This window comes from Amphiprion ocellaris, chromosome 22 (assembly GCF_022539595.1).
Source record: "Amphiprion ocellaris isolate individual 3 ecotype Okinawa chromosome 22, ASM2253959v1, whole genome shotgun sequence".
Lineage (NCBI taxonomy): Eukaryota > Metazoa > Chordata > Actinopteri > Pomacentridae > Amphiprion > Amphiprion ocellaris.
Window position 1 is genome coordinate 4,091,890 of NC_072787.1, and position 72,089 is coordinate 4,163,978.

At 39.1% G+C, this 72,089-nt stretch overlaps 1 protein-coding gene across 1 annotated transcript; it reads left to right on the forward strand.

Annotated features, from left to right (window-relative positions):
- The first annotated feature begins 446 nt into the window (after positions 1-446).
- Positions 447-46,337, forward strand: LOC111587080 (receptor activity-modifying protein 3-like). Its single transcript, XM_023296898.3, has 4 exons — positions 447-784; positions 31,522-31,551; positions 32,246-32,405; positions 43,389-46,337. Exons 1-4 carry the CDS (start codon positions 733-735, stop codon positions 43,642-43,644), a joined length of 498 nt encoding a protein of 165 aa, XP_023152666.1. The 5' UTR covers positions 447-732; the 3' UTR covers positions 43,645-46,337.
- The last annotated feature ends 25,752 nt before the right edge of the window (positions 46,338-72,089 follow it).

The following is a 72,089-nucleotide window of genomic DNA, read 5'->3' on the forward strand; positions in this document are numbered from 1 at the left end:
AGGTCAGTGTTGTTGCAGTGGAAAACTCTTTTGGGTCATTCTTAGCGTAGCTCAGTGATACAGTCTCCACTCACAGGCCACCAAACGTTTTTTAATTATAAGGTACAATATCTGTTATTGTAGCATGATATAAAGTAGGTATAGGGTCAGATGGGATTGTCAGTAATTGAATTGTGTAGCTACACAAGCGTTTACATGTACGTTATGATAGAATAAAACTGTAAAGAAAAAACAGATGATTTAATTATCTCTACTTTCTGGATTCCTACATGGTCTCTTCCAGATCTACTATAATATTACATTTAAATGTAATGTTTAATGCAGTAAAAAGTGTACGATCCAGTGTGAAAGCCTTGGAGGAACCCTTCCATCCTCCCCCTCTCTCCCCCTCTCTCCCCCTCTCTCCTCCCCCCTCCGGAGGATGCAGGACGGTGCTGCGCTCTGACTCCTGACGGCGCAGAGACGCGGACGCGCTCATCACGGGGACAGTCAGGACCCGCGCTCTGGGATCCCGGTTTTCTTTTTGTGTGTGTGATCTTCTTCTTCTTCTTCTTTTTCTTTCCTTCTGGCTTCTCCCTTCCAACCCCCCATACAAGCCGCTTTGACAGCAATGAAGGAACTCGCCTGTTTGGGATAATTTTAATAATGGTTCGCTTCAAACGTCCACTGGCACCGCGCTGGAGCCACAGCTGAGCTTTCATTCATTAAGTCCGACTGGATTCTCGCGGCGTGATGGATACAAATGAGTTCGCATTGCTGAAACTTTTTCTTGTTGGGCTTTTGGGTGAGTAATATTTACTTTTTAAAAATGTGTTTGTATTAATGGAAGAGCACATGAAACCTCTGAATGAGGAGTAAAGCCACAGCATCACACACATTCCTCTTGAAACTGGAGCTGCTTTGCCCACTTTTCCTCTAGATCTCATACAGGAGTGAATCATTCCAATAATTCCGCACATTCACATCCACAAATGCACGTCATGCTTCAGTATGAGTGTGTCAGGCTGCACACAGTGAGGTTCTCTAAGAAGTATCAGCAGCAGCTCTGCTCTGAATGGGGAATATACAGTATTGTGTCATGGCATCATGCCCCAGTGGACAGACCTGACCTATATCGTGGCCAATGGGAATTTCTGGATCTGGCTCATTAGCTGGTTGTGCAAGGATGTAATCATGTATGAAATAATGTTTCATGTGGTGTGAGGTTGTGAGTGACGAATCCTCTGCTCAGACACAGACACCAGGTTAACTGCTGCTGTGATTCAGATGCTTTGATTGATGCACCTGATATGTTCTGCTCTGCAGCACCCAGCGGTGCTGATGGAGTCAAATCAAAGCATGAATCTTAATAACCTGGCCTCTCAGCCCTATAATGTCCTGTAACTGTAGCAGCATCAGCAGGAGATAGCTGGAAGCCATGTGAGTCAGTGATGAAGAAGACTTCTGATATTGCAGTGTGCTGACTCTATCCAGGATCTACTTTAAGGGGCAGTTGTTGAGCTGATACTTGGTCTTGGCTCTGACTGAAAATACCTGGCTTCCTCCCATGTGGACACATGAGCCAGATGATACAGCCTTTCAATTTCAAGGTTTGTGGTTCAGAAGCAGTTCAAACGGGGTCTCTTATCTATGGTGCTGTTTACACGGAGCCTCCGGAGGGGTAAACCTGAGGTGGATAAATGATAAAAGCATGGATCCAACACACTTTATGAAGTAATTTTTCCATTTTGAAGAGTTAAGCTTGTTCTAGACAGGAGGATGTGGTCTGTGTCCTGCCAAGACCTTCAGCTTGGACTCTGCTGGATGTGGGCCATGGAACAGCTGTGGCCTCAGCGCTGTACAGTCAAGCAGAAAGCCAACTTAGATGGTCATTTTCTGTTTAATGCTCAGGAGCTTGGAAAAAAAAGAATTCATGCGTGTTTTCAGAATAAATGGATGATAATATTTCACTGCAGGTGCTTCTGTCACCGCAGTGAGAGGTTGTATTCCCACAATGTAAAGGCACACAGCAGGGGTTTCCTCTGAGAGCTCTGGTCTAGACTTAAAGACTTTCCCATCAAATGTTCCCCATTGGAAAGAAGAAAGTTGGAGGCCAGATGGTGTGTGTTCAAAGGAAACCAGAACACAATGCAGTGAGTCACTCTGATTTGTTAGTTTTAATGTAAGGCCAGTGGTGGATCCAGCCGAGTAGAAGGTCCCCATCTGCACGGCACAAAACGACTGATTCCCACTGACTGTGAAGCATCTGCTTACCCCAATAAACAACTATTCATGCACTCTCACAGCCAGGGAAAATGCCTTGGGGTTCTTCTGTTCCACTGCCCTCTGAAAAAAAAACACATTGTTTTGAAAAAAGTGTTTTTTCGCTCCTCTTATAAAATGTTGTTCATAGACCCGCAATGAGATGTCAGTGTGTGAAGCTGTTTCCAGGGCGTGTGGTCGACCACATGGACGCTGTTATACAAGGTGGTGTTTATCACCTGGATGTTCCAGGGTGGAAATTCTTTCAGGACTGGTTTTCAAGTCATTTGTTGTTTGTTTTATATTTTGGTTTGATCAAAAGGATAGTCTGGTGTTTGCCTGAGTGTCAACATATCCCTTAAAAAGACCAAATCCAACAACAGGATTGAGTTTATTTGACTTAGTCTCACATACATGAATGTAAATACATGCAACACCTCAACCAATCCTGTACTGCTGCTACCCCTGGATAAATCACTTGTCACTCTTGATAAATTCTGATATCTTTTCTGGCTGCTGGATACACAAAGAAAGCTTGCACTTTCCTCATTTTCCATCATGAAGTCTCGCTGATAGAACATAATTTACTTGATGTCTGGGTTCCTGGATGCACAAGGCATGGAGTTTGATGATATGAAGGTATGACATGTACACAACAAAATGAGTGAGGAAACACTGAAAACAAAGACTTGGCTGCAAAAAAGAAGTGAAACCTCAGTTTTAAGGTCACACAATTAATGGAGTAAAAATCCTGTTCACAAGTCGTTTTCCCACAATTAAATGAACATGATTAACATTTAAAGTTTGTGTTCTGCTCCTTCAGACCACCCACATTGATACAATCTTGGTTTCAACCTGGATGAATTTGACAATATAACACATTTTTTGTTCTCACAGCTGTTTGAGCTTCTGCAATAGTGCATAGTGAGCATCCACCATCACCTTAATTTGAGATGTTTAGGGAATGTAGGTAAAGTGCACTGTATATCTATAAGCAGATGTTGCACTGGTAAAGTATTTAAGTACAATATTATTTAGATTTTCCATCTAAAAGATGCACAAAATTAATTCATTTCAATTCAATTTTATTTATATAGTACCAATTACAATTCAGATTGTCTCAAGATGCTTTACAGAACCCAAATAGTCTGAACCCCCAGAGCAAGCCCTAAGGAGACAGTGTTTACTGCTATGGTGGAAGGCTCTGGCATTAAATATACTACATATGTAACTGGTAGTAAGATGCAAACAGTGTGTAGATGAGCATATCAAGTATAGTGAGGGTGATGCAGAGTAGATTGTTTTAATGTAGATTTGTACATCAGCAAGAAATTAACAAAGCAACATGACTAATTTGTTTGACCATTTGAATGAGCACAGCTGGAGTACAAAGCTGGATCTGATGCCATTCAGAGCAAAACACTGTTTGGGTGCCGAAGCCAGTGTTACATGTTACATTATGAGAAAGGATCCAGATGGTTCGTACTCTAAAAACGCTGTTTCTATGCAGATGCACTACCCCACAAAGTTATCCCAATCTTTCTAGAGTTATTCATTCTTTGCAAGTAAAGTTACTGAAGTCATCTGGTGAAGATTTTGGACTTTTTTCATATTGCAATAAATATCTCAGAAAAACTAAATGTAACAATTTCTGTTGTTTTCCAACAGTGTTAAGTCAGCAGTTGAGTATTCATAGTACACATGTTGTTATAATATTTTATTGCCTTTTGAGGACAACATTTTGTTCTCACTGTAAAGCTACATGTGCCCAAGCGCTTGCCCAAAGGGAACTGTTGGATTCATTGGGTTCTCTCTGCATATTAATATTGTAAGATCTTCACCTTTTTATGAGATGACCACTGGAGTAATTCCACACTTCATTAATGAAATTGAATTGAATCTGGATTGGAATTACAATAAATTTGATTTGGCTTTATTGGTTGCAGAATTCCTCCTCCTTCCAAACCTAAATGAGATTATTAAAAGCAACCCATTGGGTTTTCTGAAAAATAACATTTTACGATTCGTGCTTTTCTCAGCTGTTTTCGAGATATTTGTTTATCTTATTATTCGCCTTTACAAAGAAAGTTTATATTAATGAGATTCATGTGTTCAGGAAAATGTAATGGACTGACTAGACACATGGCTAGTTTAGTTGTTTTTATGAAATTTGCTGACTATGATGAAAATCTACAATATAAGATCTGTTCTTTTACAAAAACTGCAGAGACTTGAGAATTTAGGAGAACTTGTGATCCCATAAGAGCTTTTAAAAGTTTTTATACCTTGTCTATGTTCACTACACATGAATAAAACAGCTAGATGTCCAGCTGCAGATTATGCTTAATTCTGCCAAGCAGATGTCCATATCTGTATCATTATACCCAAAAGGTTTAGAGTGAAGACCGCTGCCAACATGCTTGGGCCAAGAAAACGTATAGACATGTTAGATGTGGATGTGTTGATGGTTCACTGACCATTGGTTAAACTTCAGCCACAATCCAACACCAGTGAAAATGTGTTAAGAGCATTATTAATCTTTCAGATCCCTTTTAAAGATTCATGCAGCACGAGGGGCTTGAACTTTTTCTCTGTGCTCATCCTGCTCATATCAGAGTCTGAGGTCTCGCTGAGTGTGTTTCTGACAGAGCACCATATGGTCAGCAGATTGCGGAGGTGTTTCAGGACTATATATGATCACTCCTTATTAAAGTTTCAGTAACGAGAGGTGCTAGAAGGTACATGTGTGTTCACAGTATGGATTAGACTTTGTCTGAGCTAATCGGAGGTGTAGAAACAAACACAACAGTGTGAAATAATGAAGTAAAAATGGGGCTTGTTAAAACTGTATTAACGCAAGAAACTACAAAAAAAATTACTCATTGGACTGATTAGTTGAGCAACAGAGAATTAAATGAAAAATGCTGTTTTTGTGCTCTATAATGACAAAAAACAGTTTATCATTGTTTTCTGGACTGTTAGTCAGACAGAAGTTATTTCAAATCAACTTTAAAGTCAACTTTTACTCAAAATTGTTGTTTTTTAGATGAAATGATTAATTAACCACTCAAGAAAACAACCACTACATTTATAGATGCTTAGAATATTCCAAAATAAAAAAGATCTTACGTCACTTTTTCTATCTGTATAGCTTCTGGTTTCAATACCCAAAAGATCATTTAATCTGAAATATGCTACAGGCTGCAAATAGACACTATTTGTCGTGCAGCTCAAATAATGTGGAGAAGCAGCAAACCAGCTGCTCATTATCTGATACCATTTTCGGGAGTCGTCATTCGCTGCTGCAGGCTTCTCAAAGGAGCAGCAAGAGGGCAGAGTTGGAGCAGGACAGGGGTTAGTTGTCTCTTTATATCCGGACATCTGACAGGAGGATGGTTTTCAATCAGATTTCCAATTAGAGAATAGGTGCTAATGAGCACTGCTAAAATGAGAAATGACTGGAAAGTGTCACTCAACACCGAGTCTGATGGCAGGATGGAATTAATGACAGAAATTAGTTAGTGGTGATGACTGGAGGGGACTGCTCTTAATGATCGGGACAAAAGGTTTTCGCCAAGAAATAATTAGAACTGAAATTAGTTATAATAGTAATAACAGCAGCAGGAGAAATGCAATCATCTGGAGCTGAGTAAAATACTAGTTAGAGGTGTGACGTTCGCGAACCAATCAGTCGTTTGAACGTCTCTTTTAAGTGAACGATGGGATCCGGTTCTCAGTTATGAGCAGTTTGTATGTGCAAATTGCCCACGCTTTCTTCACATGTCACCTGTGTGTTTCCACGCTGCCTTCACATGAACAACTAATGACATCTCCGAGTTTAAGTTGTCCACAGCATGCTCCATTCACGTAAACGCAGCTATATATGCAGCTAACTTAAAGGAGGAGGAGATATTAGCAATGAAAAAAAAATACACAAACACAAAATAAGCCAGAGACAAAGGAAACGTAGCAGCATTTGGATGCACTTTTCTGGGGACGACACACAAGTTAGAGCACAATGCAGTGTTGGTCAGAAAAACATCTCTTTCAAGTCAACTAACTACTTATATACATGCACTGCCTGTTCAAAAAAAAATCGCCACCTGCATTTAACTAAGCAAATAGATAAGAGCCTTCCATTGAAACATTACTGCAGTGATGAATATGTTTCAGCTGCAACAGCTGATTTAACTGATACAGTGAGGAGCTTCTCATTTTATTTAACAACCATGTTGGAAGACATATCCTGTGGTTATGGAAAGGATGTTAATCTGACTCAGAAGGGTCAGATTATTGGCCTGCATCAAGCAAAGAAAACAGCTAAAGAGATTTATGAAACTACTAAAATCCAGTTCAGAACCGTCCAACGCATCATTAAAACCTGAAGGATAGTGGAGAACCATCACCTTCAAGGAACAAATGTGGTCGGAACAAACTCTTAGATGATTGTAGGAAATCAACAGTAGAACTCACGGCTGTGTTTAATAGTGAAAGTAAGAGCATTTCTATACACACAATGTGAAGGGAACCCAAGGGATTGGGACTAAACAGCTGTAGCTCTAAGAAAACCACTGATCGGTGAGACTAATCAGAAAAAAAGGCTTCAGTTTGCTAGGAAGCATAAAGATTGGACTCTGGAGCAAAGGAAGAAGGTCATGTGGTCTGATGAGTCCAGATTTACCCTGTTCCAGAGTGATGGGGGCATCAGGGTAAGAAGGGAGATGGATGAAGTGATGAACTCATCATGGCTAGTGTCTACCAGCCTGTGGGGGTTATGGTTATGATCTGGGGTTGGTCAGGTTCAGCAACGTTATGTTCCCAAAGAATGAGGTCAGCTGATACCTGAAGATACTGAATGACCAGGTCTTTCCATCAATGGAGTTTTTCTTCCCTGATGACATGGACATGTTCTAAGATGATGATGCCAGGATTCATGGGGCTCACATTGAGAATGAGTGGATCAGGGAGCATGAGATGGATTGTCCTCCACAGAGTCCAGACCTCAGCCCCATTGAGAATCTTTGGGATGTTCTGGAGAAGACTCTGTGCAGCGGTCCGACTCTCCCATCATCAATATAAGATGTTGGTAGAAAATAAATGCAACTCTGGACAGAAATAAATGCTGTGACATTGCAGAAGCTTATCAAAACGATGCCACAGTGAATGTGTGTCATTCTCAGAGCTAAAGGCAGTCCAATGAAATATTAGAATGTGCAACTTTTTTTTTTTTTTGGATGAGCAGTGTATATATATACAATAACAAAAACAATATAAACCACACTCCTCAAGATCTGGCTTCCTTCAGGGAGCCATAAATCCCATCTCTAATACTTGTGCAGCTTTCTCAGGTTACACTAACACTTGGTTAACACGGTGTTTACATTCAGAAGCAGATCGTGACATAATGAGATGTTGCAGCTGAAGGTCTTTTATTTTCATTTCTGCATCTCAGAGATAGTTGGCAGTTAATCTGCAGCAGCTGCAAGGCATCGTCATACATGACAGGGATCATTCACAGACATTCCAAGGCTTAAGATACTGATGGTGTTACAGTAGAGAGTGGACCTTCAAAATGTAAAGCATTTTGTTGGCATTTAGGGAGCAGCAGTGCTTCAGAAAGCGGTAATCATTAAGAAACATCAACGGGAAGGGGATTTTGAAAAGGGGGGAGGTTAGATATGTTTTCTTTGCGTCCAAGGGGGAGGGTAGAGGGAGATAATATTCAGGCATTGAACTCAGTCTGGTATTGTGAAATAGAGTGTGAATAACAGGCCAAGTTGCTTTTCTGTGTCATTAGAGTGTTTTTTTAAAAATCTTTTTTGCTGTACTGTAACCATTTTATGTCATTTTAATGTTATACGATTCCAAAATGTTAATATGCCCCTAGGTGATATTATTATCATTTGCAATCCCGTCACGTTGTTGAACTTCATCTTGTATTTCACTGTCTAGAACTCTGTCGACTGCTAATCCCTCTTCTGTTGTGCCATTCGGTGGCTACAGGAGAATTCCATTAAAAAGGAATGCCACCAATTTTACACATCAAAGTCTGTGTTCAGGTCCCGCATGTGTGAAAAAAACTCTAATGAAACACCTCAAGGTGATGCCACATGAGGCCGTTGGTCTGAAAATGAAAAAAGGCTGTGTGGTTATAAAGAAGTGAGACCTCTGCAGACAAGTCTACGACAGAACTGTTGGGGGCTGAGTTGCATTATGGGTAACGCAGATGCCAGGTTTTAGGAAGAAGAGTGTGTGGAATTAAATAGATGAAAATCCCTGCTGCTGTTGCATCGATGCTGAACTGGTGGACTACTCTTTAAACGTATTACAGTTTACGCTTGCACAGCATCAGAATGAATTGAAAATCAATCCAACAGTGTTATATAAAAAACTAACGTGTTATTTAAGATATTGTGGGGAGGATTTTGACGTTTCTCTTGTAGTTAGGAGGAGATTCTAATGTTTGCTCCATACTAGTAATTCTGCACAGTGTATTTTTTTTGTTGCTGTAAGGGATTGCAATTTGAATTTCAGTAATTAGGCTGTATTTCTTTTTCTAATTGGAGACATTGTGACAGTTTGTCTGGTTTGTTGCCTGTAGCTAGCAAGGCCTGGAGTAATAATGGAGAGACTTTTTTTTTGCTTGCTTTTAGACAGTTTGAACCTGCAGCTTGCTTTAAATGAGGTGTTAATGAGCCAAACTGGCCAAAAATCACATTTAATGATTTCAGAGTGATTCTTTCATTTGTGACTTTTTCTTTTCTGTGAGGTAATGTGCATCTTTCTATTTTATCATTTCACTGGCATAAATCCCTTTGGGCAAATTGGGCAATAATTCATCAGTGAGGGTTCTTCTGCAGCTGCTAGAGGTCCTTGAGATGGAGTGACTGAACTGAAGTAAAAATTGCATGTTTTGGTAGAAACATCTGTTGTTTTTCTTGTTGCTACAGATGGTTCTGAACCGATACACTAACAAGGATTTTTTAAAAATAGATCTATTGAATAGTAGTTTTCCAATTAACATAATTGCTCCCTCTGAAAACACACATAAGGTTTGAATCATTTGACTAACTATTTTTGCATTTTATTTTCATACCCGAGACATAACTAATACTCAGCTGGGTGCTGGGTTTTATAAATTAATGAAAATCACTCTCTGTGCAGCTGAGTCGGGGTGTGAATTCTCTGCCATCGTTAAATCAGTGTTGTTGTTGAATCATATTGAATTATTTCCTCCTTTCGGCTTGACCTACATTTCAAGCAGGCAGCTGTGTTAGTGCTGCTTCCCCCCAAACTTGGTTAATATTTACTGTTTTTTTTAATTTAATACATTTAGAATGTTCTTTGACAGCCATACTGATGATGGCTGATATTATTTTAATGACTTCATGTAGTCTTGTTGTCGTTGTGCTGTTCTGTTTCTATGTGTGACAAAAAGGAGATGTTGAGGCTCCAGAGCTGTTTAAAGGCTCCTTGAACGATAAAAGTAAAATACTGTAATGTAGCTCCTTATTTTTGGTGCTAGTAATTAGGAAAGTAATGTCATTAAATGGGTAAAATAATGAATAATTAATTCCAACACTGTCAGTTTTATGGTTCATGTGTTTTCAGCATCCATATCTGCATCAGTCCGACGGTAATTATTTATTTATTAATTATTGCAGGTCAAATTAGCATGAGTCACATTTTTATTTTGTTAGTTTTTAATTAATACATAGACAAGCAAAGAAACTAAAAGCATTTTCACACAGTCTCTGTAGTATTAGACTCCTACAAACATGAGAATTAGATTCTTAGATTCCTCACACTCTCAGCATCACAAATTGAATTAGTGCCTGAGTCGCTCTGGGTTTTTCCAACTTTCTTTTTCCTCTCTGTCCATCTGTTTCCCTTCTTGCCTCCTCTGCTGTCTTTTCTCTTACTCCCTCCTGTCTCTGTGGCAGATGAGCAGCTTGTTGGCGCCGCCACAGCTGAGCTCTGTGACACTGCTGGTCAAACTACTGGCAGGAAAACTTCAGCTCAGTTCCATGAATACAATCATTTTTTTCCCAGAGAAAGGCTTATATGCTGGTCTGCATTTGTTAATTATTGAATTTGTAATTCGTGCGTGATTAGACATTGATGTATCTCAACATTGTAACACTGCTTTTTCTGTTACATTGATTAATGTGGGGAGTTAAGTGTCAGCGAATCTGTCCAAATATTTCTCTACTTGCTCTCTGTGTCAAGGGGCTGTTACTAATGGCAAGCTGACATATTTACCACAGATCTGCTGAGGCTGGGGGGCTTCATCACTCAGAGGGGGGAAGTGTTTATTGCTGCTGTGCTTCAACAAGTTTGAGGAAAAAGTCCAACGATTCTACGCCATTTTGACTGAAAGAGACAGAAAACTGAGGTGAAATGATCTGGTAGCGCTGCACTTAAAGAGCCCATCATGATGTCAGGTATCCTGCATTTGTCACTGAGCCCAAATCCAACCTTCTGAGGAGAAACAGTGACCTATTTCAGTGAAATCTCTAAATTTACAGCTTGTTCTGTGTAGCTGCCGTTTCTCCTGTTAGTGGCATTTGTTGCTTCTCTAAAAGCCTGCACGAAGTGATCAATTAGTGCCAGGATGTTGTTCAAATCAACCAATGTTTTGCTTATTGTTCCAGTGACATTTGTTTTGTGGTTTGTCAAAGAGGGCTGACACAAAGTGGCTTTAGGCCATTTTGAGCTTTTATGTTTTGGAGTTAAATGCTGGTCTGAGGTTGCAGAGGAATACTGATGACAGCCTGCTGCCTGCCTCATGCTGCTCTTCCAGCTGATTATCTTTGCTGACAGAATAATTGGGGATTCTTGTGCTGATTCTGTTGCAATCACCTCCTCGTTCCTTATCTATCAGCCACAGCCTGCACTGTGACAACTCTTAATGCTCATCGAGATATTCTTTTTTATTAAACCTATTGCTAAAAAACCATGTTAAATGAAGCTATTGTGCTTCGATGCTCCATCACAGATGAAATGTTTGCAAGGTGCTCAGTGCAGCAGCTCCTGCAAACAAGAAATGATGGCTCATAGACAGATGGATTCTCTCCACAGGGGCCTATTCCGCTGAAGCTTGGCTGTAATTTTCCTCTCCACGCGGAAAATGGACTGTATTTATTTAAAGCCGTTATCCCAAAATCCCTCCACGGCGCCTCGCATTCACCCACGACAGGCTGCTGTCGCGCTACATACATACAAACAGTGTAGTAGGTTAAAAAAAGTAAGAGCATTTCTGTCCGGAAAGCCCCCCGTCATGGATTCGCTCTTCTCCACCGCTGGCATTTTATTTCTGTCTGTCTCCGTCATGGCCATCCAGTCGTCCCCCTCCTCCCCTCACCCGTCTTCCTGCTTTTGTTTGCCAAGTACCCAGAGTTCCCCTCTGCCTTGCACATCTGTGTCATTCTCCAATCTCGTCTTCCTCTCCCACCTCCTTGACCCGCAGATCCCCCACACAGAAAACTCAGCGATGATATAAACAGCCTGGATACTTCCACTCAGGCCTGAAGGAGCTGGACTGCAGTAGCATTTAAGTGCTTTGTGTTGTGTCACTCTAAGACAGGGTAAAGGCTGGATATCATAGCGACAGGGGAAGCACAGTATTGTGTAAAATACGGATAATGACGCACATTTGTATGCAGTCTTTCCAAGAAGACGTTGACAGTGTTGTGCTTTATTGTGCACAACATGAAAAGCGACATAAATAATTGTCCAACAAATGAAAAAAGACAGTTGGAGAGAGAAGCAGGACTCTAGTGAACCAGGAAACTCACAAAAACACGGTTTGCTTCAGTCTTTTTCAATTATGACAACTACTTATGTAATTTTATTCAAGCAACAAACTACCCTAACTTCATTGTCATTTCTGACATTCCCTGAAAACTTCATCCAAATCATCAAGTCTGTTTTTGAGTAATGTTGCACACAGACAAACCAATGCCGATGATCACATGACTCTGCCAAGGCTCCGCCTCCTTGGTGGAGTAATTACCATAATTATGAGCGCAAGTTTTTAAGATGACAAATATTTTTTAAAAATGATTTGCTCCAGTTTTAAGTAGATAATGGAGGGGACTTGAAATCCTAATCTCAAGGTGAAGAAAAATGTAGTTATAAGCCAATTTCATTAAGATGCCTCAACTTGAATTTCATTTTACACCAACTAACAGAATTTTGAGCTGAAATTGCTGACAATGTTATGTTGATGCTGTCATCAATATTATTATGCCAACCTATTCACCTATTAATAATTATACTGTTTGTAACTTAAAGGCTTTACCTAAATCAATGCATTTGATTGTTTTGTTTCTACATTCATGCATTTATTTAAGCAGTGGGAATAGGTGGCTTGAGTTAATTTTTGGTGTGTACAGCCAGCCTGTTGTGTCATGAAGAGAGTGTGACTTTGAGACGGTTGGTTTTGGAAAGTTACAAAATGAAAATGAAAAGTTGTAGGGGAGAGAGTTTCCAAAGTCATGCAGTGATCACTTCAGGACAAGTAGTTCAGTTGGGCCTTTTTAAGAGGAAAGAAAGCTCCTCCTGGGTTTGCCTGGTGCTGGAAGTGAAGATGTGATGCTCTTCTTCACTGTGGTTTAAATTGATCCTTTTTAGGTTCAAAGTGAATCAGCAGAAACATCCACTTCAATGAGAATGAAACGTTTTGCCTGCAGCACCACATTCACCATCCACACATCTTCTTTGTACTTTTTCCAACTTCAGAAAGCCTTTTTCTTCCAGGATCTCTCTCGTTCAGCTTTCCTCGCAGAGTTCCTGAGTTAATTTCTGTTCGCCTCACCTGGCACGTCAGTTGGCAGGTGAATAATAATCACTCAGCAGTCAATCACTGTAGCTCTGCCTCACTGTGAATCCCACTGGCTTGTTTTGATGAATGCTGAGCGAGAAGAGAAGCTGATTGCATCGTTTCCACTTCCAGTTTTCCCATCTATAATTTCTTTTGTCTGTGAGAGAAATGACTTCCAAAGCAAGCGGAATACGTTTAAAAAAAGAGTCCTACTGTGTGTCTGGTAAGTCTGTGGACATTTTTAGATCTGAGATAAACATCTTAAGCTTTTTTCATCAAGGCTGAGGCTTCTGACAGCAGCAGCTGGTGGTCACGGTTGGCTGAGGAGAAATCAAGATTTAAATGTCTTCTCAGCGACAACCATCTCAGACTCTGACACATTTGGCTTTAAAATGATGTCTACTCATCTGTAAACTGATTTTTGATGTGATTTGATCAACTTAACTGTCAAATGACTGTCAAACAAGACAGTGCACACATATGGTGGCACAGTCAAAATCATCACTGCATAAGTTTTTAATTAGATGAAAATCTGAAGCCTGAATGAGATAAAGTTGAGAGAAATCTCAGGAGGAAGGCAGACAGTTGCCTTACATTAAAACTGTCAAGTCTCACACCAGAATGTGAAAAAGCTGTTAGTCCACGGTACAAAATGCAGTATTTTCACAAATACAGGACTGTAAAAACGCAAGATGCTTATGTTTGTAGGGGCTACGGAGTCGTCACCCAAAAACACAACCAGTAATTTCTGGTAGCCCAAACTATGATCATTATATATATTCCCTGCAGGTACTTGATGTAGTGTTCACTTGTTGTCATGGTTACAGTGACGCCATGCCACTATCTCGCAATGATACAGAAATCTTTAACAAATCCGTGGATCCAGACTACAAGCCGAATCGCTGCCAAAATCTAATCAGGTGGTCCTTGTGTCATTTCTGACCTTCACTGAAAATTTCATCCAAATCTATTATTTCGTTTTTGAGTAATGTTGCTAACAGACATACAGACAGACAGACAGACAGACAGAAAGACATACAGACAGACAGACAGACAGACGTACGCTGATCGTCGTAATAACTACACAGCCCTCCTCTTGCAGCTCTTTCCTCTAAGCCAACCACACAAGCAAGTACTTCAAATACACAAAGATAGGCAAACTAGCAGGTAGAAATGATTTGTGGCTTTACCAGGAATTCAGACCCTCCTCTCCTCAGCAATAGTTCCGTGTCTAACCCAGTGTGTCACCACACTCTGCTCTCATTAAGTGCTTTATCTGTCTTTAAACTGTCTCACCTGATCTGGGCAATGAGTCCTGTAATAGGCTGAAGTGTCTATCATGGGCTGGATTTTAACAGCCTGAAAATGGAGCCAAGAGGAGGTGCAGGAGTCTAGTTTCCTCTCAGACCAGTTCAGTTACTATATAAAAGGTTAGAATGGATTTCTGCCAGATTTCTGCCCATTTATGTCAAAAAAGCTACCTACCTGAGCTTTTAACCAAGCAGTTTTGCAGACTGAAAACGAAGCAGAAAACAGCAATCTGAATAAATAATGACTGAAAACACAACAAAGTGTAAAAAAATAAAGAATCATTGTTAGATTAATGCAACCACCACTGTTCTAATGTACTAATGTTAGTCACATGACATGAAATTTGCAGTCACATGACCTGGAAGTCGATCAATAACAAATAATTGGCCAATAAAACTCGGTATGTCACATGTTTACGGCCTTTTAATACAATTTAGTAAAATGTTTTAATATACTTTGTGCTGTGGACCAATGTAGCTTTTCCACATTATGGTGTGAGACTATTGGAAAAACAAACAGACACAATGCAGCAGTATTTTTAGGTAATGTATGATAACTAAAGTTCAGAATGACTTTCTTTTTATCTTATGACTTTCTTCGATAACTGAAAGCTGCAGTAATTTATATTTTTACAACAATATGCATGAAAAGAGTACATGTAATATCATATTTACAGATGTATATAGAATAATTGGCTTTAAAGTAACCAGTGAAAATGACCTAATTCTCCTTTATATGTAAATTAAAAGAAAAAAAGCCCATCTTTGTAAGATATTCTTGCTGGTGGTGCTTGGCGTTTTCCAACAACAATTTCTGGGTTGCTCAGGATGATCCATTGATGCATTTTTTACCGACTGTAGAAAATCTGACTACAGACAGGCTCAACTTTGAGTTTGAAGGTGACCACGGACACAGAACACAACCTGAGGAAGTCTGAAAATAAAAACACTCCTTTTGTCATGAGTTTTCAGCCATGAGAGGAAAATGCATTTAGTGAGAAACTTTGCCATAATTTTAGAATAGATCAGTGATATAATTCTAACAGTAGCCCAGAATTCAATGATCACTTTCAGTACATATATTCGTACTTCAAACTTTTGTTAGTCATACCCAGATAAGTTAAAATGCGTTAGTAAAGGGACCACAGTAAAACTTATCATTGTATCGACCTGGTTCTCAGACTGCGCTTGAGTCGATACCAGATTTCATTTTTTTGCTGCAGCACAGAGAATTACAGGTTATCCTCATGGCCAGACGATGTCATAGGAATCTTTTCAAAACATTTTTTCATTCCTCTCTTCTGTAGCCCTGGACCTGCTCTCACAAAGTGAGAATAATTAAGTAATTTTGCATTGTGACTACACGTGACCCTGACGAGTCACAGTTTCTATCGCAACAACATCCTGTCCTTGTTGTTTTTGTGAGATCAGAGTGGCCACTTACATCTGCCCTCTGCTGGAAGGTCATCCATCTTCCTGCCAGAGAGCTCTGCTGATAACAAGACTGACTGAAAGAGTGACGGCCTGTTTGTCACACATTACTGCCGGAAGGTCAAACTGAGACGCTTGTGAAATCATGGCTGTCGGTCGTGCTTCTGGTTGAACATCTGCCCAAATCCAATTTGAAGAAGAGCGTCACATATCTTCTTTCAGCCGTAATTGAATATCACCATGTTCAATTTGGTGCGTTAGCTTCGGTATCATGAAGAAATGAGATGAGAGCAGAAAAAGCCGCCAGTCTGTGGGGAAAATTAGCTGGAAACTTGATGGAAAATCACTGCCAACATGCTGGTATCCTCCTGAGTGGAAGAGAAAATAAACTACCACGGGGAGGAGGAGGAGGGGAGATAAGGAGCAACATCGTCTTGGCAGCAACGATTTGGGAAACACTTGTGCTAACAGCACATCTGAGGCTACTAATGATCTGATTGTTACTTCATTGAGTTTCATTTGATTGTAGGAATGTTTTGGAGGCCTCACAACTGATTAAACAACAATACTGATGGATGCAGATGTTGCTTGAAGCAGCAGTAAAGTTGTGTTACGCTGCTCCCTGTTTGAACACAAACGCGTCTCATATTCTGTTCTGGCATTTGCTTTAACTCTGGTTTGTGTGATTTAAAGAATTTCTGACAGTAGTCATTCAGAGTGAGCATTTCTCCACATATCTGCTTGGTCACCTGATAACCTCAGTCTTTGTGTGAGGAGCTGGAAATTCTCCTGAACCTGTGAGGAAGAAATTGCAAAAGCCTTGCCAAAGCAGACAGTTTTAATATTTGAACAATACTCAGATGAGCGTTCTTCTCCGTGTGATATTTAAGTCATTATTTCAGCTCTTTTTGCGATATTATTACTTTTTTTTTTCTTTAACAATTTCTGCACAAATAAAGCAGCCAGCGCCTCTCAAATCTTCCACCTGACCTCCTCTTTTCAAATAAGGCACCCAGTCAGCTTTTTCGCTTCCTCCTGGCCTGCTTAGATGTCATCTGCAGCACAAACACAACAAACACTTTCCTTCAGAAGGTTGTGTCCTCATTGATCCGGCTTGCTTCAGTTGTTCCTCTGCAGCTGGTGAACACAGGAGGGGGCGGTGTGGCCTGAAACACCAAGAAGTACTTCAAAGTGTCTTCAAAGAGCAGAGAGGGAGGCAGGGGTTTAATTCACGAGTGCTAAGCGGTGTTTACACATAAAAATAAGCCTCAGACATACAGATTTGGCTCGATTCACCTCACATGTCCTCAGAAACACTGCAGTGGTCTTCACGGTGGTTGTCGAGCATGTAGCACTGAGCTGCTGTAAAACTGGTGCCGGTGTTGTTATGAGTTTGTTTATACCTGCTCATCATGTTACCTTGATGGACTCAAGCTGTGTTGGCTTATGTAGGAAAACTGCAAACTGATCAAACAGGGTGTTTCTCAACTGGTTCTATACAAAGACTATTACAGTTTTCCATGTATAGTCGTGATTATAAATCAAATGCACTGCACTGTTTTGTTGATGTTACCCTTTAGAAATATATATCACATACTATTCTGCTTTTTATGTTTACTGTCCAATCTCATTTAATTGTCAGGTCATAACTACTACTGAAAAAAATGTTGTTAATGTGGTAAATGACTATTCTAGCTGGAAACGACTGATTTTTAATGGAATATCTCCATAGGGGTACAGAGGAACATTTCCAGCAACCATCACTCCTGTGTTGAAAGGCTAACTGATGATTAGAAAACCCTTGTGCCATTATGTTAGCACATGAATAAAAATGTAAGTTTTCATGCTAAACATGAAACTGCTTGGGTGACCCCAAACTTTCAAATGGTAGTGTGCATAATTTGCCCATGGTTTCCTAATAAGTTTCTTTGGAAGGCTTTAGTTGTCGTAATAATGTGGTTGAGTTAGTTAACAAAGAGTTTAACATTTTTGGGAATGCACATATTTTCCATCTCGCCAAGAACTAGGTATGAAAATGTAAGGTGTTGAAAGGTTTCCCACAGATTGTGATCCCACTGATCTTTGATCTTTCATTTTTGAGGCCAAATACAAGCACTTCAATCTTGTCTGCAGGAGACTTGAAACTAGTGATTGAGACCACAAACTCTTTAGAAGAATATTTACTGAGGTAACAAATCAAGTAAGAAATAGGCTTATTTCCTCATAGGTTTCTATACAGTTGAACTTCTTTTTCAGTCGCCCCCTGCTGGCGGTTAGAAAGAATGCATGTTTTAAATACTTCGCTTTTCAAACCAAGAAGCTGCATCCATCTTTAACATACAATCTGTGGCTAGTTAGCCTAACATGTTAGCTGGTTGTTATTAACTAAGATATTTAAGAATAAAATAGCCTTTTATGGAAGACAGTGTTTAGTGTGTGGATTCAGGAAAAGAAATGGGTATTTATAAGATGCGGATCACAGTGTTTATACTTCTCTTTGCCGTGGGCCAACTATGGATGGGTCAAACCATCCTGCCCCAGCACCAAGAGTGAGATTTTAAGGTACGTTGGGTCAGAGAATGGTGTTGCCTTTCAGAAAGCTCAGTAGTTCTAAGATGGAACAGCCTGACCTTCACTGTAGGATCTAAATATATCTGGGGACTGATTTCTCTTTGCCAGCATCCAGCTGTAGAAATCACAACTAATGTTCCCTGAGTTCAGACGGAGAAAAACTTTGTTCCAGGAGCATTGCACAAAAAGACATAAAATTGCCAAAGCTGCTTACAGTTGGTGAATTCAAGCAGATTTTACAGGATGTGGAAAATAACACTCCATGTCATTGTGTTTGCCTCTTTATTACGTTTACTTTGTTTTAGATTGGAAAATAATATCTGTTTACCCATCCTGACTGGATATTATTTTTACTGCTCTGTAACATGTGACCACCAACATCCTGAAAGATAAAAAACTAAATATACTCAAGGAGAGTTGCAGTATTAGATTTCTTTTCAGATGTTGAGGATGTGCATTTCTTCCTCCATTTTCTTCCCTCTTCCTCACTCTTCCTCCTCCTGTCCATCTCTCTTTTCCTTCTTTCTCTCCATCAGCCTGTAGAAACCTGAGCTGGTTTTTTGGTCTATTTATCTGCACTGAAAGACAGAGAGAGGGGGACAGACGGTGCAGCAGAAGGAGAAAGAGACAAAACGACATTTGATTCATTCCTCCTTTTAAATTCTTGGATGGGATTTCATAGACAGGACACATTAATGCTGTGGGCGCTGACAGAGAGCCAGGCGAAGCTTCCCTAAAGTCCCGCTTACGATACATTATTCCATCCTTTCATATGTTCAAATGTGTCATAAAATCCAAAGTTCATTTTTCAGTCAAAAAACTGTTTCCTCTCTAATTCCTCCTCTAAACTGCTCCTCTTAAGCTATTACCTTCCTGTACGAATAATAATAATGACAAGGCAGTTCTGACGTTAGATCCAGGTTCTTAAGCCAGTCCTGCCACTTCCGTATGAGCTTTAAATCTATTCGGACACTGTTGGCACTTCATCTGGCTTCTTTCATCTTCTGTTTCCTCTCATCTATATTTATCCGAGCGGCTCTGGATGGCAGTGTTTCAGCCGAGGCCGTGTTCAGCTGGCGCTCTGTCAGCCTGCACCTACCAACACCTTGATTTAATTCCCACCCAGTTTAAAATAACTCCACTTGGCCTGCATAATTTACTCTTTCAACGCTGCTTTAATGTAGAGCTGAGGCTGCATTTATGTTTGAGAGCACAAGGTAAAAGTTCAAAGCTCACTCTCATTTAAAAAGCTTGCGGCATTGAAAGTATGTAACGATCACTGCTTACAGCATCATGTTCAAGTTAAACTAACTCTTCAGCTATTTCATAGGGAGTCTTACATTTGCAGCTTGTTAGTGTCTTGCTAATTTTAAACTCCCACATGCAGAGAATCTAATGAATACCCAACAGTTTGGTTAATTCCTTTCTTTATAAAGCGAGGATTATAATAAGACTTAATTATGCCAGTGTTATTATGCCTGTGTTTACCGCCTGCGTCTTTTCAAAAGTATCTATTGTTCTCTGAATTTTGGTGCAAATTAAAGTGTCCCTTTGAAAAGACAAGAGTGACGCAGAATAGAATCCAAACCTTAAAATTAGAAAAAGCTATTAAAATGTTCATTTGATGGGATGATTGTGTTTTTGCACTGTGCTGTTTGAAAAAAAAACTTTATCCAGGACAAGCTACATCCACATGAACAGCAATATAAGGGTCATTCTAGAATTGGAGGACATTTTACGTCCCAGCCATCAAATTTCAAATAATCCACGTACAAAATACTAAAACATGCAGTTGTTGTGTAAATGTACTTGTCCTGAGACCAAATCTAAAAAACAAAAAAACAATAGGAGAAAATAATGATTGAAAATATTTTTAAAAATACCAAATGAGTCTGGAGTTTCCCCTAAACTGCCATTTTTCTCTTGTCCCACCCCTGATGACCAAATTGAATCTCAAATAAAACAGTTAAAATGAAATTTAAATCTCCGTTTTTTGATATTATTTTTTTCATTGATGTCTTTTGTAATTGTGGGAATATTTTTTTAATCAACGTAATATTTTGATTTAATTATTATGCATGGAACATGTTAGCATAATCTTTTTAGCTGGTAGAAGAAGAAGAAAACAGTGAATCCCATGAAACACTGGAATTGACATCAGCAAACAGTTTTCCAAAACAATGTGTAGAGCAAAGATCTGTCCTCTCTTCTATTTTTCATCTTTTCATCCCATTGTCAGCCTTGATTGAATGTCTCACTCTACCTCATATTATCAGGATCAGACTAATTCTTTGGACTGTTTTCCATCAGTCAGTTTGTCCTCTTGGTCAGCAGTAACAGCAGCTAAATATCTAGCTTCTACTGCTGAGAAAAAGATCACATTAGCATGGATTAGCAACCCTGTTACTGTGATTACAGTAGGGTTAGCAAATAACAAATAAAACATGGAATTAAAATGATAATGAAATAATTTGCTTGTCGTACTTCAATCACTAACTAAGAGAGGGGGCAAAATGTTAAAAGCATCTAATAGTGGCATAAAAACTGAAGGAAAGGGTGACAAGGATTACCGAAAATTAAGATATTCTGACCCATATAGGTGAGAAGCATATAGGTGAGATTAAGAAAATGGTGCAACTATAAAAGAAAATTCAAAAGAAAGAGAAAATATTAAAAGAGCAAACTGGTCAGTGGATAAAAGCAGGGCAACAAAAAGAAACTAAGAGTAGACATTACTATGGTGGCCTCAGGATGAACTAAAGTAAAGAGAAAACAGATGAGCTTTTTACTTTGATTTGAAATCATTAAATTAAAGGTCTGCCTGAGTGAAGAGGAACCTAACGGCCTGATGAATGATCTGAAAATAGTTGAGCAGCTGGTTGAATGGAGAAATAAACAACCATCCGTGATGAAATATTTAATGATTCCGCTGCATCTAATGAGAGGCTGTGAGTGTGAGTTAATGTGAAACAGATCATTTCTCAAATGTCTAATTTACATTTTCAACAAAATGAAAATACACCGTTCAGATAGCCGTCATTCATCCGTGTTTCAATTGAAAACCAGCTTACACTTAGAGGTACTGCAGATTGGCTCTCATGGTTTCAGTAAATTGGAGGCTGCAGTCCACAGCTCACAGCTATAAAGTATCTGATATTGCAGAGGCAGCTGTGGGTAAATTGCATAGCCGTTATTCATCTTCTCTGCAGAGGCTTGGTGGGAGAAGCTGCCGGAAGGCTCTCATGGCAATTTGTTACACATGCTGCAAAAAAAACTTTAAAGCTGCACAATTTTATCACTTTTATAGAAAAAAAATTGCATTTTATACTGTAGCTCAGATACTGTACTTTCTGCTGCTAAATGCTTTGCTGAGTTGCAATCAGTCAGTTTGTGAACTACAAGAGGAGTTTGGATCCTCTTTAAAAGACATGAGCACAGCTGGAAACACCGTCTGTGAAATTTTGGGAGGCCTCTAAAATGCTGACAACATGCTGTTACTCCGCCGTTATGTGACGATCGGCGTACGATTGTCTGTCTGTTAGCAACATTACTCAAAAACAGACTAACGGATTTGGATGAAATTTTCTGGGAAGGTCAGACATGACACAAGGACCACCTGATTTGATTCTGGCAGTGATGTGGCTTATAGTCTGGATCTACGGATTTGTTAAAGATTTCTGTATCATTGCAAGATAGTAGCATGGCATCACTGTAACCATGACAACAAGTGAACACTACGTCAGCTGCCTGCTGACGATCACATGATTGTGATCCTGCTACAAATCCACCGTTGCGGACTTACCAGGATGTTTCCATTGGACATGATACAAGGAACAACTGATTAAATTGTGGGGGTGTTTCTGAGTCCCATCAGTTCCCGCCACCCGCTACATATTTAGGTCACGCCATTCGGTATCCATACAAAACGTACACATGCAGAACACACACTTATGATCAGCGCAAGGCCATTTTGTTTGTGGGTACATCAATATTAAATGGACACATTCTATGTTGCAGTGATTTCTGTCGTGAATTTTTTCAAGATCTGTCGGAAATCATACAATGACTGCGATCTCTAAATGCTTTTCTTGTTTTTGATATGCTTTTTATTTTTATATCTTCAACCTCATTGATCGTGGCTAAAATTAAGCAGTTATTCATGCATGAGGGTGATTCATCGCTAATTCACATCAATAAAGATTCCACCCTGCATGCTGTCCATGCCATCACCACTGAAGTCTGCTGGCACCATATTATAAACATCAACCACTTTAAGGGTCATTCCAGAACTGGAGGACATTTGGGCTTCAAAATGTTTGAAAAATAGACCTTCTCTGTTACAGTTTTCTGCCCTACATTCGTCAATAATAGGTAATAAACTATCAAAGGCTTGATTGGCTCAGCTTACACATCAATGGTAGCATTTTAATTCCATGTTTTATTTGTTATTTGCTTACCCTACTCTAATCACAGTACCAGGGTTGCTAATCCATGCTAATGTGATCTTTTTCTCAGCAGTAGAAGCTAGATATTTAGCTGCTGTTACTGCAGACCAAGAGGACAAACTGACTGATGGAAAGCAGTAAAGAAAAAAGTAAAAATAATTTGTTGTATTGTGATAATATGAGGTAGAGAAGATGTTCAATGAAGGCTGACAATGTTCTGAAAATATGAAAAATAGAAGAGATAACTTAGCTGTGCTCTACTCATTCTTTAGGAAACTGTTTGATGACGTTAATTCCAGCGTTTCACGTGATTCACTGTTTTCTTCTTCTACCAGCTAAAAAGGTTATGCTAACAGGGTTGTTGTGGGACACAGGTTCAATGCATTATAATTATTATTTAAAATATTATGTTGATTAAAAAATGCTCCCACAATTACAGGAGACATCAATGAAAAAAATAAGACCAAAAAACGGAGATTTAAATTTCATTTTAACTGTTTTATTTGAGATTCAGTTTGGTCATCAGGGGGATGGGACAAGAGAAAAATGGCATTTTAGGTGGAACTCCAGACTTATTTGGTATTTTAAAAAATATTTTCACACATTCTTTTCTCCTAATTTTTTTTAGATTTGGTCTCAGGACAAGTACATTTACACAACAACTGCATGTTTTAGTATTTTAGAAATGGGTTTTTTGAAATCTGATGAGTGGGACACAAAATGTCCTTCAATTCTGGATGACTCTTAACTCAAATATTAGAAAAGAAACATACTTATGTGATTCCAGTTGCTTTAAAACAAAACAGAAGATCAATAAAATAAAATTCAGCAAATGATTTTTACCATTACATTGTTTAAGATAGTCATGTCCTTTTTGCTATAAAGGGTATGAATACATGTGATCACACTGGTGAGCAAGTTAGCACAAAAAATCTGCTCTTTCACAGATCATGGTTTGGTGTACAGTGTACAGAAATGCTTGTTGGGGCAACTTTTCTGTCAGTATTGGATTATAGTGACATTTAACTCACTTCAGCAGCACTTCTTAGCTCCTGGACTGTATGAGTGAACCTGAACCAGGAATTATCATCTCTGTGAGCTGTATGCTAACGCTGGGTGGCCCTGCCTCTCTGGAACATGAGACAAACACCAAATTTTATTTGTTTGTAAGCTTCTTACAGTTCTTCTTTTTTTTTTTTTTTTTACTCCATTGTTGTCTGTAATGTGGGCGTTATTGAACAGGTGATTGGATTACGCTGCAGGTGCTGCTTTTACTGAGCTTGGAAAATCCAGTTTTCCTCACTGTGCTGCTGCAGAACAAACTAAAGCTGGCCTTGTTTTCATCCTGAGGGTGTTTCAGTGTCATTTTGTTTAAATTTATATGTATTTATTTTCTTGAAGTTTATTTTTTATTACTATTTGCATTACTATTCATTTAAACTTCATATTGAAATGCCCTCTCTCTTGTTATTTTTGTGCTTTTTTACCTCTCTGTATCGTAAATAAGACCTTTGTTACCAACCTTTAGTTTAAGTAAAAGGTTGTATGAATGAGTAAAAAACTTAAATAATGTGTTATACTATGAAATTAGTTGCCTGTAAAGTAATGTACTAACAAATAATTATTAATATTATTTCATGGAGCATTTTGTCATCTGTTAGCTCATTGTTTTGCCTTTAAGATCTGCGATTTTGTCCCATCTTTGGCTCCTGTTTTCACTGAATAAGACTCTGATAAAGCAACTATCTGGTGATCATAGTGGAGCATTTAGCTGCTAAAGAGACAAATATTACATTTAGATTAAAAGATTGATGCCATTCTCATATTCTTCTACATCCAGCTCTTTTTTTCCCCCGGGTTTTACATAAATCCAGTTGTTTCTTGTCTTCATGCTCGTTTCCCAGAGTATATTTTAATGTTTCTCCGTATCTTTAGTCTCACTATCTCCACGTTGATAGAAAACAAGTGATACTGCATCAAAAAATTCCCCTGGTGTTTTATCTGCTTTTTAAACCCAGCGTGTCAGCGAATCATTTGGAAATTTGTCACACAACAGGATGAAATATTTGCTAAGCTGCTGTAACTCGGCTCATGAATGATTATATAACGTGACCAAATCTCTCAAATCCCTGATGCCGGTTCTGTCCGTGTTTCCTCTGTTCATAAAGCTGATGGAGGGAATTTAGTTTCAAACCTCCTGCTGATTTCATACTGAAGAGAATCCAGCTGCTAGATTATTGTTGCAGGTTCACCAGTCCCTCCATCCGGCTTGTGTTTATTAATAACAAACAGACATTATGTGTCTTTGGCAGGATTATGAGTCGACACTATATGAGAATCACATAGTGATAGTAAGAGGAACAGCATGACTTGTTTGTGTAAAGGATTCTCATTAAGCTGGACGCACCAGCAATCAACTAATCCTGACATCAAACAATATTTCATGAAAAAGTAAATTTCATTAATATACATAGAATAACACCGTGTGTATTCAAATATATTAAAATGTATATAATATAATGTATCATGGTATGAACAGATTTTTAAGCAGAATATAATGTACAAAAATCAATGAATACTGCAGATGTTTTTACAGAATCAGAATAATAACTTGTGTGAAGAATAACACTAATATTTGGAACTTTAGTCTTCCACCTGTGTGCCAATATGACAGACTATTCCAGTTTGTTACACTAAGTTGAACAATGTGCCTTTCACTGGCCTTGTGCTTATGTGCGTTAATATTTCATCAAATGGAAAAAGAACAAGTAAAGTTGTGGAATTTTTTCCTTTTATTTTGCAGATTTAAAAAAAAATTGCAAAAATTACAAAAAATTGACAGAATTTCGTTGTTTTTATATATATATATATATATATATATATATATATATATATATATATATACATACACACACCTTCTCATTCAGTACTTTTTATTTATTTGTATTATTTTTTACATTGTAGATTAATACTGAAGATTAACACTTTTTTATAATTCCATATGTATTCTTTTATAGTTTTGATGTCTTCAATATTAATCTATATTGTAGAAAATCATCTGTATGTAATGTTCTCTGCAATTTTTGCACTTTGTTTTTCTTTCTTATTTGGTCTTGAACTGCCTTTATACTTTTTCTTTTGGAGCTGCTGTAACGGTGAACTGTGGGATCAATAAAGTTTATCTCATCTCATAATTAAATAAAAAGCATTGAATGAGAAGGTGTGTCCAAACTTTTGACTGGTAGTGTACATAAACACGTAACTTTGAATAACTAAAAAAACATTTTTTAACATATTTTTGTGATGTTAAAAGAAATTAAAATACATTCACAAATGTATCATAATTTAACAAAATTTCCTCCTTTTTTAAACAGATACTAAAAATATAAAATTTAGGTTGACAATAAAATAAACATTGGTGTCATTTTACATTAATTTGTATGTTAAATGAAGTGTATTTTGAAAAATTGGATGTATTTTCATCTTTGTACAATATAGGCACTGCTAATCAAAGAAAATCTGTCTATACCATTATATATTGTTTGTTATTTCATTGTTTATATACTTGCAGCTATTACCTATTAAACATTAAAAAGCTCTACAAAACACACACGATCTCATGTAAAATTAAGGCCAGAAAATGTAATTTTAACTGTTGATGGTTATTTTAAAGAATTTTACAGTTTTTTTAATGCTCCAGCTGCCAGAATATTACAATATTTTAAAACTTTTTTAAAGCCTTTTTTGTCTGTCTGTTTGTTTGTTTTACAGTGCACTTCTGAATTTTAGTCCAGGTGGCCCAAAATGAACAGATCAGCAGCTTACATTGGATGTGTGATTCCTCACAGAACGCAATAAGAGCACTTAGTTGTGGCGCAGTCCATCAATCCTAACTAGGACCAACAACTGACCTCAGTTCAGCTGTTGTATCAGTTGCTGGTTGGTTGTTCCCAGCTTGTTAAAACACTGCAACATAAAGCAGAATCCAGACACTCTGGTCAAATATTCATATTGAAGAGTACAAAATAGTGCTTTTAAGTAGATATTATTTGTGAGCACTATATAAAGCTGTAATGTCAAACCCTAACATATATAGTCAGTTTTAGATTAAAAGAGTGCTGTCAGTGACTGACATCCACTTCAGATATGAGAGTCTGAAAATGATTAACCTCCAACTGTCAAGGTGAAGTGCTTCATTTGTATCTCAGTAAACATGAGCATTTGAATATATTTTATATTTACTGTATTGTTTTTCATTTATTTTAAAGCTCTTGATGTGTCAAGTAAAAACAAAAAAAGACTTTTGGGATGTATTTGTGTCTAAATAATCTAATTTAAGTGTTTATCATCACAAGATGTTAGCAGCTTTTTATTGTACTTTCTGGCGAAACATGACAACACATATAATACCATACTTACAGGTGTGGCATCCACATGTAATAATACATAAAATGTCTTTACATATTCTTTCCTAAATGTTGATGGATGCTGCAGAGCTCATGCTATCATGTGTGGCTTGTTTTCATGAACGGTATTTGGATTTGCAGTACAGGAGCTGATGTACTCGAGATGTATTTATGTTGGATGATGTGCACGAGATGTTATTTTTGGACTCGCCTGCATGAGGATTACTGTCGGGAGAAATTACATGCAAGGGGAGACCTGTGGGAGCGAGAGGGCGGAAAGCCAACTTTTGAAATCAGAGTGGGAGAACTTTGGAATCGTGTAATTTTTAGAGTGCTCTGTCATATTTGGTCTGACGTATCGATCAGTGAACACAAAGGACTGATCTTCTGTGTGCTCTGAGGATCTTGAGAAATGATTTTCTGTCTCTGTGTGCATCTTCAAACTTCCCTAATGCCCTGCTGAAGAGAATGCAGGTAGATTGTTATGTTCTGAAAAAGAGGATTGCAGTGATATCCAATTAATGTAATTGGATATTCTGAGGCAGCGACTCTAACTGTATCTTGATCCGGTCTGTGACATCCGGGAGAGACCGTCACCCTCAGAGCCTCTCAAACAGCTGGTTTGAATCCTCAACATCTGTGAAAATCTCAGGATCACACATCCCTGCTCCTATTAAACTTGTGCTAACCTCTTAATGAGATTCAGGTCAGATTTCTGTCACAATTTCACAGCGATTTTGGAAAATCAATGGGATGGAAGCAGTGGTGGAATAACTAAGTACTTCTACTGAATAACTGAACTTGTTTGCACTCTGAAATTTGACACTTTTCATTTATTTTCCACCACACTTTGAGAGGGAAATATTGCACGTTTGCCTGACAGCTTTAGTTACTCCTTACTTTACAAATCAATCTTTTGACATATGTATAAAGAGCTTATGAAATAGTGCATAATACTTTATTATAGATTTTATATATACTGTATAGAAGTAAAAGTGACTGGCATAAATTGAAAAACTCTTGATAATTGCTATAGTCATTTTCATGTAAAAAGAACACCTACATTTTGTTGGTATGAAACAATTTTCAAATTTTTTTCAAGTCAAGTAATCAGTGAATTAACTGAAAGCATGAATCCATAATGGAAATGCTCATTATAATTAATCATTTATCATCGTTCATATTACAGTTATTACTTTGCAGCTTGATCTGTAAATAGATGTGCTCCAAATCAATCCAACAAAACAGCAACAGACTGCTTTTTTGTAAATGTAAAAGTTTCCTCACATAATTTTACTTCAGGATTCATTTCATTGTTGGGCTTTTACTTATAATGGTGTGTCTTTGGAGTGTTGTATCAGTATTTTATTTATGGAAAGCCTCTTAATGCTTCTTCCACCCCTGAGAGAAAGTAGATAAAAATATTTGATTCCATTCAGTTCAGTTCAGCGTTATTGATACAGAAACACATCACAACATAAGTAACAAGAAAAGCACTCAGAGCGCAGTACTCCGCCAAGGCTGCTCAGTCGCTGAAATCCTGAAATCCTGAAAAAAAATCCTGAAACAACTTGTGGCAGAAATCACAGCACCATAGGATTTAACCATTTAATACAGATGTACCCACAAACAAAATGACCTTGCACTCAGAATAGGTGTGTGTTCTGCATGTGTACGTTATGTACGGATATCAAATCGCATTATGATTTCTGATGGATAAGTCCCGATAAGTCTGCAGCGGTGGATTAGTAGTAGGATTTCAATCATGTGATCGTCAACAGGCAGCTGACGTAGTGTTCACTTGTTGTCATAGTTACAATGACGCGCTGCCATCTCGCAATGATACAGAAATTTTTAACAAATCCATGGATCCAGACTTTAAGCCGCATCACTGCCAAAATCTAATCACTTGGTGCTTGTGTCATTTCTGACCTTCCCTGAAAATTTCATCCAAATCCGTTGTTCCTTTTTTGAGTAATGTTGCTAACAGACGGAATAACAGACATACAGACAGACAAACATATGCCGGTTTGTCACATAAGTCCACCACATTCTTTAGCGGAGTAATTATTAGGTTACTTTGCATAGCAACGTGGAGATCTTACAATTTTATATTATAGAGCAACCCTTTAATGAAGAAAAACTCCTCTTTCACATTAAAAACTTCCAGCAGAAGCAGGCTCAGGGAGGGCGGAGATCTGCCTCCAGGTGCATAAGAGAATAATAAAGTCTGTGCAGGTTGATGAGGCCAATAACCAGAGATTAGAAACATGTACAGCAGCTCTGCAGCCAGAGATACCTGCAGAGAGAAACTACAGAAGAGAGACATGCAGTGGCATATAAATATATAGAGAATGAAAGAGAAGAGAGTGCTCACTTGTTTTCTTGCCAAGCATTAGATGAGATTTATTCTGGATTTTTGTACACCACAGGTTCTGTAATAATTAAACAAACAAGTACAGAGCAAGTCTCTGTGCGTAGCTAAGCTGTAGATTCACATTTAGCATAATTCCATAATTCCTCCTATTAAAAAATCTGTAAACCAAAACATTTTTCTTTCATCTTGTTCGAGCAAAACGACATCGACACAGAACCTTAGTCCAAGTCAGATCAGAAACTACACAAATAATTGTTGTAACTCTAATATTTAAGACAAACACAAAGAAAAATAATCGGATCACATCAGAACACTCCACCCCCAAACATCCGGACATGCTCAAACAGGGAAGTCTCTATATTTAGTGCAGGCTAACTTGGTAACAGTGTTTGTCCTGCAGGGCGTCTTTCAAACTGATCCTCTGCTTTGTAAGTGTGCCACTTCAAAGGGAGATTCCTTCCTGTGCAGCAGCTTGTTTAGGTTTGGTCATGTCGTAAAAATGAGCTGCAGTGTGCAGGACTTCGGATCAGAGAAAAGGTGGACAAAAAAAAAAGGGTCACCATCCCAGTCACTCTGATGCAGTTCATAAGCTCTCAGCCCTGCCTGTAATGTTGTGTTTGACCATAACACAGCCAGTAATTGCATCACATCTAAATGCACCTGGTGGAAACAGCTTCAGCTTAAAGGGGTTGATGCAACTGAGATTATCCCTGTATGCGATGTGTCAGTAATAATAATCTGCTGCCTGATGCGAATCAAAACAATAATCAGCTCTCCTGCTTGTTTGGTTCTGACACGCAACAGGCCTTCATCAAAAGATTGATTGTCTAATAATGACCTCATTACGCCTCGCAATAACCACACCACGAGATGCGCAAGATTGTTTATAAGTCAGAATATAAATGTGTTGTTTATATAAGGTGAGCTAAGTAGCTGCTGTGGAGGCAAAAAGATCAGTGGCAAGTGTCGGCTGATGGACCCTGATTTTTTTTCTTACCTCATTTTTTTACACCTTGTACACACTGATTATTCCTCAGTTTAAAAAGATATTCTGTCAACGTGATGCTCTGCAATACATAAAGGGCCATTCTACATCAACAACACATCAAATACCAGGACAGTAATACTGGACACAGTGAATGCAGAGGCTAAAATGTGAAGACAAAAGTATAAGTATCTGTCATTATTGTTGTTTTTACAGGCACATGCTCATCACTCAAATCACCGATGCATGAACTGAGCTCTAAGTCCACATGAATACATACTAACTGGATAAACACTCACTTTTCTGCACTTTATTAGGCATTTGGCAAAAATCTACAACATTATTAGGATGTGGATGTCAGGCGCAAACATAAAGGAAAATGTATGTTTAGCAGAATATCATTATTAATGTAGATAAGGTCTTAATATTCGTTGTGTGGAAATTCATTCATCAACTCAATTCTTCACCAAACTAGACATGACGGTTCACTGTGGCTGTTCTTTCTTGGAAAAGCTTATTTAGAAGTGATTCAGTGAGAAATAAGCACTCCTTAAAAGCTTGTTGATTACATGAAATTATTACCAACCTTGCTGAAAAGATACAGCATTGTATCTTCAGGAGATTCACAGCTGAAGTCTCCATGTGATTCAGCTTTGTGTAGTTTAAATGCAGAGAGTATTCTGAGTGGTGTGGTTTAAACAAATGCTATGTCATTGATTTTGAAGTTGCTGGATTGGCATGTCTATCATGAATTTCCCTCTGCAAATGCAGATTTAATCAAGACAAAGGGCAAAGGTCAATGACAAGCAAACATGTCATACGTGATTATAACAGCCATGAGGGAAAAGCTGAGCAGATGATGACAGAGTGGAAAGTTAAAGGTAAAAGGTGTCAGTTTGTTCTAATGGTCGTCTTTTGTTTTCTTTACAGTGAATGCCTGGATGATGAGAGGGTTGTCAGGTGAGCACTCCATCCATCCATCCATCCATCCATCCATCCATCCATCCATCCATCCATCCATCCATCCATCCATCCATCCATCCATGTTCCATCCATCCATCCATCCATCCATCCATCCATCCATCCATTCAAGTTCCATCCATCCATCCATCCATCCATGTTCCATCCATCCATCCATCCATCCATCCATCCATCCATTCAAGTTCCATCCATCCATCCATCCATCCATGTTCCATCCATCCATCCATCCATCCATCCATCCATCCATCCAAGTTCCATTCTATTCCGTCCATCCGTCCATCCAAGTTCCATTCTATTCCATCCATCCATCCATCCATCCATCCATCCATCCATCCATCCATCCATCCATCCACCAGTATTCATATTAGCAGCTATGACATGATTCAACAAATACAAACACAAAGGTGGAAATGAGACATACTGTAACTGACATTTCTACTCTTCTCCGAACAAAATGAATAAAATTAAACTAATGATGGACGAAAACTATGAGCTGCAGCTTCATGACAGAACCTAATAAGGAAACAGAGACAGCTCATTGATAACACAAGAATACAAACCACCATGAACATCCATCTTAGTCATGTTTCATTACACATATTGTTCTGTTGCGACACACACAAAGCAGGATAGAAGACCTACAAATGCTCTGTTGTTCTTTCTGATCTTTCAGCCACTGACAGCTTCAACATAGAGCCAACTTCTCCCCAGCCGAAGAAGGTCTGCAATGAGTCCCGTCTGCAGTGGGAGATGGAGGTGTGTGGAGAGGACTTCAAGCGGAAGATGGCTCACATAGACCAACAGTACTGGTGTAACCTCACACACTTCATCAGGTATGAGCATATGTGAGGCGTCATCACTGAATTCAAGCAGACTGACAATATAGTAAACTGTTCAAGATGCAGAATCAGAGATGCCAACCTCCTGACACAAAAAATTAGACAGGTTATCTTTAAAAATCAGATTTTCCTAACAAAAATCACATCTCTGCAATAATTTAGGCCTAATGCAGTAATCAGACCACTACATAAACATGTCCTTGTGGTTGGTGCTTAGTATGGCCTAATGACCGATTTGTCTGATGAAATTAGTAAATATTTGCAAGAACTGCTGTAACAAATGCTTCAACACATCTGCTAGTAGGGGCATTGGATTTCTTGGAACTGGAAATGATAGTTTAGCTGTCAAAATAAAAGCTCTAAGTTATTTAGAAACTGAGATATTGACGAAAACCTTTTTCACAGCAAGATCCAAGATGGCAACTGTATAATACTCGGGGCAAATGGAAACATTGTTTTTATGATTGCTTATATTGTAAGGTTTCCAAAAATGTATAGTTTTCATAGTCTCCACAAAAATTCAACCAAAGTTAAAATCCGAACATAGTGAACCAGACTAATAACAAATTCAGCAAATTCATATTGTCACAAAAGTATTTGGACTAATTCATATTCTGTGTGTTACTGTTTTCTGTTGCCATCTTATATGTATGAACTTAGCTGCCAACAAAATGTACAAAACAGCATACTATCTAAAATATGTAGTCAAATAATGATGCATTATGCATTTCAGAACTGTAGCTTCAAAGAGAGAAAAGGAAAAGTGAGCCTGAATCAGACAAAAGCATCTGTGACACTGTAAATGATTCAAATAGAAATAGCTGATAATAGGCTTTGTGGAAAATAGAATGAGAGCTTTTAACAGAGGGGAAAAGACTTCATGTCTTTACTTTAAAAAGTTATGCATAATAAGATGAGTCCCAGATAGTCTATGATAAAAACAGACATTAAATGGTGCATGATAGTTTAAATGAAGTGTGACAAAAAGCAGATGGTTCCTAACATGAGTCATGTAAGTTGCACAGTTGGATCATGAAGCAGACATAACATCTGTGCAGCATCTGTCCATAATCACCTGTAATTTATTGTGGGAAAAAAAATCAAGTTTTGAAGTCTTAAAGAGATCTGTTATGATTCATTAAAAGATTTATGGACTTTTATCCTTGGTGAGATTAACTAACTTGAAGCAGTTTGTGTTTGTGACGAGTAAAGAAGAAACAGTGGGACATTTGTAGCAACCGATCAATGTCAAATGAGTGAACTGATGGAGATGATGGAGGTTTAACTGTATCTATACCTGTGAGGTCATATTTAGAGTTAAAAATGAAAATAAAGCCAACAGGATGATTAAAAACAAAGATCAGTGGTTAAGAATTTCTCTGAGACACATGAATGTTTAATTCCGTTTACAGCTATTTAGTGTCCAGAGATGTGAGAAGGAGCGAGCGTAGTCCTTTGGTATCATCATCAGCACTTCAATTAATCCCTATGAACAGATTTCTGCAGATAGTCGATAGCAGCGGGTGACCTGTGGGTGAACTGCAGGCAGAATGTCTTTCAGTAGGACAGAAATGATGCTGGAATCTGCAAGAAAACAGGAAGCAGGTACAACGTCTGAGGTAAAGACAACTGTATGAAACATTAAATACGTGCATTTGTTTTGCATTCGGCCCAGCAATGGCATGTGTTAAAAAACAGCTTACGTCGGTGACAGTATCAGTTACAGTTGTTCTCCAAAACAGAAGTCCAAAGGCAACTTTAGAAAGGAGTCAGTGTATAATGATGTTAGTGTGTAATGGTGTTACTCTCCCCATAGACCTCACCATTAGTCAAAGGCTGGTTTTGTATCTGCCTGTACTCTCTTAATGTCTTTTCCTTTGTATTCCTGCTGCATGCTGCGTTGTTATCCACTTGTTTGCATCACGGGGAGAAGAGGCATTCATTTAGAGTCAGTTCAGTTTTAATTAAATTTAGAGGTATTTATTGCTGTTAACCTGATTTCCTATATTTGCCAAATGGATCATCTGCTACGACGTACACTCCCACTATTTCTATATGTCCTCGAGGAGATTCAGGACAACAGTGTTGGAGTAACTGTGCGTGTTTGCTTATGTTTTAAAGAGTCTCTTTAGTATGGGGTGATTTCTTAATTATCTACACAGAAAGAAGCATCACTTCCCCCTAAGAGGGCCTTTATAAATTCTTCCTGTTGGTTTAAAATGAAGTGCTGATGTTGAGAATAGTAGAGAAACTCCGCTACACACAGTCAAATTAAAATGTCTCCTTACAATTAAAATAAATAACTGGCTGGTGCAGCTTTAATTTGACAATGATGAAATAGCAAATGCCATATCAAGGAACTCCACTGGAAGCTGTTTTGAAAAGTTACGACTGAGCAAATTTGTCATTTTGTGTCAGAAAGCTGTGAACGATAAAAGACGTGTGAACCCTGTAAATCCACCCAGCTCTCGTCGTTATCACTCCTCCCTTCTCAAACACTGCTGTCATCCTGTCTGAGGGCTCTATATTTGTAGCTTCACTCAAGGGGCTGTCAATCGTGCATGGTGACATTTTTCAGGAAAAACATTTAGATTGATAGAAAGACTGTCATCTATCTGGGCCTCCAGCAGCTGGTTGGATGTCTGCGGGTGGGAGAACAGTTGGAGGTTTTCTTCCCAAAAGCCAGAGCTGTTTTCAAGAAGCATCTGAGCCCTGACCACCCATCTGCATCTATCTTTATCCAGCTTTTCCACCTCATTCCTTCCTCTCACCTCTGGCCTTTCGTATTCATCTTTTTTTCCCTCTGCTTTGACTGCCGAGCCAGAATGTGAGAGGGCGAGCCGTGTTTCTTGCACAATAACGTGCCCATGGGAGTCCAAATAATCATCTGAGTCACTGATTTGTTGCATGGATTCTGGGAAAAAGAGCCATCACCCCCATCCACTGGTCAGACGCTCACTCTGTTTCTTAAATTATGCTTCTTTTTTTGTTCCTCTTAGGAAAATTTATTTCCAGTAAGTCAGTGTTTGTCTGAATACAAGGAAAGGTTAAATGTTTTTAAAAAAGGATAAGCTTTGAGTTGCAAACAGAAGTCTGCCTCCTAGTCGACTTATTGTGTAGGCTTTTTTAAAATTGTGTTGATTTCTTTTATATTTTCACAGAAACAAGAATTGAAGACAAAATAAGAAAAGGTGCAATTGCTTGCCTAATTAGATATTGCAGCTGTGAAAGCAACACCAAATACAAAAGCTACTGGAGTTAAAACTGCTTTACTCTTAATTTTTAGGATAAGATAAACTTTGTTGATCCCACAGTGGGGAAAGTTCACCGTTACAGCAGCTGAAAAAGACAAGGGTATCAGGGCAGTATTAGAATATATTAAAAACACAGTGCAAAAATTGCAAAGAAACATTATATACACAAGATGACATTTTTCAAGAACACTATACAAAAGGATGAGGTTGTAACAAATTATTGCACATACACTACTGTTCAAAAAGTTTGGGGTCACTTAGAAATGTCCTTATTTTTGAAAGAAAAGCATTTTTTTTTCAATGAAGATAACATTAAATTAATCAGAAATACAGTCTAGACATTGGCCCATTAAGACCTACCATTGTACAAGTCTACCAGGACATATTCTTACATTTTTACACACTGTAGTGCAGTTTTTTGGAGTATTATTATTTGCTTTACATCAATGTTACCCTTATATCCCAAGTTTTAATTAAATGTATTGACTTATGTCTTAACTACTACAATAAATTGCTTAAAAGTGCAATAAACCTAAAAAAAATTTTTTTTCTCATATATTTCAAAACACAGAAATTGCAAAGCTGTATCCCTCAAATTTGTAAATGTAAAAAGGTGCACAATATCCTGTGGTCTCCTTTATAAAGATTTTTGTTATGTGCTCTTTTATGGGTATTTTTACAAACCCCTCACGGCAACGAAAACGTGCTCTGAGACATGGTGGATGTGTGAAATGTTCATGTAATTTTCCCGCTGCGGGATGAATAAAGGTTTAATCTATATCTAACTCCCCAGATTTTATATGCGAAAAGAATGGTTGATCTCTCTTATCTGGTTTCAAATCTAACACCAATCAAAAATGAATATGCAATCGTAGCACTGGTGCCCTATAGGGTTAATGTGGTAAATGACTATTCTAGCTGGAAACAGCTGATTTTTAATGGAATATCTCCATAGGGGTACAGAGGAACATTTCCAGCAACCATCACTCCTGTGTTCTAATGCTACATTGTGTTAGCTAAAGGTGTTGAAAGGCTAATTGATGATTAGAAAACCCTTGTGCAGTTATGTTAGCACATGGATAAAAGTGGGAGTTTTCATGGAAAACATTAAACTGCCTGGGTGACCCCAAACTTTTGAACGGTAGCGTAAGTCAATGGAATGTGTATGGAAGGAGAAACAAAGTGCAGCAGTAAATGAGGTAGACCAGTGAAGTTATAATGCAGCATTGTACAGCATGATGTAGGGATGAAGGACCTGCAGAAACGCTCCTTCTTACACTTCGGGTGGAACGGTCTGTCACTACATAAGGAGTTCACAGTCTGATGCAGAGGGTGGGAGGTGTTGTCTATGATGGCGGACAGTTTGCTAAGTGTCTTCTCGTCCATCACCTCAATGGAGTCCAAGGGACAGACACATCCAAACTGTGGCTTATAATAAGCTAAGACAGCTCTTTGACCTTTGTCTTAACCTGGTAGGATCTGCTAAGTTTCACGATGAAAATTCACCAACCAGAATCAGACTTCGTTTGGAAATTCTAAGTACTGATTCTTCACAAACGCAGGATATTGCTGGTTTTACTGTTGCTTGGTGCTGACTGACTTTCACTTGGAGAGGTCCAGATACACGTCTTCTCTCTGTCTTCCCTGCTGGTTTAAAGGAAATCACATAAAACAAAACTGTCACCCGAGCCTATAAATACTTAAGTGGTTTTTTTTTACCCTTTCAAGTGCTGTTTTGGTCCACCTGAAGTGCAGGATGGGTGGTGTAATGTCCGGGCTCTGTTTTTCACATTTTGTTCGTACTCCAGTTCTGCTGAATACTCACTCATATCTGAATGATATAAGGAGGGATTTTCAGAACCACCTTTAAGCCTAAATCTAAAGTGTTGGTGATATCTAAAGCATTGTTTGACAGATGAAAGGCTTCATAAGTGGAGTGTTTCCAAGCCACACTGTGGTGGGAAACACAGCATTGACGTGCCTTTCCAGGAACTTTAACTGCATGAGTCCACATTTTTACGAGACAAACAGCTCATTTTGGGTGTTTAGTGTACGACACTTCATTTACATGACTGTGGAGGACATACTGACTTTCTCAGCAGCAGTTTACTTTGGAGCCTGGAAATCAGTGATAAGAAGGAGAGAGAGAAGGAAAGAGAGAGAGATGGAGGGCAGAAGAGAAACCGGAGAGTGGTGAGAAGGATTGGGCATGGAGAGCGAGGGGCCTCATGTTTAAACAAGCACTGACCCCTGCAGAGCTTCCTCTATTTGACAAATGAGCCGTGCCTCTCTGCAGTGATTGCTGCTGGCCAAACACTCGGCCAGCACGGCTGTTATTGTTAGAAATGAGCCGGTAGAAGCTTGTTGGAGAACAGAAAAGGCGATGGATAGACCACTGTGAGGCTGTGTGTGTACTGTGTGCGCATTAATGCACTTCAATCATTTACTTCTAACAACAAATTGATTTTGTGCCATGAGCAGGTTACAGCTCTGGGAGCAGCTGGGTTTAATGGTGTGCACTCAGGAACAGAGGAACAGTGGTGCTGGTCTGGACCTTTTAATAACATACAGTATATTCATTATTCTGCTCAGTCAATGCATGGACCAGATGCTGTTTTAAAGTCATCAGAGCTTTTTCTGCTGCAACTAATGATAAGCAATCGACCATTTGGTTGAGCAAGGCTCCTTCTAAGTGGGTTACATGGTCATGACACGAGACAGCAGTCATGGAGGGACAGGACTGTGAATAGTTAAAATTACTTCAAGACCTATGAGCTAAAGCTACAATTGCTTTGTGCAAATATGTTCATATTCTGTTTTATTCTGGGGTATGTGTTTAGACTAGGGCTGGGACGCGATTAAAAAAAAGTAATTGAATTAATTATCGGCGGGCAAATTAATTAATCACGATTAATCACATTTTGTCAAATAGCAATATTTGACTCAATAAACAAAGTTTTTCAATTTAAATAAATTTTGGTTGACGACTGAATCAATGAGTAGACATACATGAACTTAAACAACAAAAATGTTTGTTTCATTTATGTTTATCTGCATTTTTCATCTGTCTGCTACATTCACAGATTTCTGCAAACTCAGTGTTATTATTATAGCGATTATATTCAACATTTTAAGACTTTTTGTGAACCCAGGGACTTTCAATGTCTTGAAAAGTGGGCTATTATGGGATGGCTACACCGTTAGCTGTGACCAGGACTGTCGTAGCTAATGTATGGTGCGTCGCCCCAGAGCTCATTCGCATAAGTAATTTTATTTATGTAAATGCGGCATGGGGAGCGGAGGTCCGACGCATTGCGAAGCTTTACTCAAACATCTAAACTAGTTGTTGATGAACTAAAACCAGGACAGATTCAGCAGCTTATTTCTCACCGCAAATGCTTTCAGAAATACTCTTTGCTGAACAGTTTTCATAATAACAGAGAAAGTTTGCAACCGAGTCGCCATGTTGGTCCGACATTCCTGCCCTGATTCACTCAGTGCGTCCTGTACATCTACTTCATAAACATACTTTAAGGTCATTACCGCCACCTACTGGGCTGGAGTGTTCATCAGTGTTCCCGATGTGCCAGAAATTAGGGAACTGAGAAAGATGAGATTAAATGCGTTATTTTTTTCAACGCATTATTTTTTCCTGTAATTAATCATAATTAACACATTAAAGTCCCAGCCCTAGTTTAGATACTTCCTTTTTAGTGAGGACTAAATAAAAAAAATATTTTTTGAGCTTTACAGGTGCTGGTTGTCAGGTTTTGCCAGCTTCTTAAAGGCATAACATGCAAGATTTTGAAAGTAAATATAACATAAACATCACAGCAAACAAGAATCTGCTATGTAACGATGGAGTGGAATAATGAAGGCCTCCACCATGCTCATTCTCTCGATGTTGTAATCTGACCTTCTCTGTTCTGTGTTTTGGCAGCTGGTCTAGCAGCACTTTAGTGCACGTGAGTCCCTCCCTTTGAAACTGTTGGCCCTCCTTGACTTAAAAACAGACCCAGGGTGACCTCCTACATTGTGCTGGAAAAGCAAAACTGCAGTCCAGTATTCAGCCAGTGCTAAAAAATACCTAAAAATTTTAAAACAAAGTAATTCTAAATGTTTTTTATCCAATTTATGTGTTTCATTTTCTTTTTCTTGTGTCTGTTCTGATTTGGTCTTTGTGTGTCTATTTCTACACATGTCCACTCTAGTCTGTACATTAGTGGACCTGGTCTGTCCACAGGTTTGCTCCAATGCAATAAACCATGGAAACAGGCATAAACAGAGCAAAAGAGACACGAGTTGAAAGAGGGGGAGACAGGGGAGGTAAGAGAATGTCACTTAAGGTGACTGCCACTCCTAATGGCCTTTCATTGTATTTCACAATGCTAACGAGGGATAATGGTTGTGACTGGATTGTTTTTTGTTGGCTCTTGTGTACACGACCTAAACAAAAATGAAAGTGTGGGGAGGGAGGAAGGGTGGCTCATGCGCCCATTGTTTTGGTTTATGATGCTGATGCTCTTTAGTGACGTCCAGTTATTCTGAACGTTGCACAGAGAACATTTAAAGAGACATGCTAACTGTTTCTATTTCCACTCTTGATGCTAAGCTCAACTGAGTGGCTGTTAGTTGCTTTATAGTTGCATAGATATGACATGATCAGTCTTTCCTTTAATTCTTAGCAAGAAAATTAGGTATTCTCCATCATGTTGCACTGCTCCCTTAAGTTCTCTCTTAACTTTACTGCCACTCATATGAAGTGACAAGGAAAAAGATGAAATGGTTACCAGAATCATCTGTGAAAAATGGCCAAACTGACATTGAATATAAGCAGTGATATATTACATGGATGCAAAACATGTGCAACTGATTTCAGCAGGTTTTAAATATTAAGCAGTCATATCTTCAGTAACATGAATGACTAGAGTTGCATCAGTTGATCTTTTACAGCATTTAGAATTATGAATATGCTTTTTTTTTGTATGGAATAATGTATCCATGTTCAGGTTAGATACTAGTTTAATTAGAAACACTGGCACCAAAGATACGCTACCAGCAGCTTCAGACCTTTCTACACAAATCTGTGTGTATCTGTGCATGCATGAGTGCGTATGTTCACAGTCTTATGTTCAGCGGTTTAATCAGCTGTGAACCCTCCCAGGGGGTGGACGACAGTTTGAAAATGTGTTAGCTGCTGTGTATTATATCTGGGAAATTATTTCAGAAGTCTGCTTTTCCCTGCATTCTTCACTTCTGCCTGATGTGCATTTTCATTCACTCTCTCACATCCTCAGAAAGTATCAGCTCAACTAAAACTTGCAGTTGAGAGCTTATTTTAAAAGGATTCCCAGTATCTAACTTCATGAATCTAAATAGTTGCATCTGTGCAGAAATGTTCTAAAGAGTTTTCTAATTTCCACTGTAACATATGACATTCCTCTGGCTTAATAGTACACTGACTACGCTGAGATCAGATTTGACAGGAAGCTTTTCTGAGCAAAACACTCTTCTTATCTGTCATGTGGTGCCTTTTTGCCCTGCATGCTCTGCACTATATCTATATGTACACAGTATAAACACACAGTGTGTCTCTCTGCAGACAGCAGGGTTTATTTGATTTGCAGCACTTCAGCAAAGGTCACTGAAAACAATGCCTGCAGCTTCACGTCAGATCCTAACTTACTGTATATGTGCTGTACAGAGGTCGAAACAGTCTAATATATTAGATAACACAACAATGACCTGTTGTTCCTGGTTACAGCTGCTGTTTTACGTTTGTGTGGTACATGTGTCGCAGCTTTACATAAAGTTCTAGATGTTATCTTGTGGGTCAGAGACTGATTGTCAGCATTTATGTGTGGATGTTTCAGCTGTGACAATGCACTCATAAAAGGCAGTAGTTGGTGGGATTATATTGCTTTGTGTTTTCTGTCGGGCTAAGTACACATAATAACCATCTGATGGGCAAAGCTGGCTGGGAGACTTAATGCAGTGAAACGCCACTCATTGTGAATTACATGACATTATACATACATAGCATTACTATTTTTTCCATTACTGTTATTATTTAAAAATTTTTAGCTAAATTATTCCGTTTATTTTGGGGTTTTTTTCACTTCTGAAATCAAACAAATGTCTTGTATAGTTACTGTAATGAATCAGCGTACTGAACCAACGTTGTCTGATATTGTTCCCATCTCGTATGAAGGAACTAGATGCTTTCAGAACCCACGGTTTGTTCGTTGGCCACGTCTGGCCCACGTATTCTTTGAAATACGAGATTATCAATAATTTGATGACCAGTTAAGGCCCCACTTTTAGTTTCTAGTACTTTTAATTATATACCATAGTTAGTTTAGCTGTTTTTTATATAGTCACATTTTCATTGATGTATTGTTGCTGCGGCTGGCCTTCTTCTGTTTCAATGTGACAAAATCCCTCCAACATATTAGTAATAAACACTTTATACGTTGTTCGCTTTTAATTGTTGACTGATATGTTTTTGTCAAGGCCCACACTGATACAAATTATTGGTAATAAGAACACTGTTCAGCAATCTATAATACATAAGTCTCTGTGTCAAAATGTAGAATAACACAAAGTCTACCACCACTCTTTGTTATGTTTACTTTGTTAATTTGTGTTTTTCACATGCTTATTCCAAAGAGAACATTTCAACATTTATTCTTCAGTGTTGATTGGCTATTACTTGTAATTTGCTACCAATCAGACACATTGCTTGAGACCGCCGAATTACTACAGATAGAGAAAAGCGACTCATTTTGAAACTAATATAGTTAGCCAGAATTAGTTTTAAAATATAATGATACGGATAATTGGACAAAAATGGTGAATTTCAGATCCAACAGTCAACTATACCCCTAGTTTCCTAAACCCACACAAAAACAGACGTGCATAAATAGCAAGGACAAGGGTTCCAGGAGTACAAGCATGATAGTGATATTAATAAAGAAAAAAAAGTGTTTCAGTTTGTTTGTTTGCAGTTTTGCTAAGGACTTCTCAACTCGCAGTTGCCAGTGTTGCATTTTAAAGTTTTTGTGAACCAAATGCTCAATTCACTGAGCAGTAATATAGTGTATTTTACCAGCTGTGCCCTCACTGTAAATGATACTATCACACACTGTTGTAGTGTAGAGTGATGGAAACGTGATGTTTTATCTTCAGATTCAGAGCCAGTGTGGGAAGGCTGTTGCTCTATTTACCGTTCAGCTGGGGAGAACACCAACAGCTCCTTGATGTCATGAGAAAAAAAGCTGGACCTGGAGGATAGAGAATTCATGATGGAGAGGGAGGGATTAGACCAACTGAATGTAATCATCAAAGCAGAACGCTTAGCCTGGGAAGCTTTAGGAAGTCTCTGAACAACCCTGAAATAAAGAAGGGTAGTGGGCCAAAAAATGGAGTATAGAGCAGCTGTACATCTCCTGTCACAATGATGGATTACTGACTGAATCTCAGATGCTATGTTAATACTAACTAAACCAGAGAGGGGTAGTTAATGGTTGTGTGCCCTTTACTGAACCAGCTATGTGGTCTTAATAAGAAACTCTCTACCACCACTAAGATATACGTGTGTCAGTGGTTACCATGGATGCTAAAACAGAAATCTACTTATTTGTCCTCTCAGAAAATATCTGCAAAACAGTTTCATGGTGAATTTCTTTAAACCACCTCCTCTTTTTTTTTCGTTTCTCCCCAGAGAGTACCACTTCTTCACCTTCTGCACGGAGGAAAAGTCCCAAATCCTGGACTGCTACTGGCCCAACCCACTAGTGGAGAGCTACATCATCCGCATACACAAGCACTTTTTCTCCAACTGCACCATGGAGCCGGTGATATGGGTCGATCCGCCGGACGATACGTTAACCATCCTCATCCTCATCCCCGTTTTTCTCACCTTGGCCATGATTGCATTGGTGGTCTGGTGCAGCAAGAGGAGTGATATCCTGGCTTAGGTCACGAAGATGCAAGAAAAAGAAGAGAAGGACTAAGTCTGAGGCTCCAATCTCTGAAATACTAAACACAACGAAGGAGGGAACAGACTACTGTTACCGTTGGATCAAATTATCCCATAGGTTGTGCCACAGATCCTCCAAACTTCTTGTAAAAATGAAGAAAGTAAAGCCTGGTTGTACAAAGTAGCATATTTCTTAAAATTTTAATATACTGTGTGTAATTTTTTAAATTTTGGATGTTGACCTGTTACCACTCAGTGTGTTGAACGGTTCCACAGGTCTTTTTAGGACAGAATTTGACTTTATAATGTACAGTAGAATTCTGGGGAAGCATGTTTGCTTGCTTTCTTGAAGACAGATGACAAGATGGTACCGCTCTCATGTCTTTACAGTAAATATGAAGCTACAGTCAGCAACTGGTTAACTTAGCTTAGCGTGAAGACAGAAAACAGCCTGGCTTTGACCGTCTACTGCATCAGCACTTCTAAAACCCATAATTAATTTTGACAGAATCTTCTTCTCACAAAGTATTATGATACATAAAAACAACAAAACCCCACCTTGTTGCTTGTCTTTGCTTGGATCAAACCAGCAGCATCAACTGTTTTAATTGGTGAGTTTAATGTGCTTCATACAGTAGGTGGTTTTGGTTACCTTTGGAGACGTCCATGCTGGCTGTCTCCCTGTGTTTTCAATCTTTATGCCAAACATACCAGCTGCTGTCTGTAGCTTCTTATGTAGGATAGTCAACTCGTCTAATTCTTGAGAAAATGAATAAGCATATTTCCCGTAATGTTGAAATGTTCCTTTGAGAATTTTGGTTGTTTAATGTGTCATCACTTATTGGGTAATTTGACCAATGGGACGATTGACCAAATCTTGGATGCATTCCTTAAAGCTCATGGATCCAGACTTTTGACCTCGAGAGATTCTTGTCAGAGCACTGTATCACTGCTGAAGGCCAAAGTATCCACCAAGCATCAAAGTCAGCGACTGACCTCTAAACCACTGGGAAATAAGACTCCCTGAAGGCACGGTTGGTAAATATTTTAACATGGAACTGCATGCTTGCTTGAAAGGATGGCAAAGAAGCCAAATTCAGACTTAATATTGTTTCAAGGAATATAAAGTTTCGTCTTACTGTTGAGTCACTGAATGGACTTTAACCACTGGAAAGGATACACTGCCCAAAGACAAGGCAACACTATGATTCATGTATTTTGGGACTTGAATTTCTTGTGTGACTACCTGAGCCCCAATGGACTGTTTTATTACAGCGTAACTTATCTATTATTGTTGAATAAAATACTGTTAATACTCACAAAGAGGGGTTCTCAATGGAATCTAAAAAATAATGAACTGATATTGAGGCCTCGTACTGTACAGTTACGTTTTCTGTCTGTGCTGTCTACTGTAACTGCATTGTCTCTTCAGTGTTACTCAGACCAGTGAGGAATACACACTGACGCTTTGAAATTAATTTCTTTTGGAGAAAGCTTTGATTTAATGTACGCACTTCATCGGTTCTTTGAACAGTGTCCACCAACCACAAGCCAAACTAAACCAAGCACTGCTTTTTTTTGTTTTTCCTTTCCTCCAAAGCAACATCAATCTTTGTTTCTCAGCTCTCACATACATGCTATGTGTCACTAAAACTGCTGTCCATGGAAACTGAAACTCCTCAAAAGAAGTACCTTGATTAAATCTCAACTGTCTCTTAAAATGTTTGATTGCTCTTTCATTATTTTAAAAAAGTGATCACACCTTTTGACCCAGCATTTGTGATGTGATGTGTCTTATATCTACAGATTTATGCCTATAATGTTGTCCAAACTGCCAGGTATCTGCTGTCAGTTGCCTTCTCTTCCTTCAGGGCCATTTAAAAAATAAGCCTACCTGTTTTTAGTCACTTAATATATAATGTGTGAAGTGTATTTATTGATTTAATTAAGCAAATATGCCTAATATAATTTAAACAACAGCAAAATCCTGCAAAAATACATAAATGGGATTGCTTCAGCTTCTCATATCTGTTTTAATAATCTCTCTATATAGTAGTTTTCTTTTTTAGTGGCACAGTCAGCCATTACAGTGCAGATGTACAGCAAAGTGCAGCTGTAGACCTTTAACGATGTTTAGGCTACTTAAACTCATTCTGGTATTGTTTCCAGTAACTGCTATGTACCAGTTGCTCCTCCTTTCGAAATATGACTAAACTTTGCTTTTAGTTTTCTGCTGAGGACTCATTAGATTTGGTGTGTTTAAAGTCCTTTTCGGTCAGAATATGCAGCAAGATTTTTACATTGACTTTCTTCATGGCTTTATTCAGACATACTTGCAACAGTCCTCATTATGTGCACCATCAAGTGATGTATAATACATAGCAATGCACTAATAAACAAAAGACAAAACCAAAATTAATGGTAATGATTTTCAAAACACTAAAACTACGTTGTGTGATGATATAACTATTGCTTTACTAACATTGGTAGCAGCTGTGATGGAGCTCAGGACTCTGCAAGACAACCTGAGGATGACCACTATGTAAAAAAAAAAGAAAAAAAAAAAGAGCTCAACTGTCTCTGGTGAAGTAAGGTACACAGTGGGACTTGCCATTAGATCTTGATCAATCCTGTCTCCATGTCAGGGACAATTTATATTTCTAAGTAATTAATAAAGTTACTGCTGTTGTTTCTTGTGTGTAAATGCACAACTTTCACATTCTGAGGAATTCATATGCATCCTACTGCTGTCTGATGTTGCAGATTTTCAATAAACTCAGAAGAAAGACTCCTACAAACAACTGGAAGCAAAAAACTAAACAAGAAAAGCACTAGAGCACAGTACTAAGCCAAGGCTGTTCATTCCCCCATATGGCATTGTCAGAAACGCAGCATATTTTTGTAGAAATGCAGCATTTGTTTATTAGTTATTGATGATCAGAAATCACGGCAACATAGAATGTGGCCATTTAATATAAATGTACCCACAAACAAAATGACCTTGCGCTGAGCACAGGTGTGTGTTATACACGTGTGTGTTATATACGAATACCGAATCGCGTGACCTAAATATGTAGCGGGCAGCAGGAATTGAATCAAATCTGTGGATCCAGACTATAAGTTGCATCACTGCCAAAATCTAATGAGATGGTCCTTGTGTCATTTCTGACCTTCCCTGAAAATTTCATCCAAATCCGTACGCCGATCATCACAACTCCACCGCATTCCTTGGCAGAGTAACAATAGTAAAATCCTTCCCCAGATCAGCTATCATTAATACGAGTTCATGCAGTTCACACTTGTCCCATGTTGCCATTGATACATAAATGTTACCAGGTCTGAAATAGTAAGATTGCCTTGCATTGCATTTCTATGAAAAAGTTAGCCGGCTGCTCGTTCAAACATGAAGTCAAGACACTCAGTTTCTGTCAGATTACCGGAAAGAAGTGCATGTCTGGAAGAGGCTTTAGCAGCATTGTTCTTTGGTGCAGCAGAGGCATAATAGGTCCATCAAGAAAATTGAAAAGAATCTCAAGTCAGTGAAAACAAAACCGTCACATGTTCCACATTTACCAAATATCACGATTCATCACAAGGTCCGCAGGTGTTTCCTCCTGTGGAATAAATCCGCCTCATGTTTGTTCACTCTGAAGACATCCAGAAGCTGTTCCACCCTCCTGAGTGGTCCCTCATTAGAAATAAAACCTGCCTGGTTATACACACACGTGGACAAAATTGTTGGTACCCCTCAGTTAATGAAAGAAAAACCCACAATGGTGACAGAAATAATTTGAATCTGACAAAAGTAATAATAAATAAAAATTCTATGAAAATTAACCAATGAAAAGCAGACATTGCTTTTGAACCGTAGTTTAACAGAATTATTTTTAAAAAATAAACTCGTGAAACAGGCCTGGACAAAAATGATGGTTCCCTTAACTTAATATTTTGTTGCACAACCTTTTGAGGCAATCACTGCAATCAAACCATTTGTGTAACTGTCAGTGAGACTTCTGCACCTCTCAGCAGGTATTCTGGTCCACTCCTCATCAGCAGACTGCTCCAGTTGTCTCAGGTTTGAAGGTTCCTTCTCCACACACCATGTTTCAGCTCCTTCCACAGATGTTCAATAGGATTTAGATCAGGGCTCATAGAGGCCACTTCACAATAGTCCAGTGTTTTCCTCTTAGCCATTCTTGGATGTTTTTAGCTGTGTGTTTTGGCTCATTATCCTGTTGAAAGACCCATGACCTGCGACTGAGACCAAGCTTTCTGACACTGGGCAGCACATTTCACTTTCACTAGACTAGCTTGTTGAGTGAAGTGAATCCATGAAAATCTTTAGTGTAGAATTAACCATTGGTAAATTTTCACATATAAATCCATGTTGTTGACTGATTAAAAGAGGAAGCTATTTTTTGTTTGCCCACTCATCTTCAGATGGGTGACAAATTCAAGGAAAAATCTTAACCTTTTTCTCCTTTAGTGAGCTGATTCAGTTACTCTTTTATGCTCTGGAGGCATTTTGCTGCCGTGGTTTGGCTCCACTTGTCCCCTTAAAGAGAAGAATCTCTGTAAATCAATACCAAGTTTTTCTGAGTCATCCCTTTTATCATAAGATGATACTTTTTTATCCTGATAGGAGTGAGGGCAAGAGAGCTGTCTGAACAGTTTGATGGAGAATAAAATTATGTGAATTAGGGATCGACCGATATGGGTTTATACTGATTATTGGTGATCAAGGAAGACCTGATATTTGAAACCAATATACATTAAATGTAACATTGTCACTGCATGTGATATCAATTAACCTGTCATTCATAACCAGGCTTCTTTGTTAATAAGGGTGACTATAACTGAAAATGTTAAATAGAAATAACAGTGTTTAAATTAGAATGTTTTCCTCTGTTCATGACGGATCAACTGAGATTGATCAGTTTGTCTCCTGCTGTTCTTCTCTGTGTTCTTACTCTTTCTCTGTTCTATCATTTTTATTGCCCACTAAGGTCCATACCTTAAAGCATTGTTAACTATTATTTTCCAGACTCTGTTTGAAGGTAATCTGTGGCTGCCTTCTAACTTAGATGCTATCCATTAGCATAGCCTTAGCCACAGTGAGAGCAGCTAATTTCCTGGTTTGTGGCAACGACTTGTGTTGCTCATTCAGTTTTCACAGTATCTGCTTGAGAGGCATTTCTGACATCACAGACTGATTACACACAGAGAGAAGAGGCTGCATCAGACCAGATGTAGCACATTTAAGCCATCATTAATTGGCCAATTAAAAATACTGATATTTAGATAAATGCCAAATATCAGCCAGCTCAATAACTGATCTGTCCCTAATGTGAATCATATATAATGGCCTTTGCTGTTGCCGGATATCATCCCAACTGACCACCTATGGGAGATTTCAGACCCCCATGTGAGACAGCACCATCATAAAACACCAAATGACAGAACATCTTTTTGAAGAATGATGTTCATTCCTGCAGTAGAGTTCCAGAGATTTGTGGAATCAATGCCAAGGAGTGCTGAAGCTCTTCTGGCAGGAGATGGTGGAACAACACCTTATTAAGACAATTTCTGTTGGTTCTCAGTTCTTTTGACATGCACTTGTACTTTAATTCCCTCCTATTAAAAAGAGAGCCATGCTTTTTTGACAAGAGTGAGACATTTGTGAGTGTCAGGGGTTAAACTGAGTCGTCGCTCTGTCTGAGCTCAGCTCCATCTCTTTCTAGATTACAGAATTACAAACTTGTATGCAGCTCTTGAAGTCTGCTTTAAGACACTGTTACCATTTTTTCTTTGACTTTACGGAACAACAGCTGCATCATTACATAGATGCAGGATCCATACTGTCTCCAGATCGACAGAAGGGTTAGCAATGCAAAAAAAAGGAGAATAAATATATTCATAGAGATTATTTGGCTTAGTGATGTCAACGCTTACAAGTTTACAATATTACCAAACTGTACCAGCTATCACAAAATGTGCAATTTCACATAGAATCAACTAAAATCAAGCAAGCAAAGTCTCTATTAACAGTCCAGACAAGGAGCTAACTCTGAGCAATAAGTGAAAACACCTGTGTGACGGTTTCATATGTGTGTGTTGAGCCTTTTGATGCTACAACTGCAAGTTCAGAGCAAACAAGCACTATATTATTTCTCTGGACACTTTGTTTGCAGCACGTAAGAACACTGAGAGAGTTTGCACAGGCGAGAGTGTGTGTGTGTGTGTGTGTGTGTGTGTGTGTGTGTGTGTGTGTGTGTGTGTGTGTGTGTGTGTGTGTGTGTGTGTGTACAAGCACTCAAGCTCAGACATTATTCTTTTATTAAGACAACAATATTATCTCAGTCTATACAAACAGCCGTGCAGCTGAATCCATGACAGATTTGCTATGTGTCTGTGTAAACCTTTGAAACAATACAAAGAAAACCCAGCATGCAGTTTCAAATCTTATCATTGCATCGTGTAAATAAACTGAGGGTCAAACAATGCAGTCATCGCTGTCGGTGGGTGACGGTCAATGATGTTGACATTGCTGTCGACACTCAGTCTAATCTTCCAGTGGCTGGACCGCGAGGCACAAAGCTGGAAACAACAAACTCAGTGACCACAAAAAACAATTACAGTATCACTACGGACTCCAGCCAAACAAACAAATGGCAAGATATCAGGCAATATTTATTCCATCTGAAGCTGTCCAGGAAGAGTTTTTGTTTCTTCATAGAGGCAAAATAACAGAGTTTAGAGACACAAACAGAGGAGACAATAGTTCACTCTACGGTGAAGGAGACACAACGCAGGGCAGTTGCCCTCAAGGATGGCTTTTCACAAGGCCTCCTCGGCCAGCGTCTTTGAGGCAGGAAGGATATTAAAGCTTTTTCCCAGAGCTGACAGAAGAATACAGGGAAGTGGGTTGACCCAGTGGTTTTGACCAAAGGCGCTGCAGGAAGTGTGAGAGTGCCATGCTTCCACGCAGACCTGCACTGTTGTGATGGGTGAACTGCTGGCAATGCACAAAGCAACTGTGGCTTTTCAAGGTTAATGTCCATATCTAGCATTGTATTATGGTTATTTTATTCTAGCATTGTAATATTGAAGTTACTCTTAACTAAAAATAACCAAGGTTTATTTAACATTTTCATGGTTAAGGTCACTCCAGAAATGGACAACACTGAAACAGATATTGAAAGTTTTTGAAATTTTTTCAGCTTAGTACATCAGCCGTTATCATCACATCACTATCACCGGTCCTATATAAATAATAATAGTGACCTGAACCCCAGTGCACATAGACTGTGTGTCAAAATGTCAGGTTTTTGCATCTTAAACATGCATATCTATCTGATACACATTTGTGTCATTTTTCAATATTGTGCATATTAACAATGTAAGTGGATCCAATAAAAGAATCATCCAACATTAGTGAAAAACAAAACGGTATGACCTTGCTCATATTTAGGTTCTGCAGAACTGAGTTCATAATCTGCTACGATGGACATAAATGCCTTTTTCGCATTTTGACATGTTACAGTAGGAAAAGTGCATATATAAATATTAAAATGAATCACTGCTGAGTTACATTTAGCTGCTTCAGTTTAAGTTTTTAAAGCCCATTCTACTTTCTGTTGCCTATTAAGTAGTGCAATATTAATGTTAAGACTTTGCAGAATTGAGAAGTCGTTATCTGAAACTGATTACCCTTCATCTAAAAAAAAAACATACTCAGTCTATTGCAGTCTATTGTTGGCTAACTTCAACCAATCAGATCAACGGACCACTGGATATAGCGAGAGATCCTAAAGACGAATCACACCTACAAGCTGCACTCAGGAACTTTGCAAGCTAACAAGCACTTTGCTATGAAGTTAGCATCTTAGCACTTTTGCTGCTGTTTTAAGGAAAATTTGTCCATTATTAAAGTCACTATTACAAAGTCGCTGCCATTGTTGTTTTCAGTCAGTGACGAAATCTGTAAATCAGTTCCTATTCTTTATTTAGATTTCTACAAAACAGGATGCATTTTTTTGTTTACACCTTCTTTGCCTTCCCTATAAATTGGTCATTTCAGTTTGATGGATGAAAAATGTGCAAGAGAATGATTCACCTTTAGGGAAACAGTCCTTTTGTGTCTATTGTGTCTATTGGCTGATGAAGTCAAATAATCTCATTGTTACAAGTATTGGCAATGTGTCCTGTTCAGATCTAGTGACATCTCTGACATCTGTCACGTCAAAATAAAAATATGAAAGGTTCTCTCTAGAACTAGTGTTTGGATTGTCCATCCTTGACGACTGTATAAATACGCCACTGCAAAATGTTGGATTTCATAAAAAGGACTCCGTCTAAGCTAACAAAATCATGATTCATAGTAACAGGTGATTAAACACTGGTGAAAACTGGGAATATTGAACTTCATGTCTGCTTGAACATCTTCCTAAAAGCTGCATGTGGTTCTTTAAGGAGCTATTCACAGATTACTTGTCTTATGAGTAATTCTGGTTCTGATCTTCCATTATTTGCTGGGAGACAGATGTAGTTTCCTAGTAACATGCTGCTGAAAATAGAGTAAAGTTGAGTGTATACTGTCCCTCGATGTACATGCTGATTAAAGGAGAAACCACAGTCTGCTTGTCATGCACAATACAAAGAGTATAGAGTGCCACCCACACTGATGAAATATGTGACAAAGTGCATGAATCATGATGTATGTGTTACCTAAAGATTCACAGAAACTTCACTGAAAAGATTAAAGACAAGCAGATGAAAAAGTGTAAGACTGTAGCCTCCAAGCATAAATGTCCCATCATACTTTCAGCAATGTTTTTATTGATTTACTTTTTAAATTAAGTCATTCTGCTGAACCGTCTCTTTTGTTTACAGTGTTTTAATGGCAACCAACTAATGGGTCCATCCATCTGTTTTCATCCACTTATCCAGAGATATGTTGCAGTGACAGCAGGATAAGCAGGGCATTCCAGACATACCTCTACCCAACAATGTTTTCAGTTGTTTTGGGGGGGATACTGAGTCATTGCCAGGCCAGATGAGATATGGAATCCCTTCAGCATGTTGTGGGTCAAACCTGGGTCTTCTACCAGCTGAATATAACCAAAAAACCTAAACCAAGATGCCCAGAAAACGTCTTCAACATGTTGTTGTTGGTAAGAGGAAAGCTTTGCACTGCAGTTCAACTCACTCTTTGCCACAATGGTTCAATACACCCCCTGAATTTCTGCTGACACTGCACACATGTGCCTATCCACCTCTTGCTCCATTTCACTCCATTTCTACTCCATTTTCATCATCCAAGACACTTGGGGCAGCAACTTGTCTCCATCCTAGAGGGGGGATTTCACCGGTTTCTGGTGAAGAACTATGGCCTCAGACTTGGAGGCACACTTCAAGCTGAAGATCACATCCTGATGAAGCCAACCATGAACCATCTGCTAAAGGTAGAGACACGTCCAAAAATCCATGATAGATCATAACCGAGTCTTGGCACTTTTCAAACAGAGTCCTCTGTTCTGTCTGAGTAGCAAACAATATGTGGACAAAACATGCATTTTCTTTTCTGTTTCATAGTTTTCCTGCTGTTTTCTGCTCTCTTGTCTTGTCCTTATCCCGGAACTCACATGTGTTTTCAGAAATGGCTCTATTTTTGATCTGACGTCCACAGTATGACTGATCCACTGCACGGGTCAAAGGCTATGTTTTGGTTTAATAATTAATGTGTGTTTTTGTAAAGAGGCCCAAGAGTGGGGAGGTTTTTCATCCGACCACACAAAACACACTTTACATTCACAAACAGTAGTGTTCTGCATCATGGACCGACATTCATTAAGCAGGGCTCACAATGACGACATCCCCAATGTCCTTACAAGAGCAGTGGGCCCTAAAAAGTCAGTTCTCACAAGTCGCTCAACCAGACCACACATATGTATACACACACACACACACACACACTTTCCCACAGTAAAAAGCTCTGAAGCACATGACCCAAACAGGACATCCTCCCAGTCTTTCACCCTCTGGAGTTCCCACTCTTACCCTCCACCCCCATAAACCCTGCTCTCCCAGTTTTTAACTTTTCTCTGTTACACTGAATGTCAAACGAGCTCACTTGGGCTTTTTTTTTTTTTTTTTTTACCACCACATCAGCAGTAGTTGTAGTAATTATCCTGCTGCCATTACGACGTCTTCCCCTCCTTTCTGCCCTTCTGAGCAATGACAGCCTGATAAAACGTCACATTTTGACAAGAGGGAAGAAGGTAACTGAGTGATGTAATACACCTCCTTGGAAAACAAAGTGAAAATGATCCCGTTCTCTTCTGTCGGAAGGCAGCAGAGTTTGAAATGAGTTCTGAGGGAAATGTCAGCATCTGATAAAGAAACAGTTAAGTCACCTCTGTTGAACGGCTCTGTCAACCTTTCATTTAACCCACTGTGAGTGTGTTTTTGCCAGTCCAAGAAGCATAAAGTTCTTATGGTGGAGTCGCAGGAAGCAGGAGGTCAGTTCACACAGAAAGGCACAAGTTGTTGGGTTTAGAATATTAAAACACTTTAGGGCTGAAGTTAATGATCTTAGTTAAATATTGAGGAAGAAAACACATTTATTTTTGCATTTTTCCTATCCTTAACCAACACCATTATCTTTCATAATCTTACCTGAGCACTTTAGCTGCCAAAACAAGGTCCTGAAAGCATAAAGAGATGGTTTTACGAGTTAACTCCAGTGTGTACATTTAATATCAATCTAGAACCAGCTGGTTACTTCAGCTTAGCTTAAGCCCTGTGTATTTTGACCTGGCAGCAGCAGGGTTCACTGGAATTGCCATGGCTCCTGACATTAAATGGCTCTCTCCCATCCCTCCAGCCTGTACAGAACATTCTTCTTCTTTCTACAACAGACACAGTAAAATCTTAACACACCTAAATAGAGTGGAATTTATTGTAAAACTGGGGTATGGCGAGGTTTGCTAATTAGGCTGGCAGACAAAGCATCATGTCCCTGTTTGACTTATCACACTGGAGTTCTTGATGGGTGAACAGATGTGTTGCTCAAATACCTCCTGCATTGTTTCCCTCTGTGTAGTTTCTGTGGTTGCCATGGCTACACAGTAAGCCAGCAGGGCTGCTGATGTTGATGGTGTCCGATGTGTCTGCCACCATGTTTACATTTACAGCCACCTGTCAGCACCTCTAAAACTCACGTTACCTCACACTTTAGATCTCATTTGTCTGTACACAAACTGAAATGTGTGAGCAGCAGTTGTGGTTTTACGAGACACTGTGATTGTTTTTTTTCTTACTAACAGCCTCCGGTTCCTGTCATCACTGTGAAGCAGATAAAACTACTCATACACTACCAGTCAAAAGTTTGGACACACCTTCTCATTCAGTGTTTTTTATTTATTTGTATTATTTTATACATTGTAGATTAATACTGAAGATAATCACTTTTCTGTTTACCACATAATTCCATATGTATTCTTTTATAATTGTTGATGTTTTCAGTATTAATCTACAATGTAGAAAAAAAAAGATAAAACACCATTGAATGAGAAGGTGTGTCCAGACTTTTGACCGGTAGTGTATACATTCACCATCTAAACTGTGGAGCCCCAGAATTAAGTTTTTTACTGAATATGTATTGCAGTAAGTGCTAGGAGGTCTATGCAGCTGTTTAATGGACATCCAGAGTGTGTAACTTTTAACAAGTTAACAGACTGTGGCCCGCGCTGGTCCACTGTGCAAAATGTATTAGTTTCACAATAAAGGCTGCAAGACTGGGAGATACCTACTGTTACAAGCCAACCGCTACAGTTAACTGGGAGTAACACAAACCAGATGTAGCTGGTTTCGGTAAAGCCATTTATTGCTCAGTGACAAGGTTAACATAAAAGTGATGCAACAAGAAAAACAAGACTGGTGGATGATGCTAAATCAAAGAACCAAATAAGACCGAATGAAGGCTAAGACAGTTTCTAATCTAGCTAAACACAAACAAAACAACTAAACTCCCTAGCCAAACCTAAACACAATAGCAAAACCACCACAAACGACAGAAACTAATACAAACAAGTGCAGAGTGCGCATAGTTAATTAAATAAAACCGGTGCCCAAAAACAATCACACACATTTCTTAACACACAACATGTGAAGACTCAAGTTATAAGTAGCTTCTCACTGAAATAGCAGGCTGTTACCAGGAGCCACAGTCTTCACTAAGACTGGTAGCTCCTCACCAATATAGCAGCCGCTAACAGAAGCTCTAATGTCCACAGTCACCCCTCAGTGGCTACAGAACCTACAGACCACACAGGAACCCAAATAAAACACAAAGAGGAACCAGGGTGAACTGGTCACATTAAATCCCAGCCGCCTCGCCTGAGAACGTGGTTGCAGATTTATCCTCTTCAGGTGTGGCGATGGCTGCGACCGGTTGGCTGAAGGTGGAGGGAACTGGGTGGTGGCCCAATCAGACAGGTCAGGAGGTGGAGATAACAAGGACAGGAGTGCAGGTCTTCAGCTCCAGGCTCATCAGCTCAGATGACTGGCAGCTGGGGTTCTGGAGAGGCTCTCAAAGCAGCCACAACTGGGCCTATACATGCCACCTCCCCATACACAGGCCCAAAAAATCCACCCCAGAAACAAGACGGCACACAATTACCTGTGGCCATAACACCGACATTTTTATGTCGTATTTTTTTCTCTTGACCTGCATTCATGTCGTGTGACTTGCAAGTTTTGCTTCATGTGACTCATGAATTCCTTTTGGTTGCATGTAAAATGAACACTAAAGTCCACATCAGTTGCTTCAACATTTTATATGACTGCAAGCCTCCTCTTTGGTCTTTATTTCTCCATCCCCTGTGCTTCCTCCTCAGCCCCCCATGCTGACATTTTTTTTGTTCCTTTCTAATCGTCTTTCCTGCTTTCACCTTTCTCATATTTTTCTTCCCCTCCTCCCCCTCTCCTCTCCTTTTCCCCAGTGATCCCTTTGCCCTTCTCTGTTCGACTCCCCCGTTGCTGGCCCAGATCACCACACAGCTGGATTCTGTCACACACACACACACACACACACACACACACACACACACACACACACACACACACACACACACACACACACACACACACACACACAGTTGGCAGGAACACACGGCTCAATCTAAGAAGTCATTACTAAATTAATTGGTGCCTTGTGATAAGCGCAGCCATTTCTTTGCAACTGTCAACTTGCATGAGTCCAGATCCTCAGGCTAGGAGGCCACTTTTGCAATTTATTCCAACTTTTTGCAACATCTTGCATCATTTCTTCCAATAAAAGCATTAAGACAGTCTATGGAGTTGGTCCAAAAGTTTATCTGGATGTTTTTCAGCTTTTCCATCTTTGCAACAGCTCTTTTTTGAGTGATGCTTTAACACTTTTGCTGTCTGCATGACTGGTTTTAGTGTGAACTTTTCTGCTGCCCCTGTTACATGTTTTCAGTTTTTCACTGACAAGTTGCAGAGAGAGCAATAAATAACACTGCTCTGCAAAAACCCATAGAAAATTGATTTATTTGGTTTCAGATGAATGTAATAATCTGTTCCTGAGAGGAGATTGAAAAGATTCTGTAGGAACTGGTGGATTTTGCCTTGTTTATAACACAAGTAACAAAAATTGACATCCTGCTAGGACTGGAGGCGGAACTAGATGTAGAAATTAAATCTGCAAAACTCCACAAGATGAGACGAGATAAGAGATGACATGAAATTTTAATGATTCACATTTGAAAAGTGGGTCATTGCTGCAGTCAGAATCGGATATGGAATACATCAGACAGAACACGTGGAGGGTAAAGATACAGACTTCTGCTGACATCCTGTCATTAAATCTTATATCGCCCTCTTGTTGCTTCTTTACAGTAATCAGCTGACATATTATCCTGTTGGTGGAAGCGTTTATTCGTGCCGCTGGGTCGGCTCTCAGGTTCTGTGGTGTGTGAGAATGATAGGAAATGAGTTCAAATATGCATGAGTGGCTCATCACATGACTCAGTAAATTTACATAGCAGAGGCACCAGTGTGCATCATTACAGACTGCTATTGAACTTACTGCCAGGCTTTTAGCTTTCTGTCAAATCTTCACACAAGGATGCAGCTCACTGGAACGTAAGAAAGGGATTTTTCACTGAATCGCTTGCTGATACACTTTACTTTTTGTCAGTGTTGCTGTGCTAAATTATCAAGTATATCACCGCGCACTGGACTGAAACACAGCTAATGTGTCACCACACTTGTTTAGAGTTAGATAAAAGATACTACACTCATTTCTGTGTGCTTATCTGTTTAGTTTATTAGCAGATCAGCTTAGCTTAGCGAAAAGATTGGAAACAGCACTTTGAATAGATTTACACAGTATTCAGATACTGGAGTGTTATCACAATATCCTTTCATTAAAAATATATCAGTATTGGTATTTTAAGAATAAAGTGCATTAAACCTGCATTTTGTTTAACGGCCAGCAGGGGGCGACTCCTGTGGCTGCAAAAAATAGTGAAATTGCATATAGATCTATAAAATAGTAATCCTATTTCTCCTTTCAATTGTCACCTCAGTGAACATTTTTCTAATGTGTTTATAGTCCCAGTCACTAGTTCTGAGTTTCCTTTACTGAAGCTGGATGTTATTTTTTTTTAATTATGGTCCCATATAGAGATAGATGATGAAGTAGGGCACACTTTACAGTGGGGTTACCTTGTGATGGACAAGTTGCTACCATTTTGGTGTACATGCAGTCCTGGAGTCCTCAATCAACGCCACCTCTCTACATATTACATTTAAAAAAACCAAAACGGCTAAGTGCCAAACTCTTCATGCTTTACAATAGCAGTTAAACCAATGGATAGCATCTGTCTTACATATACAGTCTATGATTGAGTAAAAGACAGCAGTACTGTAGCATGTGTATGTGCAGCACTCTGCTTCCACTCCTTTAAGGCATAGTGGCAAGGCTAACGTTTTATCATAGCTGAAAGTCAGGTTTACCCACCATAAAGTCCATCTGTCAAACATGTTTTAAAGCTAGACTGAGCGTGCCAACACTTCCATCTTGGCAAAGCATCTCACCAACAGACATGCCGATTTGTTCCCAGAGCGACAGGTTAGTCACTGTGATAGATAACACAATGACATCATGCCCTCAAATGATAAGTCTAAACAGTGTGATTTACTTTGTGGCAGGAGAATGTTTTTTTTACTATTAGATTTTGAGAGTTTTGAGTCAGCTAAGGGCAATGACAGTGGTTTCATTTTGCTATATTGTTTTAGCTGACTTATTAATGTGACAAATATGTCGAGGCAAATGCAGTGTTCACACAGCTTATGCTAAATTTACTATAGCCTGCAAGTTGTTAAAACTCAGGTGTTCATAAGCCAGTAGATCAACAATACCATCCATTAATTAATTATCTATACACCGCTTAATCCTCATTAGGGTCACTGGGGGGTTAGAGTCTATCCCAGCTGACTTAGAGTGAAGGCAGGGGACACCTGGACAGGTCACCAGTCTATCACAGGGCTACACACAGAGACAAACAGTCACACTCATATGCACAATTACTGCCTTTAAAATTATCAGTTAACCTGAGCATGTTTTTGGACTGTGGGAGGAAGCCGGAGTACCTGGCGAAAACCTATGCATGCACAGGGAGAACATGCAAACTCCATGGAAGCAAACCAGGGATCTTCAAGCTGCAAGGCGACAGTACTAGCCACTGAGCCACTGTGCAGCCTCTCAACAATACCAGTTATCGAATTATGAATTTATACTAAGTCAGTAACTGCTACTAGTCATTATAACGTGCACATTTTTGCCAGTAATTATTTCTATTGTTGGATTAGTTGTAATACATATTTGTCATTGCAATAATATTATCACTAGGATTTGCTCTGGGCTGCTGCACTCCCTCTCCCTTTCTTCCCCAATAATAGCTTATTGTATACAGCTTTGTACATCAGATCCAGCACTCAGATTGACCCCTACCCTGGTCTGCCTTCATGTCCCGCCTACCCCTCTCTGGAACTGATCGCTGATTGGACAAAACCTGACTCCTGACCTCCAATCAACACCTGACTTTAAAAGACCTGTCATGTCTGTGGCAGCTATAGTGTGGCGTTCAGCTCACCCACGTGTTGTCATCTTGTTAAGGATCTTGCTGAGACACCTTTGAGGTTCAAGGACTTAGGGATGATTTGACTGTGGCAACCTTTATTGTTAGTAAATCAGCTTGTAGATAGGGGTGCATCTTCCTCTGTACTTCTATTTTGGTTTTGTAGTTGTTTTTGGTGTTAAATAGTTTAGACATACCAAACTTCAAGAAGAAGTCCTTTATGGTTAATTTTATTTCTTTTATTTAAGTTGCACCCTTCGCCCTTAGTTCCTCAATTTTTGTGTTTTGTTGAAATATCTGCACTTCGATAAATCCACTTCTGTTCACTCTGGCTAAACAGCAGCCATTTGCTGCTTTTGTTACTTTCCTGGCCTGTCCTAGAGATCTGGGTTGTAACAGCTCATAAAGCAGTGCAGGAACAGGCTGGTCAGGTGAACGAGGGTGACTTGACTCGGGGTCAATCAAAAGGCATTCAAGCAAACTGAACCCTGCAAAGAAGTGAAAGTAGGTGAAAATGTGCACTAAAGAACTGCTGCACTCATCTCAGCAGCAGTGTGACGTGAAGATGGAGAAGCAGAAGTTAAAGTTCTAGCATTTCAACAGGATACTTAAGTAGTGCATATGCAAACAGTTTGCTCTACCATAAGTGCATGCTGTTTTCAGTGACATTACTAACGTACAGCTCAGTAGGTTTAAAAATCTATATTCCTCACCATGTATATAGTCAGGAAATGAACTAGTAAGAGGGTGGTGCTTCTTACAGCTGATTTATATCCCAAACTGGTGATCTAGCAGGAGCCTCCTTTCTGACACTGACAACTGCCTTGAGGCTCAATACAACTTGCAAACCTGCAAATCATGCTTCATTACACACACCTTTGGGGATAACTTCATCTTTGCTGTACAGACATGAGAGTTCCAAGAGGTGATTGTGAATGTTTACCAAAATGTTGAAATATTTCCCTTATATCAGGCATCCGTGCAAACTTTCCAAGACTGTGCCTTTTATTCACGGCTTTAAATCTAAAAACACTGACATCATTATAAGAAGTATGAAAATCAGTTCACGGATGACATAAAATTTGTTAGTAGGAAGCGTTTTATGTTTTTATAGAGATGTATAAGTACATCCCTGAGGTATCTGTAACCTCAGAAGTGAGTTTCACTTTTCCGGTGACGTGTTTGTGCCTTGTATTCTGGGTGTTGCATCCTGCTACTGGGAGTACAAAAGTAGATTCAAAGGACCCTTTTTCTAAAAGCAGAGTTCCCTCTAGCCTCGTCTTCCTGTTTACACCCATTCTCACACTTATACATGCACACCCTCACCCACACACTGATGCAAATGTACCTAATCACTCTGTATGTAATGAACACATGCTTTCACACATGTGTAACCCTCACATGCACACACACTCACGGGATTTTATTATACAACCACTTTATGTTGCATATTAAAATTACAGCACGGCTCAAGGGACCTCCCACAATGCACCAGTCAACCAGATGATCTGTCTCCCTGCAGGATTTCCTGTAACATCATCAGCTCCTGAAGCATTTTCTTTTTATTTTCATCCAAACAAAGAATGGAAGCAAACTCAAAATTGCAATGATGGAACAGTTTGATATAGAATTGTGTCAGCAAATGAGTCCTTCATTTGTATCACACCTTTCTGTAGACTCGAAGGCTTGTCTGGCTCAGGGACGGTGTGGATCAGAAGCAGGAGACAGAAATAGAGCATGAGGGAGGACAAAGATTCAGATGAGTCACGCTGAACTCAAGAAAATAATCCCATCACAGCACATAAGGCGGTTGCTTCAAGCTGTAAGAAGCTGAGGGGGTTTTTGAGGAGAGAACTCAACTTTAAGAAGATTGTTTCGGTCTTTAACATCATATTGATGGTAGAACAGTCAGAAAAAAGTCTGGAGAGGTAAAGGATGAGAGCCTCGGAGAATTCTCTTCTATATCAGCCTTTTTAGTCTTCTTACAGTCACTGCAAGGTGTAGCCTTAAGAAAAAAAATACTTTCATGTATCAAAAGAAAGCTTCTGTCTAGTGCAATGTTTCTTCTGTTAATGTTATACATTAAGTAAATGTAGGAGTTATTATTCCAAAATGTAGTTTAAATTTTTTTTTTTTAACAGGTACATAATCTCGCCAAACTCAGACATGGCAGTTTGCAAAATTAGTTAAAATTTGCACTTACCACTCTTTGTTGTGTGGAGAGCCTGTTCACGTGACACCAATTTGTCATATCTGCTTCTGTACAGCTGTTGTGTTATCGTCAGTCTGTGATTTTTGATCTACACTTCCCAAAGGACATTGTTGCAGGATGTCATAACTAAAACAATGACATTTTTAATTCTAAGGTTCCATTTCATCCAGTTTTCCTCGTCTTCCTGTGACCATTGTCTGTTTATAACTGTGTATTAAAGTCATGAGTAAATTCACCTTGAAAAATACTTTTTAAAACCTGATATAAACTGAGTTTATTCAGGCAGGGTGCACTTCTCATTTTTCCCACAATACTCTACAAGCGGAGCTATTTCAAGCAACATGACCCACATCACCCCTTGGATATTTTTCTTTTTACCATTTAGACTTCTTGAAGGACAAACAATGACCACTGTGCAAAAATAAAGACAAGAAAACACAGAGACTGCAGAAAAGTCAGTAGCTTAATTCGTCATATCATAACTGTGATTAAAAAGTTGGTTTAATAGAGCTGTTATCAGGCTAAAAATCTATTTCGTGTAGGCCTGTGATATTCAGAGCCATGGCTGAGGTCATGGATCTTAACTTGCACAAACCTCAGTCAAACTAAAGATCAATGACTCAAACAGACAACAGACTCAACTCTCTGCCCTGTACTCTGTCTGCTGCTTGTGGAAGGAAAGAGGTTAGGAAGGTTAACAGGGAGGCTGACATCCTGACATCACCCCTCATCATTGCAGAATCTCTCCTTAGAGCTCAGTAAAGTGTTTCTGTTTTATTCCCCTCATCCCCCTTCAAATCAGCTACTGGTCATAGTGGATAGTAAGTGTGTGTTTCTGTGTTCCAGTTCAGCCAAGTGTAGAGTGTTGTGATCCATATGCTAATTTTAGCTTGCTAACATGTTCTGATGTTAAGTGCTTGGAATGCACACTACCCCACTGGCATGTTAGCGATTTGCACTAAACACAAAGTACAGGTGAAGCTGGTGGGAATATCATTAGTTTTACAGTACTTAGTCACAAACCAAATTGTAATTATGACCTTATGGCCACACTAGATGCAAAGTGACATCCATTTGATAAGATGGTGAGATATTTCAATATTTGACCAACAAACTGACCATCGTAGCTAAAGCCACCATGCCGACCTGGCTACAAATACACTGCCTGGCTAAAAAAAGTCACCGCCTCTATTTTACTAAGCAAATAGGTAATAGCCTTCCATTGGATAATTACTGTGGTGATGAATGTGTTTCAGCTGCAACAACTTATTTAACTCTAGCTGATGCAGTGAGGAGCTTCTCATTTCTTAAACAACCATGTCAGAAGACATATCCTGTGGTCATGGAAAGGATGTTAATCTGTCCCAGAAGGGTCAAATTATTGACCTGCATCAAGCAAAGAAAACTAAGGAGATTTCTGAAACTACTAAAATCAGGTTAAGAACCGTCCAACACATTATTAAAACCTGGAAGGATAGTGGAGAACCATCCAGGAAGAAATGTGGTCTGATGAGTCCAGATTTACCCTGTTCCAAAGTGATGGGGGCATCAGGGTAAGAAGAGAGGCAGATGAAGTGATGCCATCATCATGTCTAGTGTCTACCAGCCTGTGGGGGTAAGAGTTATGATCTGGGGTTGGTCAGGTTCAGCAACGTTATGTTCCCAAAGAATGAGGTCAGCTGATACCTGAAGATACTGAATGATCAGGTCTTTCTATCAGTGGAGTTTTTCTTCCCTGATGACATGAACATGTTCCAAGATGATGATGCCAGGATTCATGGGGCTCACGTTGAGAATGAGTGGATCAGGGAACATGAGATGGATTGTCCTCCACAGAGTCCAGACCTCAGCCCCATTGACAATCTTTGGGATGTTCTGGAGAAGACTTGTCCAACTCTCCCATCATCCGTATAAGACCTTGGTAGAAAATGGGTGCCTCTCTGGACAGAAATAAATTATGTGACATTGCAGAAGCTTATTGAAATGATCCCACAGTGAATGAGTGCCATACTCAAAGCTAAAGGCAGTCCAACAAAATATTAGAGTGTGCGACTTTTTGTTTTGTTTTTTGCCCGGGCAGTGTATTTCAGTTCTTAGAATTTTTGTTGTTAATTTCCATGGGACATTGTTTTCCTTAGTTGGTCATTAATTTTAGCTTGATGAAGTCTGGGATTTAGAGCCTGAGTCCGTATAGGATATGGGTTCATCAGAAAAGTAGCCAAAAACAAAACAAACTAATCAAAACAAAAAAAAAAGCCACTGTGACACCTGGGGTTTGTCTCTATGAAAACAACATCCTCACATGAAATAGCAACACTAATGACACCGCCGTCTGTCTAAGCTAGAAGTACTTGAGTTTTGATCCAAAGAAATTGGAGTGTGCTCATAAGAGACCCTCAGTGCAGCACCTTTTCTCTAATACAGCTCCCTCCTCACTGAAAACAGCTGAAAAACGATTCTGGCAGAGAAAGAAAGAAAGGCTATAAGGACTCTCTGCCCCACTTGTTATAAGTGTTGTCGGTTCTGTCCTGGTCTCTACTATAAATCCTGTGTTTTTCTCTGTGTTTTCTTTGATCTTTGCTACTCGCTGTTCACTGTTTGCCCCTCTGTGTTTTTCTGTTGCCTGAGATGTCGGCTTGGTGCCTTCCTTCCTCAGCTTGTGCTTTAGCAAATGCTTCTTGGCTGCTTAATTCATGTTTGTTTGTTCCCCATGTTTTTTTCTGTCCCTCTGTCCAAGTTTCAGTCCTGGCTGTCCATCCTCTGCCGCTCCAAACTGTCTCCATTGTCTCTCTACTTGCTCTGACCCAACCATTCTCCAGTCCACCAGATCTCCATCAACAGCTACCTTAACTTACGTCAACCTTCAACTCCACCTTCAGTCACTTTCTGTGTTAAACCCTTTCAAGCTGCTCTTTGTGTTTTGCTTCTGGGTTTTACTTTGTTCTGAAACTCAACATGTTCTAATTAGGTGAAGCTGTCTGAAATCATCCAGTTGTTTAGTCCATTCACTTAAAAAAGTGCTTTTTTTAATAGCAAATACAGTTATCAAGTCAACTTCAAGCGTGAATGCTTTTTATTGATATTTATTTATGATTTTGGATTACCACAGTGTTCTGAGTTGCATAAGTGATTACATTTGTACTCAAATAAACTCCATGAAAGCTGTGCTGTTCTTTTTCTAATACACAAAAGCAAGAACTTTTAAGATTTTATGCTCAAAGTTGTTAAATTAAGTCTGCAGGAGAAGGTAAATATAATCTTTTTTATGTTTTTTTCCCTCAAGGATCATATATAGTTTATTCAGTTTATAAAACAGCAGAATATAATGAAAACATAAGAATTCCCAAGATCCAACAATGGTATGCAACATCTTTTTACTATCATGTATGTCAAGGAAAAGGCAGCAAATCTCAAATTTCAAAAAATAAAACTACCTTTTTTTAAATTTTGTCTTGAAACTTCAAATAGATGGCAATTAATTTTCTTTTCTCTGATCAGCCGACGGATCATCGCAGCTATACCGTGTAGTAGAGACTAACCATCCAGCAGACACTTCAGGTGCTGCCTGTCTCATTACGGTCCTATAAAAGCCTCGTTAAACACCCGTTACCAGGCAACCAGCACTGTTACGAAGTGAAGTGGTCACTATATGTTGTTTATGCCACTCTAAGTGCATGAGTGTGTTCTAGCAGCTCTTCAAAGGACTGATAGCTGGGACTGTTTTGAGAGCATCTTTATAGCAGCCTGGTGGAGGTGAATGTTAAACTCCTGCAGATCTGCTGCTCCTCATTTAAATCCCTTTTAGCTTGTTTTGGTAAATGAACCAGCATCACATGTTGAGATAAAATAATCTTCTGTTGCTTGAAAGTTCTTTTCATGCAGTTTTTCATCTACAGGAGAGTTCATACTCCTTGTTCTCTTCATCTGTTTAGTGTTATTTTTGGCAAGTTAGCTGTTAGTGCAGAAATCAAAAGAAAACAGAGAGCTTGAACTTGAATAAATCAGGTTAACTTCCTGTAATAGAAAACTACATATGTGACATCTTTTGAGCATAAAACGCTGCATTGATCATTCCTGTTCAGTCTTGTGTGACACAACAGCGCCTTTAAAAGACTTGTGTGTGCTTCTGTGTGTGCTTCTGTGTGTGTCACAAGACATAGTGTTTTCCATTTAATATCCTTATAAAGGTTGTCAGGGCTGCACACACACGGCTATGCATGCGATGTGTTAAATATACAGAACAGGTTGCACTGACCTTCCAGAGCTCACGTTAACACAAACACACACTCATACACCAATGATGAAAACAGGAGCAGATGAGGCAGACGCATCAGTCTGGTGGAAGTGGAGGAGCGAACCTTCCGGGAATACTGAGAGTGTCCATCTATCCCACCCTCCTCACCCCTCTGGGAATCATCCTGTATGTCTGCCAAATCCTTGCACTGAGCCATCAACACCAGCGAGTGGAAATACAATCGAGTGTCACACAGGCTGAAGCAGTGGAAGGTGAATCTGTCCCTCCGGGGGATGTCAAATGCCACTGCAAACATATAAGGTCATTGCAATCCTGCGGCATTTGTGTACATGTTTTATTACTAACAGTTTGGTTTTGCATAGAAAAATATTTCGATGTCATGCATGAATCCATGACTCATGTTTTTTGTTTTTATTTTACAGTGGGAGCAAAATGAGCAATGAATTTGTCATTTTATTTTTGGTTTTACCTGTTTAAAAGGAGATTTATTGGAACATGTTACAAACTAGTGCCTCTACACCTATAAGGGGCTGCAGGGAGGAGTAATTAGCTGTTTGATTATTTCAGGGAAATGACACTTTCCTAAGAGGATTTTAAAATCTGGTCCACACACTATCTGTGGGGAGAAAAACTGTAGCAACAGACTGCACAGGATGAGTATGAACAGCACAGTGGGTTGTAGAGGTAAAGCTGGTGAAGTTTTATGTCGCTAATATCTCAAAACAACGAGCATCTCTACTCCACCAAGGAACGTGGCGGAGTTATGTGACGATCTGTGTACGTTTGTCCGTCTGTCTGTTAGCAGCATTTCTCAAAAATGGACTAACGCATTTGGATGAAATCGAATAAAGTTAGATGTAGGTACTGTAATAACTGGATTGGAGGCAGATTTTTACTCCGTATGAGTGTTGATGGACGATAGCTTTTTAGAACAAGAGTCAAGAGCCAATGACAATCGGCGTACGTTTGTCTGTTAATCTGTCCTTCCGTCTGTGCGCAAGTTTCCTCAAAAACGGACAAACAGATTTGGATGAAATTTTCAGGGAAGGTTAGAAATGATACAAGGACCAAGTGATTAGATTTTGGCAGTGATGCAGCTTATAGTCTGGATCCATAGATTTGTGAAAAATTTCTGTATCATTGAGAGATAGCAGCACGGCGTCACTGTAACTATGACAACAAGTGAACACTATGTCAGCTGCCTGCTGATGATCACATGATTGTAATCCTGCTATGAATCCACCGCTGCGGACTTATCAGGACTTATCCATCAGAAATGATAAAAGGAACAATTAATTAAATTGTGGGGGTGTTTCTGAGTCCTATCAATTCCCACCACCCGCTACATATTTAGGTCACGTGATTCAGTGTCCGTACATAACGTACACATGCAGAACACACGGCTGTGCTCAGTACAAGGTCAGTTTGTCTGTGGGTACACTTATATCAAATGGCCACATTCTGTGTTGCCATGATTTCTGCCACAATTTTAAAAAAAGATTTCATCCATCGGAAATGATACAACGAATGAGCAGCCTTGACTGAGTACTGCGCTCTCTGAGTGCTTTTCTTGTTTTGATAATGTTTTTATTGGAATTTAATAGAGCAAATTGGAAAAGAATGAAAAGAATTTAACAAAATTTTAACATCAATTTTGTCTCCATTTGCTTTATCATTTAAACTACTTTGTCATTAATCAAAGTTCAAGTATAATTCTCTCAAGCGCTGTGATCAACCACATGCAGTTTCAATGTAAAGAAGCACATTTTAAAAATTCTAATTGGAAATACATTTACAATACCAAGCACTGCTGCTGTCCTCCGTAACAGAAATAACCCAGATAAGAATAGAGTTTAGGAATCACCAATTATACTTCTGGTTCAGACAGCAGCAGCTGAAACCCACACACCCCAAAAAAGTAGCCAACAGCAGTAGACCGTGAGTTGCCATGGTGACCGACCAGCATCCCACTGGAACTTGGTTTGAGTGACACGCAGGACGTGTGATGGCGAACTGTGGGGATGTGCATGTAAAAATACAGCAGCGAGAGCAGATTCTGAGCAGAGAGGGTGAGAACCTGCCTTCAGGCTGAACAGGAGAATCAACAGGAGGCGAGCTGTCACAAAAAACAGATGTGTGTGTCTGTGTGTGTGTGTGTGTGTGTATGTCGGTGACAACAATACACACAGTTACAGTGATACTTTCACGACTGTATACAAGAACAATATTTAGGTCTGAAAAGCTGCTATTATCAGTGTATGCATACTGTACATATGCATCAAGGTACTTACACTACTGATCCTCACAGCTCTGTCAGAGCATTTCATCTCATTTTTCATTCTGACCCATGGATCTGGATGATGCTGGCTGACTTAGGAACAGTTTTCATAGCTGTGAATATTGTGTAATAATGAAAAGAAAACAGACCTCTAACATGTTTCAAAATGAGCAACATTCATTTGAGAGTACATCTGTATTTCACAACAGAACTGGGAAATGATCCTCCACTACCTTCAGTGAAAGCTTTCTGTGCTGACATGATTGTGGGTCTCCTCGCTCCAGTGGGAGGTGATGGTGACTTTGCATAGAGAACACATGACTGTGCATCATGATCCATCATTTGAGTTTAATCCACATTTTGGGTAGTCAGTCGGAGCTGCTCGCTCATACATTTAAATATTCCACACCAACGTCCCATATGCTTATCAGGTTTTTCAAGCCTCTGTACATCAAAGACAATCAGATAAAATGAACGTCTAGCTGATGAACATGTGGAGCCGTTAGCAGATAAAGAACCAGACATCTGCCCCAAAACGGAGCAGAAAGGAGAGTGAATTTTGGTCTGACATTTTCCAGCTGAACACAAACACGACTATAAATGCATGACAATGTTTTTTGCCTTTGCCGTTTGGTGGACAGGCCACTGCATGGTAGTTTTTGACAATCAGCTTTACAGTACAAGGAGATAATATCAATATTGTAATAACAGTTGTGTGTGCTCTCCCCAAGATCATTTAATCGATGTATAAAGATTTGTCCACCTATTGCCTTTTAAACGTCTATTATTTTACCTTTTCTAAATCCTTTCCTATCCAGTGATGCTGATTTTTGGACATGAGTAGCCCAGTCATGTGTCACGCTGCCTCATGTTTAGTTTTGATAAATGTGTCTTGAGCTTCTTTGTGTTTTGCTAACTGTATGTTACAGTAAAGTTCACTTAGTCCCATTAAGCTTTGCATTGACGATATGTGTACAACTGAACACGTGTTAAGTTTTGTGTTTTAAGAGCAAGGATTAAATCATTGAATGAGATGAAAATGAACTGTTTGTTGCGGACGACAGGTGGGAATGACCAGTAGGTAAGGTGGGGAAGGTTTTCGGATGATTGCTTTCATGCTCTTCTTGGGAATATAGAGACAACTGTCAGATCCAGAGATCTGAGACTTCCTGGTTGGCATTTGATTTAAATAAGAAAGGAAAGGATTCTGAATGTAGTTAGATCTGTAGTGAGACATTAACCACAAGTGTCCTGATTAGTGGGTGGGATAGAGAGGCACCTTGGGATTCATTTGCATGTAATGTCCTGAGAGGCCGCAAGACATTGTCACATGTGGCTTTAGTTTGGAACAGAACCTTGAAGTAAACTGGCTGATGGACTTGCAATTGCAAATTGCATTATGGGGCTTTCATCTTTGCTCTGATACCCTTTGGAGACCTTTGCAGCACAACTGGTGCAGAAAAAGCTTTTATAAAAATCTGCAAGTGATTCTTTTTTCAGCAGTATTAGTAGTTAACCTTTATCAAAGAATTTTTTTATTGCTGTTGATGCTGCGTCTATCACTGGCACATGCTGCTATTGTTTTATCACTTTCATAAAAATAATCAGGCTTTATTACAAAGATTTATTAACAAGAGTTAATATCACAGTAGATGCATCATTAGCTAAGAGAAAAATTCAATTGTTATTGCTATAGGTATAGTATTAACAAAAATGCTATTTCTTACATACAATACCAATATTTTTCTAATACCTCTGACTTTGGCACAGGAGATCGGTGGTTCAAATCCTGGTTGGGGTGCAGTTGTCCAGTGGTGACCCTTAGGTAAGTTCCTTGGTGCTTCTTAGCCTACTTACCCCGTGTTGTATCTACTTGCAGATGTACATTGCCTTAGATAAAAGTGTCTGCTAAATGAAACTGTAATTGTAATAATCACTGGACTCATCTGAAATCCATCTCAATCCGCTGCCTCCTGCATTAAAACTCTGGCTCAACTCTTCAGTCTTCACCACATTGTTCTGCCTCGACCAACTCATAACTCTAGTTTTGTGCCTCCAGTGTTCTTATTGTGTTCTCAAATAGTTCCACTCAGCCAAACATCCATCTACAAGTCTACACTAAAATATGGAATGAAGCACATTTTAAATCCTAAAATCAACAACATTTCTTTACCGTAAATGTGGAAAATGTTCTATCGGAATTTTGCAGCAGCATTCTGGCAGCCACAGCTGCTGGAATTTTACCATAAAAACAACAATGTTTTTTACAGTGTAATTCAAACACTACATCTGCTGCTGGATGAAAATTTCCATTTCTGCCTTTTACACAATTCTATGAGAGCTCTTGTTGACCTTGGTGGCCACAGTCCTGTTGGTGTTTGTAGCACAGCAGTGCGTTAAAAAACCAAAGCCTGGAAGAAAGCCTCCACTTTGTGACAACTGCCCACTGTGCTCCCTAAGAAATCTGGAGGTCATCTGTGTCAGAGGAGAACAGAGAGAGATGCATCATGGAGTCACTTTTTGTCCAATAAAGAACAGTATCTCACACAACAAAACACACGCACAGTACTGTGATAATAATCAAGTAAAATCAGTTCTTAGTTGAAAAATAGCTCAACTTACTATAGACATATACAGTATTTGTAAAGCCTGAAAAAGCAAAGCAGTGGAAGTAAGGAGCCAATAATCTATGCAGATAAATGTTTGATTTCAGTATGGATGATATTACAGATCACTGGGAATGATAGTTGATGGCAGGAAGCCATGTCCTCATTTCTTTTTCTTTCTATCCACAGCTGCTGTTCTCCCTCCTCCTCTGTCACTGTCTGGATGCTTCACTGAAGCTAATTGCATCTTTGTCATCTACAAGAGAGAAACGCACAAAGTCTGTAAATTACACAGGAGCTCAGAAACTGTGCTACAGAGCCTCTCTTTTCATTCGACACTTCAAGGACTGTGTGACACAAAGCACAGTTCACTTTAGTGATCTCTGCAACTGTTTTGACGTTTGCTCTCGGTTTGACTGCATTTGACTGCAAAGCTACTCAATGAAAATATGCACAAGTAAACCTGAAGCAGAAATAACACACTCATGTCAGGAGCATGAATAAAATATGAGGCTCCTAATCGTACTAAGAGGGGAAGGAATACTTATATCATGCACTTTTCTGCTAAATAAATCCTGAAAGCTAAATAGCTTGAAAGTGTTCCTGACAAAGAAATATCTACTCCTCTGTCTGACACAATGTGAAAGCAGCCCAGCACTTTAAATTATTGAGTAAACTCAGAGTTTAACAAGATTACAGGCAGGACAAAGAGGGTTCAAAGAGTGGGGATCTCTAAAAATACTACCTGGATCTTGAACTTTTAACACTGTTGAATTAATGGAAAGACATCAAAATGCTAGTATGAGCACATCAGTGATGGTGACTAGTTGTAACCAGTGTTAGTGTTTCTCAGGACAAAATGGGAATTTTCACTGTCGTTGCTTTTTGTTCCTCCACTGTGAGAAGTCAAAGCCACTGGTAAA

Excerpts from the sequence above, each read along its gene's own strand:
- LOC111587080 (XM_023296898.3), top strand. The coding sequence starts at position 733 with ATGGATACAAATGAGTTCGCATTGCTGAAACTTTTTCTTGTTGGGCTT. Across the intron at positions 31,552-32,245 it reads GATGATGAGAGGGTTGTCAG|CCACTGACAGCTTCAACATA; the intron begins GTGAGCACTCCA and ends CTGATCTTTCAG. Across the intron at positions 32,406-43,388 it reads AACCTCACACACTTCATCAG|AGAGTACCACTTCTTCACCT; the intron begins GTATGAGCATAT and ends GTTTCTCCCCAG.